At 41.9% G+C, this 72,089-nt stretch overlaps 1 protein-coding gene and 1 pseudogene across 14 annotated transcripts; one reads left to right on the top strand and one right to left on the bottom strand.

Annotated features, from left to right (window-relative positions):
* Positions 1-1,292: 1,292 nt before the first annotated feature.
* Positions 1,293-3,049, top strand: LOC100350192 (RNA-binding motif protein, X chromosome-like; annotated as a pseudogene). The gene has a single exon (XR_016217421.1). The product of XR_016217421.1 is annotated as an RNA-binding motif protein, X chromosome-like (transcript).
* Positions 3,050-10,425: 7,376 nt separating this feature from the next.
* Positions 10,426-39,433, bottom strand: FOXG1 (forkhead box G1). 13 transcript variants are annotated; one of them, XR_016217431.1, is made up of 5 exons: positions 29,511-30,106; positions 28,867-28,940; positions 13,450-13,542; positions 11,088-11,170; positions 10,426-11,007 (listed from the first exon to the last, which is right to left on the bottom strand). XR_016217431.1 is itself a non-coding variant. In XM_017348238.4 (2 exons), exon 2 carries the CDS (start codon positions 35,098-35,100, stop codon positions 33,598-33,600), a length of 1,503 nt encoding a protein of 500 aa, XP_017203727.3. In that variant the 5' UTR covers positions 35,101-35,263; positions 36,403-37,875; the 3' UTR covers positions 32,346-33,597. The 13 variants fall into 13 exon arrangements, 1 of the variants encoding a protein (XP_017203727.3); XR_016217426.1 differs by lacking the exon at positions 29,511-30,106 and adding an exon at positions 36,403-39,433 and having other exon boundaries at positions 10,426-11,170; XR_016217429.1 differs by lacking the exon at positions 13,450-13,542 and adding an exon at positions 12,904-12,945 and having other exon boundaries at positions 10,426-11,170; positions 29,511-30,112.
* Positions 39,434-72,089: the final 32,656 nt, after the last annotated feature.

Here is a 72,089-nt window from a genome sequence, read left to right on the forward strand (position 1 = left end):
GAGCTATTCAAGAGGGAGGGGTGGTCTTAAACCACCAGAGGACTCAGAAGTATGATGATGTTCAAGTACAACACTGTGTTTATGTACTCCCCAAAGTGTATCAAAGCTCAGATCCAGAGAAATAAAAGAAAAGTCAAACAAAACAAGCATTAGACTGCGTAAAATAAGGTATGGACAAGGCAAACAGGTGAGGCATTGTCTAGGTGGCTAAGGTAGATCAATATCTATTCGTGCAAGCCAGGAATCCTGCCTGCTTTCCCCTGGCGCTCTGCAGATCATCTTACGGCTTGCAGACAGACTGTCGCCGAACCCCAACTGACAGACAACCCATTTCACCTCTGTAAAAATCATACCCATCTTCTTTCTTTGTGATTCACTGAGGGGAGAAAAAAAAAATAACTGCCAACATAAAATAATACCAGATTGCTTTTACCACACTTTAACATCCTTTTTCATTAACTCGATCAAAAAAGGCTCATTCCTAATTTTTCTTTCATACATAATTGTAATCTAGTTAACAAAATGCAAGTTTATTATGAACTGAATAATATGTTTGTGTGTATTTGTATGCTTAGGAGTTTATGAAGAAGTAATCAAGTTTTTCCAAATAGGAAATCTAAAATGTCTGAAACATAATGATCACTCAAAAAATGTTAGCCAAAATAAATATTCCAATCGTAATAACTTTCAAAATCCAACAGAAGGATGCACAGAGAATCAAGTAGAGACTGAAGGAATAGGTACTTATATACACCTTGTGATTCATAGAATAGAGAGGCAATATTTCAGCAGTGTCAAGAACGTGTTTAACAATCTCATGATATCTGAACAAACAGCAAAACTCTGCTTATTTTGGAGGATATAATGCCATCAGTTTGTTTTGTTCTGATAAGCTACGAGTATTTTTTTACTTCACATAAATAATTTTTGTTGTTATATTTTTCACTTTGTAAGTTAAACTAAAAACTTATGAGAATAAAAGCAGTGGTAATTGCTTTAACAACAAAAACTTCATTTAAAGAAGAAATTATAAATAAATGTCACTTAATGGAATTAAAAATGATAAAAAATGTGCATGGTCCTCCTAATTTTGGTTTAGCAATTAGGAGATATTTGATCTGTTTTTTGAATCTAGTATTTAATGAGACAACGTTTATGTGTACATAATAACATACAGATTCCAATTTATTCAGATTTTCATATCAAAATCCACCCTGCTATTGTTTTCATCCTCTGAGTTGACTAGTAAAAGCAATGGGAATTTTAATAAAATATTACATATACTAAAAACTAACAATGAGAACTTTATGTAATGGTTGTACAAATGTTACCTTAATTTTGAACATGGAAAAGATCATATTTTATAGACTGGCACATATTAAACTGGTGCAAATAACAACTTTGACTAATAAGAATGTCTTTTCATGCTCGTTGCGCAGTAGTGCAGTCAGCTTCCCGGTTGTGGGCTCGGGCGTGCGGCTTTCACTCGTGTTGAGCTGCTGGGAATTCCTTGCCGGCGAGCTCGAAGGAGCTTACGACCGTCGTCACCCCTGCGATTCACTGGGGTAAAAAAAAATGGTTGAAGCAGATCGCCCAGGAAAGCTCTTCATTGGTGGGCTTAATACAGAAACAAATGAGAAAGCCCTTGAAGCAGTATTTGGCAAATATGGACGAATAGTGGAGGTACTCTTGATGAAAGACCGAGAAACCAACAAATCAAGAGGTTTTGCTTTTGTCACCCTTGAAAGCCCAGCAGATGCTAAGGATGCTGCCAGAGACATGAATGGAAAGTCCTTGGATGGGAAAGCCATCAAGGTGGAACAGGCTACCAAGCCATCATTTGAAAATGGTAGGCGTGGACCACCTCCACCTCCACGAAGCAGAGGCCCACCAAGAGGTCTTCGGGGAGGAAGAGGAGGAAGTGGAGGAACTTGAGGACCTCCCTCACGTGGAGGGCACATGGATGATGGTGGCTATTCCATGAATTCTAACATGAGTTCTTCCAGGGGACCGCTTCCAGTAAAAAGAGGACCACCACCACGAAGTGGGGGTCCTCCTCCTAAAAGATCAGCCCCTTCAGGACCAGTTCGCAGCAGCAGTGGAATGGGAGGAAGAGCCCCTGTATCACGTGGAAGAGACAGTTACGGAGGCCCACCTCGGAGGGAGCCCCTGCCCTCTCGCAGAGATGTTTATTTGTCCCCAAGAGATGATGGATACTCTACTAAAGACAGCTATTCAAGCAGAGATTACCCGAGTTCTCGTGATACAAGAGATTATGCACCACCACCAAGAGACTATACCTACCGTGATTATGATCATTCCAGTTCACGTGATGACTATCCATCAAGAGGCTATAGTGATAGAGATGGATATGGTCGTGATCGGGACTATTCAGATCATCCAAGTGGAGCTTCCTACCGAGATTCCTATGAGAGTTATGGTAACTCACGTAGTGCTCCACCTACACGAGGGCCCCCGCCATCTTATGGTGGAAGCAGTCGCTATGATGATTACAGCAGCTCACGTGACACATATGGTGGAAGTCGAGACAGTTACTCAAGCAGCCGAAGTGATCTCTACTCAAGTGGTCGCGATCGGGTTGGCAGACAAGAAAGAGAGCTTCCTCCTTCTATGGAAAGGGGGTACCCTCCTCCACGTGATTCCTACAGCAGTTCAAGCCGCGGAGCACCAAGAGGTGGTGGCCGTGGAGGAAACCGATCTGATAGAGGGGGAGGCAGAAGCAGATACTAGAAACAAACAAAACTTTGAACCAAAATCCCTGTTCAAAGAAACAAACAAAGTGGAAACTATTCTGTCATAACTACCCAAGGACTACTAAAAAGAAAAATTGTGTTACTTTTTTTTTAAGTTTCCTGTTAAGTTCCCCCTCCATAATTTTTATGTTCTTGTGAGGAAAAAAGTAAACCATGTTTAATTTTATTTGATTTTATGACATTGCTTTCAACAAGAAAATGTTAAATGTGTAAGACTTGACTTGTTGTATTAGTGTTGTAATTTTCCAAGTAAAAGTTTCCCTGAAAGGCCACAACCTATCTGATTTTTTTTTTCCCAGTAAATGAGGCAAGCAATTCTAAGACCTTCCACAAACATCTAGCCACCTAGTTATCCATTGATGTCCATTGAGAAATGACTCATTCTACCCACACCAACAAGCTAGCTATTAGAGGGTGGTCGGGGTATGCTACTCTTAGGATTTCAGGATTTCTTCAAACTGAAATCTCAAATGTTCTCAGTATGAAAAACCTGAGATCAGATGCCTATGTAAAGAAAGTGCTATTCACCCAGTAAACCCAAAGAAAGCAAATGGATAATGCTGGCCATATTTTGCCTTTCTGACATTTCCTTGGGAATCTGCAAGAACCTCCCCTTTCCCCTCCCCCAATAAGACCATTTAAGTGTGTGTTAAACAACTACAGAATACTAAATAAAAAGTTTGGCCAAAAAAAAAAAAAAAAAAAAAAGAATGTCTTTTCATCACTATATAGTTTTCTGTTTATTTCTTTATGATAGAGGAAATGCAATTTACTCTTTAGATTGAGATGTTTGATATAAATCCTTATGCTATCTTCTGAACTAGTATTTCTGGAACATTACATTATTACAAACAGTGAATTTAATTAAACAACTACTTTACTCCTAAGTGAACAAAAGAATATGATTATATTAATTTAATGCCAAGCCATGTGATTAAATTTAAAGAAAATGTTTTCAACTTGACAAGAAAGTATGATTATACTAATTAAAATCAAGACATGTGATCTGAATATAAACAACATATTTTAAGTTCCTGTCTTCAGGATATCAAAAATACTTTTCTTTTTAGAAACTGAAGCTAACATGACTTACAAAATTTTAGTTCACATTAAAACTTCTTGTTCAACCTTCTAATCTACATGTAAAGCTAAATTTAACGTCAATTAACAGCTTAAACGTTTACTAAAAAGCTTTTTTAAATATAAATAGTTGTGATTTTCCAAGGAATTTATTTTACTTTCATGTGTGTGACTGATTTTTCATAGCTATAGGTTAGTGCTTCTGAAATATGTTAGATCAATTCTAATAAGAAAAATATGATAAGGTAAACTCAATATAATGTATATGATTACATATGTGTGGATGTAGTCATGTGTATGTATAGAAATATATTCAAATAAGTAATATGTATAATGTTCGAAAGCCAACAATTAATTTGATCTTCAAACTTCAAAATGCAAAATCATAGATTTGCTCTAATCACTCAAAGGCACTTCATGATGAAGGTCAATCCATTTTTACTAATTTAAAGGAACGCAGAAAAATAAAAAAATCAGGTTCTGACCTAATCAAGGCCATAAGTTGTTTGTTAAAACATGCATTATTGGTATCCTAATTATCTCTATTTGTGTTTGTTTAATTAGATAAACAGATGAAACATTTCTAATCCAGATGTGACAATTTCAGTGCTGTCATTTACCTTTCAGGATCATAGAATTTTTGCTTTTAACACATTCCCTCGAGTACCTACATGTTTTCATTATAAACCAGTAGTTGAGAAAACATGTCAGATGCTAAATTCAAAATCCACCATGCAGGAAACATGGAGAAATGTAACAACTGTTTTGGAAGAAAATGTCTTGAAGTCAAGTAACATAAAATTTTAAGTGATTTGCCAATGAATTTTAATTAGCATTTACGTTACACCCAACTTCAAATGCTAAATAGTTCCTACTTAACTACTATAGGACTGAAATTATTTTTGCCAAATATACATAAAATCTTTGCTAAAATGTCTATGATCTGTAAGTTTAATGATAAAAATGTAGAATTTGTAATACCAATATAAAAGGAAAAAAATAGTGTATTTAGAGCACTTAAACCCTTTTAGTACTTAATACATTATATAAAATCTTATACAGAACATTTAGTACTCAAGGCAATAATTATTGTATGTCCAATTAGACATAAAACTTTAAAATTCTTTGATAAGTTCACATTCACCAGGACAGATGAAAATTTAAAATTTAGGATGCTCGTGTAAAGGTTAAAATAATTTAAATTGTTTTCTTGTAAATGACTATATATTTTCATATCATTATTCTTAACTCTAAAGCAAATTATTTATATATACAAGGACTATAGTTAATAAAAAGTTATATTCAAAGATAGCTAGTAGTCTTATAACATCAAAAATATTTCATCAGTTCTTATATGACTATATACTCAATAATCTATTTTCATTTAATAAAAATATTTAAAATCCTAATATCTACTATTTTAAATGTATTTTGCAAACATTTTCTCTCACAGAATTGTTCAATTAATATATATGTCCAATTATAGATTGGATGTACTTATGGATATTTATTTATCAATATGTATTTATTTAATAAAGGAAAACTTACATAAAAATGAAGACCATGATGTGTTGAAATCTTTAATCTTCCTTAATATAAAAACAAATAATTATGTGAAAGGTGAAATACACAAAAAGGTAGTAGGAAAACAGTATTTCATATAAAAATTATTAATTGGTACTATAACCAATAAAACTAACAATTTTTAGTTTGTTCTTTAACTTTACTTAATAATCAAAGTGACCATTTAAGAAAGCATTATAATGAATTTCACAAATGTTCCTTTTGGTTAAACATGGATTAAGGATAATTTGGTCTCTAATAAAAATATAATGCCAATTTCATATATCCATATTAATTATGAGAAAATAATTAAAAGATTGGTTCCTTCCAAAATGGTATCACTATAATTGAAAATACTATTAGCGAGTAGGAAGCCATTAATACACAAAGTCTCCAACATATTGTTATCATTACTAAATTATGTTGTGGTGCTATTTGTTATCATTTATAATTTGGGGGGTAAAGTGCAATATAAGAAAAATTTTAATCTGTTTCCTTAACTATGATGAATAAATACCATCATGAAAACAATAAAGGTCTTTTGCTTGGAGAGACTCTGAGAATCCATGTGCTGAATGTGTATTAATTTAGGAAACTCTTTAATCAGTGAAGTGGAGTTTTAGAAAAAGTGATATTTTGGAGTATCATAGCCAAGCTTACACTGTGTGTAAAAGTTAGCATCACAGCAATTCTTCATAGAAAAAAATGCTTGAATCTAAAGTTGTCAATCCACCTCTTTTTGAGTATTGTAGTCACTTAGAAATAACAGCTAACTTTTATACTTCATTCCTACAAAACAATCCACTGTTTACTTATTTTACAGTTAATCTCCATGCTAAATCTGAAAATGTGCTCTCAATAGCAAACATAATAAAAGAATGTTGGGATAATGACACAAGATGATGAAAGCAAGGAAAATGCTCATTTGAGGATATCATCTCGTTCACATACATGAGTTTTAAGTAGGAATGAAGTAGGATACATACTTCACAAAAAGTTACCCACAGAACTCCTACAGAACAAAAACTTATCAAAAGGTCACTGAAAGTCATTCTAGACTCCAATTCCTTCCAGATTCCCACCTAATTACAAACAGAAATTCTTTCTAATGTTAGATATGTTGCTCTATAAACTTATGTGCAAATTCATTTTGTAGGGTAGAGTTCCTTACCATCTTTAACAAATTGGTGACAATGTAGAGAGGAATCACACAGACTTAATTTTATTAGTAGCCTTGTTTGATTGGTTGGCAAGGCAGAGATAATATTATATATTCAACTAGTTCATTTTCTTTCTAAATTCACAGATAATTGACATTCTCAAACCTCTGTTGCAATTAAATTGGGCCATTGGAATTGCAATTATCCTGCAGGATTCTCTATAAACTTTTTTCTCCTACTCAATGTGGAGTGTACAGTACAACACTCCAAGGCACTAAAGATTGCAGATCCACTGTTAGGTACCTGAATGACTGAGTGGTACAGAATGGAGCAAAAGCTTAAACCCACTCTCCACCTGACTGAAATGTGACATAATGAAATAATAAATCTTGATAGTATTAAACCACTGAGATTTGGAAGAGGCTAGATTATGTATTCATTCATCTATTTCTCAACTATTATGAATAATAAAGATGTATACAGGGTATAAATAAAACCTAGAACTTCAGAAAAAGGCAAATGTAGTAATTTCATTGGATCTGTATTTAAGAGTAGAAATAATGTCTAAAAAGTGTATGATCTCAAGTATACTGCAAATGGGACCTGTGAAAGTCTTACTTCCCCAACCATATGCTGAATCTATATCATCTTACTATAGTAATATTGTCACTTTTGATGCTTGTGTTGTGGCACAGCATGTTACTTGTGAAAACCAGCATCCTATGTAAGAGTATTAGTTTCAAGTCACAGATTTGAATGCCAGTTGCTCTGCTTCCAATCCAGCTTATTGTTTATGTGCCTGGGAAGTGATTGGGCCCTTGCCACCCTCATGGGGGATCCAGATGTAGTCACAGCCTCCTGGCTATTGTGGCCATTTCGGGAGTGAAACAATGAATGAAAGAGTCTGTGTGTGTTTGTGTGTGTGTGTGTGTGTGTGTGTCACTGTGCCATTCAAATATGTAAATCTTTAAAAATGCTGTCACTTTTAGTGATAAATGCCTAAAGCATTATTTTTTATTAATTTATCATACATTGGGTATGTATGTGGGTTATATAATTTAATATCCTCCTGTATCTGCCTCTTATACTGAAAACCTTACACTCTGTTTGCATCAACATGCCAAAACATGCTCCTTCTATCAAATGATCAAATGTAGATAAATAGCACAGAAATAACTAATGTTTTGACTCAGTAATTGAATTATTCACTTATACATGATAACCTAAGTTTGAAAATAACCTCACTGAAGGCCTAGAATATTGCTTACTTAGAGGTAAACTACCATTATAAATAATATACTTGAAATTCTTGTGACTGATGTATTTTTCTAAGAGCAGAACTACTTTGAAAGCCAAATAATAATTAAATCATTGCTCGCAAAACATTTGTTCAGAATGAAGATCTTTTTATGGATAGACTGTTTAATAGCACCAAATTTATTATTTTTAAAGACCTGTTTATTTGAAAGGCAGAGTGACAGAGGTAGAGATAAATGGAGATCTTCCATCTGATAATTTACTCCCCAAATGACTGCAACAGCCTGGGCTGGGCCAGGTTGAATCCAGGATCTTGGAACACAATCCACTCTGCCATGTGGGAGGCTGGGGCCCAAGGACTTGCACCATTTTGCACCACTTTCCTATGCAAATTAGCAGGGAGTTGGACCAGAAGTAGAGCAGCAGGCACTTGAACGTGTGCTCTGATATGGGATGCAGGTTTTGCAAATGGTGGCCTAACCTGATGCACGATGGCATGGGTCTTAATAGCATCAAGCTTAAATAGACTGAATTTTATTGGGATGAAATCATCTATAAATTGTTATTTGAATAGATTTTCCTGCATTTCTTCTGACTTTCCATTATCTACATTCATTTCTAATATTTTTTCTATGAATATGCTGATACTTTTGATTATTTTAAGTGAAATTCTGCTGTAAAGGAGTGAATCTTTTTTAAAAAAAAGATTTATTTATCTATTTGAGAGGTGAAGTTATAGACAATGAGAGGGAAAGACAGAGAGAAAGGTCTTCCTTCCGTTGGTAGGAGTAAATCTTTTAAGATAATTTTGCATGTACTGATCTACTCATATTTTACGCTGATCTGGCAGCTTAACAATCAAAGGGCACTCTCACTTTGCATTCTTCTAAGATTTATTATCTATTTAAAAGATTGTGTGTGTGTGTGAGAGAGAGAGAGAGAGAGAGATCTTCTACTGGTTCACTCACTAAATGTCCACAATGGCCAGGGTTGAAGGAGGCCAAAGCTAGAAGCCTTGAACTCCATCCTTTTCTCTCACATGGGTGGTAGAGAACAAGATACTTGGGCTATTTTCCACTGCAGTGCTGGTGAATTAGCAGGAGGCTAGATGAGAAGTGGAGTAGTCAGAACTCCTACCTGCATTCCATTATGAATGCTTTCAGTGCAAGCAGTCTTTTAACCTGCTGAGCCACAACATTGTCGTTCATATTGTATTATTTTATTTTTTTAAGATTTTATTTGTTTATTTGAGAGGTAGAGTTACAGATAGTGAGAGGGAGATACAGAGAGAAAGTCTTCCTTCCACTGGTTCACTCTCCAAATGGCCACAATGGCAGGAGCTGTGTCAATTGGAAACCAGGATCCAGGAGCTTCTTCTGGGTCTCCCACGTGGGTTCATGGGTGCAAGGACTTAAGCCATCTTCTGCTGCTTTCCCAGGCCATAGCAGAAAGCTGGATTGGAAGAGGAGCAACCAGGACTAGAACCGGCGCCCATATGGGATGCTGGCACTGCAGGCAGAGGATTAACCTACAGTGTCACAGTGCCCGCCCCCATATTGTATTCTGTATTTCAAATTTCCTTTACTTATTTCATTGTATTCTTTAAGAATCGAAAAGAATTTGAAATAATTAATTCCAGGGAAAGACAATGCACACTGAGAAATTCTATTTATGAAGAATGAGTGAAGATAAATAATAGCAATTGTTTTCTTTTTTTACTTAGGGTAGAAGCCACAAATTCACAGAACTTAATTATCATCTTTTGAAAATGTTTTTATTTTTATTTATTTACTTTTTAAAATATTTATTTGTTTATTAGAAAGGCAGAGTTACAGAGAGGTAAAGAGAGATCTTCTATCTACTGGTTCACTCTGCAAATGGCCACAATGGCTAGGACTGGACCAGGCTGAAGCCAGGAGCTAAGAGCAAGGAGTTTCATCCAGGTCTCCCACGTGGGTGCGAAGACCCAAGCACCTGGGCCATCTTCTGCTGCTTTCCCAGGCATATTATCAGGGAGCTGGATCAGAAGTGGAGCAGCAGGGACTGGAATTAGCACCCATACGGGCAGCAGCCTAACCTGCTATGCCATAGTATTGGCCCCAAAACTTCTTTTATGAATAATAGTTTGAAATTTTTATGAACTACAGTGTTATATTTTAATACATGTGTGTAATATGTACTATCAAAGTAGTGGGTAATCTTAATTGTTAGGGTAAAGCTCTGTAGATTCTTGTTGCAAGAGGTACTATGTTTCTCTATAATGGTACCAAAGCCTACGCCAAGCAAGAACTGTTGCCCTTGAAGTAGATGTGGCCCAGAATAAGTTAAAGCTAGCACACAATATCAGGATTGCTGGTGCTGTGCCAGTCGCATCCCATCAATGTAGAAAGCTAAGCTTGTTCGAGCTTTATGCTGCCCTGTACTCCAAAAACAAAGTCCAATGCCTCAATATGTGTTCTTTTCTTCAACTAGACAAATGCCAAGATGTACACTTTGCCACAACCATGTGTGTGGGAGACAGCAAATTCCATAACAAGGCTATTGAATCCACTGGAGTGCTTCAGGACTGGAATGATTCAACCAGACAGAAACATCTTTTATTCCTTTATTATTATTTCTTAATTATTTGTGGAGACAGAGTGTGGAAAAATGACCAACTATTCAGACATGGGAGAGATCTAGATGAACCAAGTAACCTATCTAGTAGTTTAGAATTTGCAGAATACTCTAGAGTAGAAGTGGAAATTAACATTCAAAAGAAAGAAGGAAAGAAAGAAAGAAAGAAAAAGAAAGGAAGGCAGGAAAGCAGGAAGGAAGGAGAGAAAGAAAGCACTTTTCTGGAGCCACATCCTGAGCACAGTAGGAAGTACTGCCTCTTCCCACATGCCTCTGCTTAGAAGCCTCTGGTTAATATTTGCACACTGATGTCATAATATTCTTTTTTTTAAAGATTTACTTATTTGAGAGGCGGAGATACAGAGAGAGAGAGAGAGAGAGAGAGAGAGAGGTCTTCCACCTGCTGGTTCACTCCCCAAATGGCCGCAATAGCCGAACCGAGTCGATGTGAAGCCAGGATCCAGGATTCAGGAGCTTCTTCCAGGTCTCCCATGTGGGTGCAGGGGCCCAAACACTTGGGACATCTTCCACTGAATTCCCAAGCCATTAGCAGAGAGCTGGATCAGAAGAGGAGCAGCTGAGACATGAACCGGCGCCCATTTGGGATGCCAGCACCACAGACAGAGGCTTAACCTACAACACCACAGAGCCGGCCCTTCGTTGGTATTCTTCATGTGACGTGAATGATCCTGCCGATTGCATCAGTCAATGAAATAACCTCTGAAAAGAACAAAACAAAACAAAAAAAAAAAGAAAATAGATGATCAGTATGAAAAAATATTTTATAAAAACATTTTAAATTGTAATGTTTTACTATGTTAAGTTTGCTTTTAATTAGTAGAATTAAGTGACACTTTTTATTAGTAGCATTAACTTAATTGATAATAAATTAAGTACCATTAAAATAAGAATTGTCCATGGTGTAATTGTAAAAATGTGGTAAAATCTGTATAGTCAAGTTAGCTCAATAGAGCAAAACAGAGCACATATGGGTAACTTGCTATGTATAACTGAACATATGCAAAGCTATGTCCCAAAAATATGATTATGTGCAGGCAATTGTGGTATAGCAGGTTTAGTTGTGATTGGATTCCTATATCCCATATTAAAGAGCCTGGTTTCAGTTCCCTGCTTCCTGCTAATACACCTAACAGTAGCAGATTATGGTCCAAGTGTCACATATATGGAAGTCCCAGCTATAGTTCCTGGTTCCTAGATTCTGCCTGGCCTAACCCTAGCTGTTGAGGGAATCTGGGGAGTGAACCAGCAGATGGAAGATGTATTTTTCTGTCTCTGCCTTTAAAATAAATAAATAAATCTTTTTAAAAAAATGCTTAAAGAAGTTTAAAAGAAAAATGCCAGGAATATGATTTTTGAATAAAAATGTTATAGATTCTAGAAGTCTACCTTGCTCTATTCAGTTTTAATAATTGCACAACAGTAAAAGATAAGACATAGAAAACCAAACTTGGGGCCAGGGCTGTGGCGTAGTGGGTAAAGCCTGTGGTGTAACAGATAATGCCCCTGCCTGTAGTGCTAGCATCCTATATGGGCACTGGTTCAGGTCTCCACTGAGACCTTTGGACAATGACTTTTGGTTAATGGTTTTGTCAAGCATCAGCACTTAATAGAATGCACATGATTAACAAATAATGAACCATTACACTTTTCTTAAGATTCTTAAACTAAAGGTTGATTTTTAGAAGGAATTTCAAGTTTAATCATAATAGTGAAAAAAGTTTCATTTTAGAAAATAACTTGATAGTGCTGTGTAGCTACATTCTGAGTGATGGGATTTGATTTTCAAGGCCAGAAATTATCATGAGGCTCTATGTTACTCATGTAATTGCAAACTTCATCAGAGTTTCATTTCCTTGTTTCTTTTAAAGATTTATTTATTTGAAAGGCAGAGTTTCAGAGAGAGAGGGAGAGACAGAGAGAGCAAGAACGAGAGAGAGAAAGAGAGAGATTTTCCCTGGGCTCATTCATTCCCCTAAATGGCCGTAACGGCCAGAGCCGGGCCAGGTCATAGGTAGGAGCTAGAGCCAGGAGATTCATCGGGATCTCTCATGTGGAAGCAGGGGCCTAAGGACTTGGGCCATCTTCTACTCCTTTTCCAGTTGCATTAGCAGGGAACTGGATCCATAGTGGAGTAACCAGAACTTGAATCAGGTAAGGGATGATTAGTGTGGCTGGTGGCGGCTTAACTTGCAGCTACACATTGCCAGGCCTAGTTTCCTTTTCTAAAAACAGGAAATCAAAGAAAATAATGGATTAACCAAATTAAAATCTCTTCCTTAAATTTATGGGACACATGATGCCTATAGCTCATCATCTGAGTTAGCTATTTGGTTCACCTTATGTACAACAATTAGGGTAATAAAGAAGGCAGCCCGTTCAAGCTTTTAAATTTTTCAGCACAATAAAGAAAACACTTCCATGCTGTGAATTACCTGTCCTGTTTTGTAGGTAGCACCTGTACTGCTGCCACACATCTGTGAAAGCACAGTATCAGCCAACTGTTAACCAAGGATCACTTCCCTTCAAAGTGACTGATGATCCGCTGTTAAAACAGCTTATAAAAATAACTTCCTGGGAAAGGTGCTTGAGGGTTTTCAGAAACATCTCACCAGTCCTGCTAGCTTGATGCATGTTTGAAAGTTAATTCATCATTAATATTTAAAGAAGAAATGGCTTAAGAACAAACTTTAAATAATCCAGCACATTTCAGAAATAAAATATTATTGGTATTATTTTCATTTCGCCTACAAGGAATGATAATGTCCAAGATTGGCTTTTAAAACTGTTAATGAGCCCTGGCAATGTGAAAAAGATATGGATTAGGTAGATGTAATGAGATATGATTAAAGGGTGCAGGCACTGAAGGGTGTTGGAGAAATGCTTTTCAGAGAGAGTATAATTAGTGTCTGATAAAAGTACTTAGTAGATAAGGTTTTTGAAGAAGAAAGGTTAAGATAAACACATACTTTACAACAAACCTGCTTAATTTCCCCCCTTTGGTTCTCTGGCATACTTCGTATTATGCTGAAGTTTCATTGGTAAATAATGTTGGTTGGACGCTTGGTACAATCCTACCAGACAATTAGAGTGTTTTAATTGCCAGACATGAAGAGCAGAGAATGTGTTGAAACATCTTATTCCATTTTCAGTGTACATTTCTTTGTTGATTTATGTAATGTAGCTAATAATATGCAACCTACCCTGGTTTTAAACAAACAAATGAACTTCTAAAAAGCTTTCCCTAAGTTGCTAAGCAACTCCAAAGACACATTTTATTAATTTAATAACATTTAGATGACAAATCCTTAAGGAAGATTTTTAACTCCATTTTATAAAAAATAGAAAATCCAAACAGGTACCCTTCTAATTCCTCATTTTCAAGGTCTCAGGGTTAGGCAGAGATACTGCCATTTCGAAAGTCATATTTGTCTCACTAAGCAAAACACTTCTTCAGTTCAAATTGTTACTATAATACGAGTTAGGTCTTGGGTCTCATGGTGTTGCTCTCCAGATTAAGAGTTCAGGCTTTATTCCTGTAACTGAGGATTTTTCATTCTTGGCACTATTGATATTCTGGACAGGATAATTTGAAGTTGTGGGGGGCTTTCCTGTGAATCATAGCATCATCAGCAATAACTGCAGTCTCTACCTATTGGATTCCAGTAGTGGTTCCACAACTGCTACAACAAAAAATTCCTCCAGATATTACCAAAATGCCCAGGGAGAGTGGGGATAGTGGGCAAAAATCACCCCCAGTTGAGAATCACTGCCAGACGCAAAAAGTATTTTAGCTTAACTGGTGTTGAAGATGTTTTGAAGTCAGTCACCATCTGTCAACATGTAACGCTCCCTATCACTAATAAAAAATAAGGGTGTTTGTTAGTGGTCAAAGTGCTACCAGTGAAATGCCTACATCATGTATTGTAGTGCCAGGGCTGGGAAACTTGCTTCGGATAGTCTCAGCTCGGACTGTTGTGGCCATATGGGGAGTGAACCAGTGGATGCAAAATCTCTCTTCTCCCCGTTCTCTGTCTCTCCTCTCCCTATTTCTCTTCCTTTCAAATAAAATGAAAATCAAAAATTTTTAAATAATTAAAAATAAGAAGGTGGTACAAATCCCAGTGGTACTATGCCTCTTGTTCTATTCAAGACTCCTTCCTGATTGCATCATTTCAATGTAGTTTCTACCATACAGAAATTGGGTCAAAGGGACCTAATGACGGCTCTGGCTATAATCATTCTCTAGTAATATCATATTACAATACGTACCAAAATCTTTTCTCCTACTCTTTCTCCCTCAGTTTTCACTATGTCCAATAGCTAGGTAGAATAATTTCAAAAACAAATCTCAATTTTAATCATGCCATGCTCTGCTCCTAGGGCCTCCTTAGGTCTCTATCACCTCTGCCATCAAACACAAACTCCTCTGAATGCACTTTAAAATTTCCTACAATTTATCACCAAACTCTGTCTCATCAAATGTCTCATTCTTCACATATGCCATCTTTACCTCCTCACATATAAACAGCTTACATATTTTGATCTTCTTATGTGACATACAAAGGACAAACTCATTTCCTCCATGAAAGTCTCTCTAAACAATTCTTTCTATGCTTTTTATCAGTATTGTATTTCTGTTAAAAGAATGACATACTGTGAATTAACGTGAGACAATCGTTTACTAAATGTCTTCAGTAAGCCAAACACTGAACACCAGTTAGTAACTGTTTCTGTCAATTCAAATTTCATTATTTATGCCCAACTAGATTGTAAGTTCCCAGAGGATAGGAACAGGTCTTATTTGTATCCCTCTGACACCTTTTAATAATGATGCTAATAAATATGCTTTACATTTAATTAGCAATTATAACCTTTCAAAGTACTTTCATGATTATTAGCTCATTGGTTATTTCACTGTTCTACAATCAATGAAAGTGGGGAATTAAATACTCCAGGGAATAGTTTATGTTATACAACGGGTTATCAGTAGAATATGCATTTAATATATGATGGTTGAATTCAGTCTTTCAACATCTCAAATCTAAAAATTCTTCCTGGGTTACAAGTAGTTTCTTACCACACTTAGAGTTATGGTAAAGAACAAGAACCGCTGAGTGAAGCATTTGATGACACACATAAGTGAATTAAGATTGACAAGGGTTAAATTGCAATACAGCAGCAGGAAGGCCTAAGAGAAATCGCTGGGTTTCTGCCTCAAATTGGCTCTGAGAGATTAACTTCATTTCTTAAGGTCTTGACCTCTTATCAGAAAAAGTAAACCTGCTGTAAAAGAAAGCAAAATGGAAAAAGATGAGCCTTATAGAAGGGCTGATAAAATCCTAAACCCTTAACAATCACAGGATATTACTTTGTATATATGAAGAACTTCAAGACAATATTTTCAGTAATTCTAAAGGTTTTCCCTCACTCATGGGGTGTGGAGAGGTGGGCGGGGGTGACCCCTAAATAGACAACACCAAAGTAAAGTGTCTGTAAAAAAGCATTTATTTATTAGCCTCTCAACTGAATTCACAAAACACGACTCAGTTGACAGAAGGCAGCCACTAACCCTAAGTACCCCACGACTAAAGAACCAAATCAGTTACCCAATAACTGAATTTATCGTATGCCTATTAGGTGCAGACACTGGCCTAGCCACTGGGGGAAAACCTCACTTGCTGATGTGAATTTATTCAGGGAATTCAAAAAGGGGGCAGGGATCCGTAAAAGATAAAAAAAAAAAAGTCTTCATTGGGATTTTTTTCCTCCATCTCTAACCTATATCACCCCCAAATTGAAGGAAGTAAAGGAATTTTTAAAACATGGAAATGAATACCGAGGAGAGGAAGAATAAGTTAGGATCCCACCAGCAACCTGTAAAGGAAAAAAAAAAAAAAAATCTCAGATGCTATCCCTCATCCTTTGGACTGGGACTAGCAGGGAGCCATGGACCGGAAACACAGGCCCAGCGGGGGGTGTGGGGGCGGCCCCCCCCAGGAGAGAGACCGGAAGGGCAGGGTACCCCGCGCGCGGGAGAAGGGTCTTCGGGAAGGGCGTGCCTCTAGGGCGCGCGGGCCTGGCCGCACGAGGGCTCCCAGGGGTGTCTGTCGCCGCAGGACTCCGTCACACCACAGCAGGCTTTTTTGCGGAATAGGGAGTTTTGAGCTTTTCAGAAGAGGTTTCTTAAAATACGGTAGCAACCTGGAGGTGAGGGTGTTAGGGAAGGAGCCGCAGGTTTTCTCCAGCATTTTCTCAGGAGACTCTTCACCCTTCACATTGGACGGTCGGTGAGGGCCATGGGCGCTGGGCTTGCTGACCCATCCAGGGCTTGCGGGGCTGCGCACCCTTGCTGAGGAAGGCTGAAGCGGGCAGCACGGCAAGGCCTGTCCGGGCCGCCCGCACCTCAGAGTGCGCCCGGGGACTGCACAGGAGTTGGGGAGGGGGGCTAGGGACACGGAAAAGGTATCCTAGGAGGGGGCACCCCTTAGTCCCGCCGCCGGCTTCCCTTCCGGAGACTGGTGCGTGGGCCAACGGACTCGGGCTTGTGCAGCGCGCGCAGGGGCGCCACTGGCGGCTGGGTCCCCTTGGGGCCTTTTTTTTTTTAAAATAATTTAAATAGTTAAGAATCAGGTTGTCTCCAGGGTCTTTATGCAAGGCTTTCTGAAAGAAAAGGGAATTCAGAGAACCTCTGCGCCTCATCCCCTAGGCCCTCGCCCCGCGCGAACTCCGAAAGTGCGAGTCGACTCCACCACGAATGCGCGGGCTCGGGACAGGGCGCGCCTCTCTGCCTCTTCCGATCCCCTGCTCCCTCCCTCACCCCCCACCCCGGCGGCGCCCCCGCCCCTGCCTGCACCCCGCGAGCTGCTCTGGCCCTAGAAGAGCCCCTTACGTCGCCCTCGAAACTCTAACGGCCGCAGAACCCCTCCACTTGTCAGCATCGGTGACTGGCTGACTCACATCGCAATGCAAATAGAGTTTCTGGCTGGTCTTAGTATAATAAAAACGCACCGCCTCTCTGTTTCCGCAGGCGTGGGCGGGAAAGTGTCTGGACTTGGTGCTGAGGGTCTTCACCACGGGGATTGAAAACTCAGTTTTAAGCTCTCCTCAACCTCGTCGTCATTGAAAATTCAGTTCTGAAGGATGATGACCTTCAAGATGATTTTCCATCGTGTCAAACCTGTGACTCCTTCTCACCCTCTATTTCTTTGAATGTCCGAAGATAGAGTAGAAACTCTACATTATTTCCCAAAGGTCTAGTAACCTAGAGGAAGCCCTAACTCCCCTGTCCACCGTCTGCCCTATACCATCCTGGGAATGGGAAGAAACCCGAGATCAGTGTCTGAGGACCCTAACGATTTCTGATTGTTGAAAGGAGAAGGGTGGAATGGAAGAGAGAAATGGAAAGGAAAAAGAAAAAGAAAAAAAAAAAAACACCAAACAGTTGTGTTCATTTACACATTTCCTGTGCAGAACAAAAAAGTCCCACCATCAGCAAAAGAAGTCTCTTCCTCCAAAATAGCAGCCAGAGAGGGAAAATTAGAATATGCATAAATTCCTTCATTTTCATTTGCACAGAGCATGATTTCCGGCAGATTTGTATTTGAACTGCTCAATTAATCCCAATTTCTGAACAGCATTTTAGTTAGCATCTTCCCAAAACTCACCTAAACAGAAAAACTCCTCCCTCTACCCTATTTTAGAGCCTCCCTTTTTCATATTCTCCAAACTGCCAATGAGAATTTCATTGATAAGACTGCAATTTTATTTTTCTTGTCCATTGCTTGCTTTTTAAAACTAGAGATATGCATTGGACCACACTGTAATGCAAGCCGGCTGCTGTCTGTGATGCTGTGACTACAAATGAGAGCCTAGTGGAAAGAACATGTATTTGAAGTGTGTGCCTAAAAGAAAATAAACATGATAGGACCAATAGACTTTTGCAGATCTTCTCGTGTCAAAGAAGCCTTTCCTATTCTACCCAGGTCATCCTTTAACCATTAGCAATAGCTAAGATGCTTGAGTATACCCATCCCCAAACCTCCTCCTGTTTAGTTTTGAGGAGCATGATAGTCAATCACACAACCCTCTCCAAAGAATATTACTCCTCATAAATATTCAGAATGTCAATCCATTAAATCCCCCTACAGTCCATTACTAAAATATTTTGCTTTGCCACTGTGCAACAGATCTGGTTGTATCTGCCTTGAAAAAAAAAAATTTTGTTAGGAAAAAATATTATTGAGCATCATTTGAAACCATTCCTCCTGAAATGCTGTCTCTTGACTTGGATTTATCTCTCAAGTTCTTGAAACTATATGTTTCTTTTATTTAACAGTAGAATCTTTAAAGAATTAAGGAGTTTAAAGAATTAAATTTCAACATCTTGGCTTACTGAATAGGTATATGGATCTTAATTCCATACACCTACAGAAAGAAACCTGTATTTTCTTCATCATACAATCTAAGCAGAATGTAGTGGTTCTAGCTTTCCTGCAGTATTTACAGATCAAGATTATACCTCAATGATTAGAAATTTTAAAAGTTAGAAATTGTAATAGTTGTTTAACAGTTTCTATTTAAAAAAAAACCACATAATTGAACCATACCCAGTATGGTATATACTATATATTCATAGATATACATATATCTGGTTTATATTGACTATTTACTAAGATATTGGGATACAGAAGCCTATTAATTTTGTTAAGTGGGTACATAATCTCTGCATGCACGTGAATGTATGCATGATTCTTGCTAAACTGTGAAAAAAATTACTCTTATTGGATCTTTAGATTCTGTCAAATATACTCATTGCAAAAACATTAAACTTGGTTTCTTTTATTTATGTATCTCCACTGACTCAGAACTTCTCAGTTTTATACAATTGAAACCAAAGTGTTGGAAAAGAAATTTTCAAAAGGCATACTCCAGAGTGCCTGTAACAGAGAAGGCCACTTTTGATGGCAATGTTGATTTATTTTATTTTCTTATTGAAACAGATGACAATTATTTTCTACCCAAAGGAACAATTCCAACAAATAAGAAAAGAGAGTAACTGAGAATATTTTCCTTAAAATATTATTTCTACTAGAATTAAATTTTACATGGGAAACTCCAGTTTGATTTCAAGTTGCAGAACTGAACTTCCAGAATGTATACAGTGAAAGGTTTTACAGACCAGAATCCATCCACCTCTAAATCTGGAGTGAATTTGGCAATTATTATTAGTTCACTGAGAAAGCCTGGGGTACTACTGAAGAGTAGATGGTCTCACAGTTGCAGCCAGAACCGCTTGTCTCCCACTGCAGAGTAAGAAAGGCAAGATAAGACTGAAGATCACCTCAATGAATTATCTCAGAAGTGAAAGTCCTCATTCTTTGCTGATTTTTAGTGAAGGAATATTCTCATCAACTGGGATTTCTTAAAATACTTTTTTAAAATGAAAGAGTAGAAAAAAAATGAAAGAGGATTGTCAGCCTCCCTGCCGTGAAAGGTAAAGAGAGATGCACGGTACTGCAGCAGGGAAGTGGCGGTCCCCTCCACACACTTCTTCATTCAACTACTGTTTGGTTTTATTTTATGAATTGTGTGTATATTAGAGTTTGAAGACAGTATCTTTTTAAAATGTTTTCTAAAGGATGAAAATTGTTGAATTTTATGCTCTTTTGGTAATTTTTAAGGTGTGTAGACCATCATGCGTTCTCATCTATTTTCAGAGCTACACTAATTTGTAGGAGTAAACAAAACAAAGCAAATCCATTCAACATCAACCCTTCCTTTATCCAAAACCATCCTTCTTGTATTGCTAAGATCCTTCTCCATTTGGCCCTCGCTGCTGGGCTGCTAAGGAATTTTGATCTCAGTCTCTGCTCTCTTCTCCCGTAACTGCCCTTCTTCTAACTAGCTTTTTCCCCTTACAAATGAAAGCAATTATCAGACAACCTGCTTTAGCCCTAATGTCAGCCTGATAAATGTTGACTTTAATTCTCTTGCCACCTATTCTTTTTATTTTCATTCGTTCTTTTTCTTTTGAGTGGGGAAGGTGGGCCTGGTGATCTAGAAGATGAGAAAGCTGGACTGAGAGAAGAGTGGTTTCTACAGGTACAGCCTCCCTTACAGATTGTTTCCCGTACAGTCCCAGGACCTGGTGGCAGTTTTTCAGGAAAAAAAAAAAAAATCAGCCTTGTCAGGTTTACAGTTAATCAAAGCATCTCTAGCTCTTCTTGAGGAAATGGGCTCAGATCTACTGCTAATCACCACCAGTTACTAACATCTTCCAACTGCTCTCCTCCCTTCATTTCTCCCCTTACTTTGTAGTCCCCTTTATCTCCCTGTCTCTAAAGGAAGCAAAAGAGTTCATCCTGGGAGACCTAACCCCTGATTTTTGTTGTCTTGCCCTGTGAGCTGTGTTCATCAGGGCAGGTGATTTCTCTGGACTCACAAGAACCTCAATAACTCTGTACTTCTTGAACTCCTTAGCTTTGTGAACATGTTTCCCAAATATGACGTCGTGCATGGCCTCTCACCAGCAGAACTCCAGCTGGAAGGTACCCACTTGATCCTTCTACCCCAGAATCCCATGGCATTTCTGTCCCTGCTTCCTGTTTCCTTCCTAGGTTGACTTCTTTGGACATGACATCAGTAAGGGGAAATGTCCTTAGCAATGAAGGAGAGTGAGTACAATAGTACTCAGTACCATTAAAAAATACCTACCATAGTAGATTAAGGGAGTTCTTATTATAGGAAATTGAGTTGGGCTGGAATGGATACATCCACCCAATCAACAAAACAAGAAATCAGAGGAATTCCTGACTACAACCCTGAAACACAAATCTCAGACCAAAATGGATTCTATCTTCATCCTGTCAGCCAGAGACGTTACTTTAAAATTATTTCTGCTATGACTGTTTGCATTATTATTATTATTAATGGTCTATTTTCATCATTAATGTTGCAGTTTTTGCTATTTTATTTTTGTTTTTGTTTCAGCTATTATCCCATTCAACAGAAGTTTAGCAAAATTAGATTAATTAGTTTATTGGTAATTTAAAGCTGGGAACTAGCAATTAAGCCAAAACTAAAAATGATCAGGGATGATTCATACCAATGTAGGACTTAGGAGGGAGAGAATCTGTATTTTGGATATAAAATCTGGCAGTCATGAATAAATAAGACTTGGGGATCAAAAACGTGATTTACATAAAGTTTTCTTAGTCACTCAACCTTTCCCCACATCCCCCACCCCCAACATACACACCTAAATTCAGCTAAGATCAATCCACAATTTGCTTAGTAGTGGGGGAAAAAAAAAACTAGTTGTTTTTGTTGATGGGGGAACAAAGATCCCATGACTGTTCTTCATGTGATTTGCATTTTCACATGGATTTCCCCTACCCGGGACTATCCAAGCATCTAAGATCACTCTCATCCAAGTCTGCCTCCTCTGTTTTCCGTTACACACCTCTCCGAAAAGGGTGCATCATCTAAGACAGGTATACAATTTCAGCCCTCTTAAATATATTCTATGGAATATAAATTCAATAATGCAATTCTCTCCACAACAAGCCTTCTGCTCTCTTTCAAATGTAATTAATGTTTTGATAGTGTAGTTCTTTAACTACATATATACACACAAAAACAGACGCACCCTCTAGCTTTGCTGTTGGTGCATCTCAAACAGAAATGGATGTAGCTCTTTCAGTGACTCCTAAAATTCCTCAACTCATTCAGCCCACAGAGACGAAGTCTGTGTAGGTAATAACTGCACAGTCTATTTTGTTCCTGAATAAATTTAAAACAATTTTAAGATGCTTGCTTCTAGTTCTTAATAGTGATTTTTTTGTTAAATTTCCTAGAAAATAAAGGTTATTCTGAATTCATATTCTGATACAGACATTCACTAGATAATAAATCAACAAAAACACTTTCCTAAATCCCTGGTTGTCTTTTCCAAGTTTTGGTGTTGGAGACTGAATTTCAATGTCTTCCATTTTATCCGATTGGGACTACATAGACACAGATGCATAAAAGCTAGCAACCACAATAACAAAAGTACAGTGACTTTCACAAGAAATTGATTACTCTGTCAAACCACTCAGCTGTATGCCTTAGGTGGATTAACTTACTTAATCACTATCAGTTGTATGCAGACATGTGAAATGGATGGTCAGACAGACACATAGGTATGTAGAGCACTGACCAATAGCGGTTAAGTGAACAAATGCTGAGTTTCTATATTCAAGAGTAGTATATCACTAACATTTCTTTTCTCCAAGCTGATTACAATTATAAGGCACAAATAACATCACAGACTGTAGGACATCTTCTATTTTCTGTCTTTAATAAAGGAAATACATAATATATAATGCTTAATCCAATAAAAAAATCAACCTTGATCTCCCTATGTTGTTATTAAGTTAAAAAAGCTAGATAGGTGGAACTAATACACCAGTTTCCAAACATCAGGGTCATTTTGTTTGATAGGTGAGTGTACATAAGATACAAGTAGGGGGAAACCTTTTACACATTATTTTCTCTCTGCAAATTTTTGAAACAGGATGTATAAAACAGATTGTAAAAGCATCTTTTGAAGTTTTGTTTTCTTACTTTTCATGTGGTAAAGTTTGAAATTTTGAAAAGAACATAAAGAGTGAACAAGGAAGGGAGCACATGTGGCTGACTTCAAGTAGATCTTTTTGCTGGATGGGAAATAAACAAAAACATTTTCATAGAGCAGTCGTGCAAAAAAAGGAGGAGAGCATGATTCGTGAAGAGCCCACTTGTAATTTTTTGTTATTGTTTTAGATGGTGGCCCATCAGGTTTCCTTTTGCATTACTTTCCTTCAAACTGTTTTCCTTGAAAGCATTAATGTGAGCATGACTTATCCCTTCATTCTCTCATAGTCTAACATACAGATAAGTATTTGAGTTACATTTCCAACAGAAAACATCCTTACAGATCTATAAATTCAATCTTAGTACAAGACTAAATTAACAACACAGTTGTTTAGATGCAGACAATTTATACTGCACAAATATATATAGGCAATTTTTTCCACAATATTGGTCAGCAAGGAGGTCTGAGCGACCAAAAAGAAACTCTGTGTCAAACTTTATAATTGTTTTGATTTCTTCCTCAATTTTCCTTTATTCCAATTTGTTTTGTTTTGTTTTTGAGACAGACAAGACTAATTCTCTGATTCTCAAATGAGGTTTTGTTTGGCTCAGATTAATATTAAAGAAGATCACATACACGATTGAAAAATATTGTTATTTTTCTTTAATGGGGAAAATTGGACTCCCGCGTGTCAGATCTGTGGATTTCCGAAAGGCAATGGAAATGGTACTGACATCACTTTGCACTTTAACAATCGGATTTGGTCAGGGTACAAGTTGTTTGTTTAACCCGACAGCTCGGTGCACCCCGTCGCACGCTTTGCACACTCATTAAAACGATTATTCACGACCTGTCGAGTGTTTTCGGGTTCATTCACAGGAAAGGCTTGGAGCGAGGGAGAGCAATTCAAGTCAACACTGTCCACTACCCCATGCACGTGAGGACGAGCTGGTGTGTGCGTAAAAGATTGTGGGAGGGGTGGGCGAGAGCGCCTTAGCTATAAATCCTGTTCATCCGAAGCTCTGGAATCTCAATTTGGTCGTAATGCCAAGAGTCTTTGCTTCTACAGGGCCATGTCGCTATGTTAACTTCTAGGGCTTGGCACAGGACAGAAACATAAAGCAAATAAAAAAACCTCAAAAGTCTCCCTTTCAACTTTAGGTCACAGGACTCGCCCACCTTCTGCCTGAAGCCCCGGGACTGCGCAGCTCCACCTCTTACGGCGCGGACGCTGAGGATAAGTAGTTTCAGGAAAATGCGACAGGGTGAGGAGATTAATTCCTTTCCCATCTCCCACGGTAATTTCGTTCTCAAAAATAATTTCGTTAGTTTCCCTCTTTCTATTATCTTCCTAAAACTGGGGAGTAGGATGGGTGTAGCAGAAGATGAATAGTATTGTTAGTTGTATTTAGTAGAGGTAGTCCAAACTGCTAACAAGGAAAGGATTCGTTCTCCAGGTTTCGAGAGAAGACCCAGAAAATGAGGATCAAACAGCCTCTTGAAGTTTTGGCCTCTTTTTTTCTTTTAACTTTCAAATAAACTTCCAATATTTTGTAATAGCAATAGGAGCACAACACGAATCAGTCTCCCACCACTGCATGATCCTTAGTTCTGTTCCTCCAAATAAGCCCTGATACATGACATTCATATAAGTTCAAGAGAAATGTTTATCTTCACAAGGCATAATCACACATATATACATTAAAACAGAATATTTGAGTGTATATGCAGATGTAATATGTACTCAAGAATTCAGAGATGTCTTGTTTGGCATAAAGTGCCCCGGCATGATTTTGAGTTAGCAGTTGTTTTGAAACAGATGTCTTATTTTTGTATTCAAATGATCCCTCCTTTATTTTTCATCAACAGCATTAGTAAACCCAATGGCTAGCTTATTGTTATGAGTAAGCTAGCCATGCCAACGTAAAACAGCAAGGTTCATATATAAGTTTCCTTCTATTGCATCTAACACTACAAAAGTATTTTTCTATTTCATTGAAACAAACGAATATGATATGAATAAAAGAATGGAAGTTTTCAAGCATCACCAGGTTTTAATCAGAAACAAGTTCCTAATTGCTAAAAAGCAAGTATAAGTAATTTCCTAAACTCATTGGGTTGCTATAATTCACTATCAGGTTTTACTTAAAATGGATCTGTCAAGTGTGTTTCACTTCCTATATAAGCTCCTTCATTAAAAGCAACCCGAGATAATAATCAAGAAGCAAATGCTGAAATATGTAAGTAAATAACTGAAAGCCGTTGCATAAATAAACACAAATCAATGTAGTAATAGACAACACTATTGATGGAAGAATGATCGATTTTAGTTTTCTAACCTGCAATCAGAGCTTGCAGTGTGTAATTAAAAGTATATTTTTCAACTGCACTATTACTACTACTACTGGAAAAAATAAATAAATAAACAATCCCTACTGCCAGTTCTACCTGATTCTACATTATTCCTCCTAGCATAGTTCTGACAGAGTGGGAGGAGAACTCTACTTTTTCTAGGAAAGCTTTGCCAAACTTTAAAACTACATCATTAATTATAGAAATTATAAAAGTATCAAATAATAAAATTACCACCTTATTCTTGCTCTGAGTTTTTCACCCTTCATCTCAGCCTCTAATTATTCATTCAGCACATTTTAATAGGAAAAACACAATAGTGTTCATTATTTTAAAGATATTTTTCAATTATTAGAGTACATTTGGAGTCAATTATTCTTTAGGCTTTGTTAAATACGAAAGATGTCATTTCCTCACTATACCATGGGAGCTCTCACACCTATGCCTGAATATGCAAGCAACATGAGACAAGTGGGGGGTGAGGATGGGAGAGAACATTTAAATTATTCCAAAAATTATTTATATAATGATTGCAAAACAAGCCAGAGTCTGACCCAAAGAAATAAATATAATTTGTATTTCTAGAAATTTCACATCTAAAGCAATGCCTCAGTCAGATTTTGCTAAAAGTTACATTTTCTTTTGAAAATATTTGTCTCCGGAGGGTCGAATTGATTTAAATGAGCAACCATGGATGGGTAATGAGGATGAACATTTAGGTTCTGGAGGGTAATGAAAATATTGTTCATATTTGTTTTCTCCAACAACAAAGACGCCTGTTTACATTCATCCTTGAATCTAGGGTTCCTAAGTACAAGTCGTTAAGATCATTTCTTATTTATAATTTATAAAATTCAGCTGCTTTGATAGTGATTTCTTTTTGTTCGTAAAGTGAACGGCATATAAATATCGATTTTGATTCTCTTGAAAGTATGTCATGATCAAGCATCTTCCCTGATTCCGGAAACTTCTCTCTTTCCAATCCAGGGCCAAAAATTCAGGGCAACCAGACCCAAAATGAAAATATCATCAGTTATTGTTTAGGGCTAATTTAACAGATAATTTAACTTGAAACAACAATGATCAGGTCATTAAATTTTAGAGCAATGAGAAAATGAAAGAACTGAGAGACAACGCTCCCTAACCGCATTACGGTTTTTAGTCTTCCTGCTCAATCAACGGAATCGAAAACGCCCATGGCGGAAGATAACGTTTGCACCTTGAACGCACTGATTCCAAGAACGGGACGGTAAGAGCAGATGTAGGGAAAGGGGACCCAGTGTGGGGTGGGGGTGTGGGGGCAGGGAGAGAATAAGCCTGAAGACGACGACTCCAATCCCGGGAGCGCTACTGGTATAGGAAAATTCAACCGAAGCCCAAAAGCGGAGTTCCAGACGCGCCTCGCTAGCCGAACGTCCGCCCGGGCCCCGACGCGGAATCGCGAAACCTCGCGGCGCGCAGCGTGCTCCGTGCTTCCGCGCGCTTTCCCGCCAGGCCTGGTACCGGGCCGAGGCTTACACGTGTCAGGCAACGGACGCTAAGTCAACCCGGGGCGGGTATTTCATCTCCCCTCTCGTCCTCGCACACGTAATCGCTGAGGATTTCCCAACGCTGTGTCTGATCACGCCAGTTTCCGAGTTTTCTGCCTACCTCAAGTTCTGACGGAGGGTCGGGTGGGGAGGGCGCTTGACGCCTCAACCTTGGGTCCGACTGGTGGAGGATGGGGGTGTCGGCCGTGGACAGCCCTAGCCTGCGTCGCCCTTTCCCTCCTGTGGCCTTTCCGAAGCTGGAGACGACCGCGCGAGTCTCCCGCACGCGCGGGGCCGGGGGTGCTCTGCCCACCCGGACCCCGGGCCTTCCCCCGCCCTTAGCGCTGAGGGAATCCTTAGTCGCGGCTACCTCCTCCCGGAAGGGCCCACTCCGCCCTGTACCCCAGGCTTGGGCATAGAAGCCGAGTGGGGATAAAAAGCGGGGGGGGCGGGGGGGGGGGAGTGGCGCAAGGAGTGGAGAAGGAGAAAAGACGACTGTGACAGAGAAAACAGTTTTGTCAACTAGCAGATAAGTGCTGAGTTCTGAAACCGCACCAGGTAAACAGAAAAAGAAACAACTCGAAGAGGGAAGAGGCGCGCGGGGGGTGACGGTGGGGGTGGAGGAGGGACCCGGCCGGCGGAGAAGAAAGGGAAAAGGTAGGGGAGCGCGCCAGCCAAGGCTCTGCAATCAGTTTTCCTGGCCACTGCGGACCCGAGCCACTAAACCCCGAGCTTCGCTTGTCTTGGGCAAGAGCGCCCTCACGTTGCTGCTCCCGGCGCGGCGCTCCGCTTCCCGCTTCAGCGGGAACACGGCGGCCGCGAGGCCAGCCGAGCGCCTCACCTCCTCGACTGCGCGGCCCCAACTCGGCAGCCTAAGTTACTTCACCACATTAGGCCGAAACCCTAGAAAACGAACGCCGCCAGGTCCCTGCCGCAAAGACTCGCAGTCCCGCCGCGGCTCGCCCCCTCCGCGGCTCCACGCGGCAGTCCCTGAGGCGCGGGGAAGGGACCGCGGTTCGCCCCGGGCCGAGCCGACCTGCGTGTGGCGCGCACTCGCTCGCTCGCTCGCAGCCACCCTGGGACAAGCCCAGGCTCTGGGGCGTACGGTGCCGTCTCCTAAGTGTGCATTAAGAATCAATTATTTGCCTGAGAGTTCCAAAGCCAGGGACTGAGCTATTCCCACGAGGGACGAAGGCAAGCCCAGAACGGTGCTCATTTCCCTAGTCCATCGAAGAGACTCCACGAGAGAAGCCTCCCCGCATCCGTCGGGCGCCGCGCTCGACCTGGGGCGGCCCGGCCCAGTCCCGGCTGGGGCTCCCCCTTCGGGTCTGATCCAGGCCAGGCAACCGGGGCGCCGAGGGAGCTGGGAGTCTCAAAATAGCGGGGAGGCAGGATGTCCTGAGAAAAAGAACATCACAGAGAGAAGTTCTTGGCTCTGGAGCAAAAAGTTTCCTCTGAGAGATCGCGAACAACTCTGGGGGTTGAACGTTTGCAAAGTGCCCGCTCCTCGCAGCAAGACCCGGAAATCCTACTTGCACGAAATGAATGGCTTTACATTTTAGGGCCTGTTTCAGACTGCCACTACCTCTTCTCCGTATAATCTCGTCCTGTTTTCTCTCCATCGCCCCCTTTGCTGAAGCTACATCCTTGTCACCTAGGGCTTCTGTCAACGTTAAAAAACAAAAAACAAAAATAAAACAAAAAACAAGCAAAAAAAAAAAAGCAGGCATCCTTTCAGCTATCAAATAGGGTCTGCAAGGAACAGATCCGTAGAAAAAGGGAACCAGACTTAAGCCCAGGGACCGAAAGTCGCGCTTCAAAGCTCAGTCAAAAGCAGTCAGTCAGTTGGCCAGAGCAATCCAGCCCATCAGTCCCCTTGGAAAAGCATTTTCACTCACCCATCTTGGAGTAGGGGCGCTCCCGGGCCTCAAGTCTTCTTTCTCGGCATCCTTCGGACAACCTCAGGCGAAGTCTTGGGTGGACGGAAAAAGAAAAAAAAAGAAAGAAAGAAAGAAACCAAACAGAAATCGAGAGTAGAAAACACACACACACACACACACACACACACACACACCCATAACTCTACATCAAATATTTGCCAGCCCGAAGCCTCCTAGGCCTACACTCTCAGGACAAGGTCTCCGGGAACTGACCACTAGAGCGGGGGAAAAGGTCGGTTTGGGGGCCGCCAGCGAAGAGGTGGATAATTGTAACTGCTGCTGACTGGGGGCGGGGGCCCTGGGAGGATGGGTGGGGAAGGAGAATGTTGGGATCGGGAAGAGAAAGCCTGCTTTAAGAAAAAAAAAAAAAAAAAGCCGCACGCAAAAGAAAACCGAGAATGAAGTAACTGCAAGATCGCTAGTGCCTTTTAACTCTTACAGGTAGGTAGGCTCCTGGGAAGAAGACAGACGCGTGTGTGCGGGGAAAGAGGCAATCTAGATGACCCCCCATTCTTTCCATATCTCCAGGATCTGGCCTGTAGTGGAAAAATTAAGAGGGTGGGGGTGGGGTGGGTGGGGACTTTAATTCAAGTTTCACCTACCCTGCTTCTTGGAATGGCTGCACGGATTTTCGCATTGGAGAGTTCCATCTGTCTGGCAGAAGCTGGAGTGGCTTGGGGGTAGGTTATCTGGTGAAGTAGGAATGTACAGGAACCCCGCCCTCTAGGCACAGTTACACAACCCCAGCAACCCGTCTCAGTCAGCTCTGAAACCTCTAATGATCTTCACCTTCACCCTTTGTTAGCCTAATGCTCCAGCAGGCTTTTAGTCTCAAACACAACCAGGCATTTTAGCTATTCATAAAATTAATTTCTCAAAAGCAAAATTATTTCAATGCATGTAAGTTCCTCAACAATGCAGAAAACACATTTTAAAAACCACACTTCCATATATATTGAGTGAATCCTAAATATATTGGATTTATCCAAATATTGGGCGAAACCTACACCAACTTAAGTATATATTTTTAAAAAAATACACTACACCACTCATCTTTTGCCTAACCTTGATTTGATGCAAGTCAGAAATTACATGAAGGCTTCCATGACAATAAAGATATTTGTATTAAATCTTGTGAGTTCTGGACTATGTGCTCCCTTGATTTCCAATTTTGTAACAGGCTGAAAAAATATATTTGGAAGATTTTTTTCACTATTTCAGCTTACATCATTTTCTGTTATATATTAATAATTAATAGTAAATTACTGTTACACCAAACTCAAGTAAAATACTCAAACCTGGAAACAAACTATAATTTGAGATTTCAAGTTGTGATTATTTTCAAATAAAGAAAACTCTATCATTAAAAGTAATGATGGCTATGAAAGAAGAAAAGATTCAAACATTTTGAAAATGTTTTCCTGGCATGAGCTAATTTTAAGTGGCCAAGGTTGGTGACAACAAATAACATAACATTACAACAAATTTGATGCAAAAATGTATGACATGCCTTGCCATGCCATGCCATGCCAGACTCTTAGATGGTTTCTGAGACTCTATCTTGGGTGACGAAAGGATGGATCAAGGTAAAGGCATTGTTTATATGGGGCTTCAGGAGGCACTCACAAAGTTCTCTATCTTCCTTTCTGTCTAGATGTGCCTAATAAAAAACTTCTAATCACATCATTAGGTATGTGATTTGGACATATGTCCAAGCAGAACTTAGTTCCTACACATTCAAAAAAGTCAGTTTTACTCTTGACTTCAAAGTATGAAGTTTGCACTGGAAGTCTGTTTCTTTATCAACTCCCCCTCCCCGCAAAAAAAAAAAAAAAAAAGTACTGTAACAAGTAACTACAGTTATTTAATATGCCCAGAAAAAGAAAATCCATGCAGGAAATCTTTCTCCTATTACTTGTATCCCTTTACCTCAGTTTAAGAGTTCAATCTTCTTTTTAACTTTTGATAGACAAAATACTATGTTTATCTTGTGCTAGCACATTTTCATTCCACAAATAAAATCCATGGTAACAGCAAACAATAAACCATCACTGTTTTTCAGTCTAAACATGCCTTTCTTTGAGATATTTTGGTTCACAAATGTGTAATAGGAATTTCCTCTGCCTAACCTCAGAACTGGAACCCTCTTCTATCAGTTTTCAATTTGTTTTTTTGAAAAACATTTGTGAAATTTACTTTATGCTTAATTTCTAAGAACTGTTAAATATCAAGAAACTTTGATCTCTGATGAAACTGTTATCATACCAAGAAAACAGAATCATGTCCAGTTTGCTTAAAGGAGATAATCAAACTAGGCGCTTTGGTCTCCTTTGTCCATTCTCCCATTTATGTATATTTGGTCCATCTCTGAATTTTGCTAGCCCTTATCTCTCTTTCTTCTCTTTTTGGATCACCTCCCCACCCCACCCCCCCCACAACTTCCTCCACTCCAAGCCACAACCCATATATTCCCCTATTATCTAATATTAACTGTTTTCAAATCTATTTCAGTTTGCTTCTCCCCTAAGTTTTTTTTTTTTTCTCTCCCTCTCTCTTTCTCCTTTTCTTTTCTCTGAGTAAGTCTCTAAGTGTTTGCCGATAACATCTTAGGGAGAGATTATTTTTCATTGGGCCCATTGTAAGAAGTAGCCAGCTTATTGCATTACTGTAGAACACATTTCAGACTATACAATTGTAACAGATGAACAACTTGTCCTCCACAGATTCACCACAGGATCCAATTAGTTACTCAACCTTTTACTTAGGTTTTCTGATTATTTTCTAGAATTATAGCAATTGCGCTGCTTGAAACAATTCAAAAAAGTTTTCATTTTGTTTCATATATCTGCATATATCTGCATACATATGCATACTGCAAGTTAAAACGAAATTATGACTCTGTGTAAGCAAAAGGAATACCTAGATTAAATTATACAGACATACTTAAAAAGTAATCAAATAAATACCTCTGCATTGTAAAAAAAAAAAGAGGCATTTTACTTCTGCAAATCTAGAATTTCAAACTGCTATAACTTAAAAGTATAAACATTGATCTATAAGTCATTACAACAGGTGATCACTTCAGCAAAATCTATATTGCAACTTCAGCACATCTTTATTAGAACTCTTTCACTGTGCGTAAACAGCCACAAAAATAAATGCTGACTTAGAAAGTATAAATACAAATATTTAAACCAAAAAGTTTGCAGCATTCATAGCGCAAATGGTACCTGAACTGAAGGGCTCTGTGTGTCTATATATATATTACATATGTGTGCATTATAGTCACTTCTATCTAACCATATACACATATATTCATTTATAATTTGCCAAGTGCTATGTACAAGATACCTGAAACAAAATATATATAAAAAGCATTCTTCAATTAACTGAATTTTAAATAAAACAGTGTAAACAGCTATGCACAAAAAATTAAATTATCTTTTTTTTTGCTGTATATCCAAAAAAGTAAAAGATATCAGCTAAAAAGCCTATACTTTGTTTAAAGCTAGCGTTTATTAAATTAGCTTGCTCCTTGCAGATTTTGTCCATAAAGGGAAAAATACTGTTTTCATTTTTAGAGACTTAGTTCAAATCAAAGGAGCAGTTGAAATCTCAAGTTTGGCTGAGAAAAGCCTTTGAATTCCCTACAGTCTTTTTAAAATTAGCTCCACTTAATAAAAGAGACAAAAGTATCAAGATATATATGAATTTAGCCTATTTTTTATTTCTGTGTGTTCATAGTAAACATTTTTGTAAGTGACAAACACGGGCATATGACCACAGTATCACAATCAAGAAATTTTAAGACAACATTAACAATCACTCAAATTTATGCGGCATTTGCGCAACACAGGTTACATATTTGCAAGGTTTACCTATAAGTACAATAGGTATTAACATTTCACTACATTTAGAAAAAAAATAAAAGTGACCTGTTAGTGACCACATACATCAAAATATACACAACACAAACTGAAGGCAATCATTAATTTTGTCCCCTTCCAATTCAATTGAATGGGCAGTGTTGCCAACTGAAACAACTTTCCTTTTTTTTTTTTGTTTGCTTGTTTGTTTGTTTGTTTGAATACTTAGAATACCAAGTGCATTCTCTATAATCCAATCTTTGGTCTAAAAAGTAAACAAAAGAAAAAAAACAAAAACAGTTCTTTAAAAAAAAAGACAAAACAATAAATGGCCAAAATAATTTCTTGGGTATCTTTACTACCAATGCTTCTTAAATACAAATTACAGCTTAATATTTTAAAACTCTCCCCATTTTTTTTTTTTAGGTTGTTTCTCAAGGTCTGCGTCCACCACACAGATCCATGATAACTTATAATACTGCACACATGGAAATCTGGCGGCTCTCAGAGATAGGCTTGTCAGGTTTGAATGAAATGGCAAAGCAGTCACTATTTAGATACACATCCGACTATAATTTTGACTTCCAAACCTTATATTCTACAATGTATTCTTCCCCACATTGCACCTCGCTGACACTCCACACCTTGTTAGAATAATAAACAACCCTAAAGACTGAACAAACGTACAGAAATAGCGGGAGGGGAGGGAGGCGGGGGGGGGGGCCGGGGGCTTAATAAAAAATACCTGGACTTATTTTTTTTAATTATCATTTACAATGCAAATGTGTGTAAAACGTTCACTTACAGTCTGGTCCCGGGGATGTTAATGTATTAAAGGGTTGGAGGAAGACCCCTGATTTTGATGTGTGAAATAATCAGACAGTCCCCCGGACAGTCCCGTCGTAAAACTTGGCAAAGAGGGTCTTAAAGACTCACAGGGCAGGGTCGAGGGGGCCTGCGGCGACGTGGAGGAGGACGCGGCCCGGGCGCTCATGGACGTGCTGCTCTGCGAAGTCATTGACGGGTGCGGGACGTGGGGGAAAAAGTAACTGGTCTGGCCCGCCAGCAGGTTGACGGAGCAGGGGTTGAGGGAGTAGGTCCCCGAGCAGGGCACCGACAGGCCGCAGGGCACCGAGGCGGCCAGCGCGGCGGCGGTGAGGTGGTGTGTGGCGTACGGGATCTCCCCGTTGACCAGCCGGTCCACGCTCAGGCCGTTGGCTGTGGAGAACGAGTGGTTGTTGCCCAGCGAGTTCTGAGTCAACACGGAGCTGTAGGGCATGGGGTGGCTGGGGTAGGCCGACGTGGTGCCGTTGTAACTCAAAGTGCTGGAGGCGCGGGGGTGGTGCAGGGACAGGAAGGGCGACATGGGCCAGTAGAGGGAGCCGGCGCGGTCCATGAAGGTGAGGCCGGTGGAGGTGAGGCGCGCCCCGCGCTTGAAGGCCAGCTTGGCCCGCGACGTGGTGGAGCGGCGCCGCAGCTTGCCCGTGGTGCCGCCGATGAACACGTCGTCGCTCGACGGGTCCAGCATCCAGTAGTTGCCCTTGCCCGGGTCGTCGTAGTGGCGCGGCACCTTCACGAAGCACTTGTTGAGGGACAGGTTGTGGCGGATGGAGTTCTGCCAGCCCTGCTTGTTCTCGCGGTAGTAGGGGAAGTTCTTCATGATGAACTCGTAGATGCCGTTGAGCGTGAGCCGCTTCTCGGGGCTCTGCCGGATGGCCATCATGATGAGCGCGTTGTAGCTGAACGGCGGCTTCTCGTACTTGCCGTTCTTCTTCTCGCCCTCCTTGCCCCCCTCCCCGTCCTTGCCGCCCTCGCCCGCCCCCTTCTTCTCCTCCCCCCCGGCGCCGGCGCCCTTCTCCTTCTCGTCCGGCCCGACGGGCGCCAGCTCCCCGGGCCCGCCGCCCGGCTCGCCCTTGCCGCCCAGCCCGTCCGCCTTGGCCCCGTCCAGGGCGGCGGCCGACGGGGGCGGCGGCGGCGGCGGTGGCGGCGGCGGCGGGAGCAGCAGCTGCTGGGGGCCCTTGTCGTCGTCGGCGGCGGCGGCGGAGGCGGCGGCCGGGGCGCCCCGCGCCTGGGGGGCCTGCGGGGCCGGGGGCGGCGGTGGCGGCGGCGGCTGCTGCTGGGGCGGCGGCGGCGGTTGCGGGGCGGGCGGCGGCGGGTGGTGATGGTGGTGGTGGTGGTGGTGGTGGTGCTGGGGGTGGTGGCTGTTGTGGTGGCCGTGGCTCGCGTGGTGGTTGTCGTTCTGGACGGCCTCGGGCACCAGGCTGTTGATGCTGAACGAGGACTTGGGGATCATTTTCACCTCTTTCCTATCTCCCATGTCCAGCATCACCCAGTCGTCGGGGGGAAACGGCGGCGGCGGCGCGGGAGCGGGGCAGCGGCGCGGCGGGCGGAGGCGACCGGTGGGTGCCGAGCGGGGCGCGGGGGGCGCGGGCGGCGGCGGCGGCACTGAGCGCTCCGGCAGCAGCGCAGTTGGACCGCAGGCTCGGGCGCTGGCAAGTCATGTAGCAAAAAGCAGCAACCACCCCTCAGGAATTAGAAAAAAAAAAGGGGGGGGGGAGGGAAAAAAAAAAGAAAGAAAGAGGGAAAAAAAAAAGAAACAACCACCGCCCCGGGGGTGAAGCTCCCTCGCTCCCAACTCTACTTCTCGGTCTCCCCCCCACCCCCCGCTCCCCCCCCCTCGCTGCTTCCTCCTCCTCCTCCTCCTCCTCCTCTCGCAGCAGCAGTCACAGCAGCAGCAGCAGCAGCCCAAAGGGGGGGAGAGCCGGGCGGCGGGCGGGCGGGCGCGTCCCGGAGCGGCCGCGGCGAGGCTTTAGGGAGACAGCGATCGAGGCGGCTATAGCCACAATTAATTTTCCGAGCTACAGGCGCACACTAGGGCTGTAAAAAAATTTTTGGTTTAACCTTTCCTACCGCCGGGCCAATCAGAGCCGGCGGCGTGCGGGAGCGTCTCCCTCGCCGTCGACCAATCGCCGGGGCCCGGGCCCACCCACCCCGGGGCCCCGCCCGCCGGCTCCCGCCCCCTCGGGCGCTCGCCTCCCCCTCGCCACGGGCCTGGGACCCGGCGGCCGCGCGGAGCCGCGCACGGAGCCGCCGGCGGGACCACGCAGCGCCGCGGCCTGCCCGCGCCCCCGCGCCCCCGCGCCGCGCCGCAGTCCCCTCCTAGGGCCCACGGCTCGCGTTTCCGGCTTACTCCTCCTCCTCCTCTTTGTACTGGGTCATTTTCGATTGAGCGTCAATATTTGTCCTTATTGATTAAAGTTTGTATCCGGTTTTATTTTGGGGGGGGAAGCGGGGGCGGCGGTGGAGGAAAGGGTGGGCGCGCAGTGGAGAGGATGCGAGGAGAGGGCAGGAAATGAAGGAGGAAGAGGCAGGCGAGGCCCTACTCGTCCCCCTCCTCGGCCCTGCAGGCCCGGGGCTGGCGTTGGCGGGCCCGTGGGGGGAACTGTGCCCCGCGTAGGCCACGCTTCCCGCGAAGCCTCGCGTCGGCGGGGCGGGAAGGCCCACCCCCGGTGTGGGCGTGGGTGTCCTGCACCTTGCGGGAGGAGGGCCGGGGGGCGACGTTTGGAAAGGACGGGGTGAGGAGGAGGCCGTGGGCAGAAGAACGCGGGGACGAGCGAGGGTTACTTACTCGGTTCCAGCGGCCAGGGCGGCGGCGGGCTCCAGGCTCGGGGGAAGCGGGGCCTGGGGCTCCGAGCGCGGCGGCGGCGGCGGGCGGGGGCGGCTCAGTGGTGGGTGCCTCTGATGGCCTTCCGGACAGAGAGGTGCCCACAGTGCCAAACAGTCTCGAAATAAAGCAGGTAACCCATGCTCTCTGCCCGCGCGCGTCTCCCTTCGCCGTCTCCGCGGCCGCAGACCGTGGCTCTGGCGGGGTGAGTCGGTGCCGCGCGCGCTCCTCGCCGCTGCAGCTCCTGCTCTCAGTCGCGAATCCGAATCGGAAGCGGGGAGCCGTGAGCGATCACCCTGGAGATATTTTCATTTTTGCTTGTGGACCCAGGAGGGAAGATTACGGTGGGCGTCTGTTGCATTCCGGGTTTTTTTTTTTTTTTTTTAATCCCCTCCTGAAGCTTCCCTGCGTCCACTCCTCCTTTTTCCTTTCTTTCTCTTCGTTTCTCAAATGCGTGTAATTTGTGAGGGCCTCGACCCTGAGATGTCAGTATTCCGCAGCCAGCCCCTACCCACCCTGACTGCTGCCTGGAAGGCACTGGGCTCTCGGGGAACGGGGATGCGTAAGCCCAGCTTCTGGGGCTCTGGCACTGGGGAGGTTGGAGTGAGTGGGAAGATTGCGATCTGGGGACTTTAAAAGGATCCCGTGGCCAGGGGCAGGGCTAAGGCCCAGCATTTCCCAGGGATTGGAATTTAGCGCGGAGCACACTGATCAAAGGCTGTTCCATCCCACACGGGCACGAAACATAACCACATTTTACGGAGGATGTAGCCTGAGAGAAGAGGGCGGTGGAAGAGAAGCCTAAGTGGTGGTGGTGAGGGGGGGAAGCACCTTTCCCCCTTCCTCTGTAAGGTAAATCATCATCATACAATATAAGCGGTTTTTTTTTTTTTTTCCCCACCCTCCTCACTTTGGAAAACTCGCAGTGAAATGAGCTAGCTGGCAGATCTGGTGTTTGAGAAGGGAAAGTGGCGCCTAGGAGCGAAGTTAAATTATGACATAAAGAATGGAATTGCTGCGAGCTCAGGATGGTGGTAGGGGCTCTTCCACTTTGCCCATCCCCAACCCCGAAGTTCTCAGGGAGAATACCAGGCCGTGACCGGCAGCTAGCTCGGGAGTTTTAAATACGCATCCATCATGGATGTCACCAGGGAGCTGCGAATATCGGACGACCCTCAGCCTCCCACTACACGTAGGCTCCTGTGTCCTTGCCTCCGTCCACGCACGGTCTGCACCCGGGAGGCATTCGAGGGTTCCAGCCACCAAACGCTGGCGGCGACACGGCCCCAGAAGCCGGCACCCGAGCTCGGGCTTACTTGCCGAGCTGGAGGAGCCCGCGGGCTTCGCGAAGAGGCTGCACAGCTCCGTGGGCCTTTCCCTCCCCGCTCGCTTCTCCTCCTCCCACTCCTCTCCCCTCCTGCAGGCCAGTGCTCGCTACTTTTCCTCAACTCCCTCGCCTCCCTCCCCCCCGTCTCCGCTCCCTCCTTCCCCCTGCCCGCCCCACCGCTCCCCCGCCCTCCGTTTCTCTCGCGCTTCCCGTTCCTCCACCTACTCCTCCCCGGGTCTGCCCCCGTGGCCCCCCTTCTCACCGCCACTTAGAATGGCACACAGGGCTCCCTCTGAGGTGGACGGCCCGGTACGTTTTCGTAGTCGGTCTAGCGTGAAATGATTCGGTGTAACCGGATTCTTGGGAAAGGACAGGTTACGTAAACATTTACTGATGTGGAGTAACTATACTATTTGTACTCTGATATGCAGGAAGGAAAGTGTTGATTAACACAGAAGAAAAAAAAGCGAAATTAGCTGATTGCATGCTCATAAGTGCAAGCTGTCATTGAACTGCTTTTAAAATAGACACAGCTGGGTGTTTGTGTTGAAAAATTTCTTGTGTTTTTGCTAATACTGAAATAAGCATGATTTTGTATACCAAACATTTTCAGATCATTAAAATTTGTAATCTGTGCTGGTTTTAAACACAAAGAAAAGAAACAGAATCATTTCGATGTAAAATTTGCTGATATTATATTAACTCAATCAGGTCTGTACAAATTGTGCATTGTGCCTCCTAAAATCTGTTTGATCAATTTAATACACAAAGTGCCAAACGTGGGTATTGTTTGTTAACATTGGACATTTTATTCAAATCCAAGCTCAGCAGCAAACTGGAGGAGCATTCCTTGAATACAACACCAGCTCTGACTGATGAATTTTTAATGTTTTAAGGTGTTTCTTAGGTCAGAGCTGAGTGTGCATTGTTTAAAATTTTAGTAGGTGAAAATAAGTTTTTCTTCTGTATATTTTCAGATGGCAAAAATTGGGCTTTGCTAATGAGAGCTGTAATAATCTGATTTTCTATGCCAGAAGCTCATATTGACTGGGAAAATGTTTCACATGCAAATTGAGAATGTGTTATATTATTTCAAGGATTGCATGAATGCAAGTCTCCCAAAATAGGATATTTGTATAGGAATAACTAGTATAGAGTTGAATATAATAATATTTAAAAATCTTTTCTCCCCAATTATAATGATTATTTACAACTTTGGAAGAAGTTGTGTGTGTATGTATATGTATATACATGTGTGTGTGTGTTCCACACAGCATGTAGTGTTTACTTAGCGGCCCACGGTTGTGTCAGCAATGGTTTCTTTTTAGGACTGCTACTATCTGAAATGCAGGGGGGAAGGAGCAGGTTCCTGGACAGAGTATTGTGCAAGCTGAAAGTCCCTGGACTGGGCTCTGTATATCCTGCCGGCCAGTTTGGGTGGGAATTGGATTTGAAGGCCTGCCAGGTCCACCTTGGGGGTCTCTTACGTTTCCAGCTCCATCAGTCTTCTCTGGTTCCCTTCAGAAGACAGGGGGCATCCAGTTGTCTCAGACTGGGACAACCAACCTAATTGTTTTCTCATAATCAACTTAACCTTGATCTCTCACATGCATACACTCACAAACTTGCATTGTTGACGACTGAAAGGAGAAATAAAAGCCAATAAACATTTCCAGTGTATATAGTGGTAAGCTCCTTTCTCTTCTGTCTGCATTCCCAAAACCCTAACCCCAACCCCAACAAGAGAACAGGCCTTGTAAAGAGTGAACAGTTCCAATGGAAGAATTGCATGGGAAATGAATCAGATTATACCTTCTGGAGATTTAATTAATAACCAAGGCCCCACGGCATACATCATCCGGGTGGGGAGCAGTACATCTTATTATTCCATTTGGTGGTATTACATTGAGTCTTCGGTGGGGCCTATTTACAGCTCTTGGTTCATATTTCGCTTCTTTTCTCCTTGTTACCTGCTAGTTCAAGGCTGGTGGACCATATTTACCTAAAATTCACGCAAGCTCTGGGCTCCCTGGACAAGGTGTCCTTGGAGAAGAGCCCAGTGCCAGACTACAGCGAAGGCTCTCTTCCTGCAGATGTACTGGGAGTATCTGACCCTGAGACGTTTAGGTGGGAGCAGATCCCTTGCAGAGGCGGTCAGGTGTTTTCAGAGATCTTGTAACAAGTGCAGGCTGCCCTAAGCTAGAGCCAACTCGCCTGTAATCTCTCCCTAACAGCAGGTAATGGTGTTAACATTTAGTGATTAGAAGTTACTCTTTAGCGTGTTGTATCCTTGTTCCGTGGGTTTTGGTTACAGGTTATACGATTAGGTTTGCGAGAACAGTAGTGAACTAAACTTCCCAGTAAGAGGTCTTCACACCAGGGAAGTGTTACTTTTCTGCAGCAGCCCTGCCTCGTCACTCATTAGGGAGCTGCAGGTTGTCAGCGGCTGCTCTCAGCGCACCGCGCGGGCGCGCACCCTCAACGTCCCCGGGGGGCGCGCACATGCGCGCGTGTACACACACACACACACACACACACAGCACTAAAACTAAATTAAGAAGCCGATGATTAAGACAAGCGTCTACTAGGCCTGTCATTTCAGCATCCTTCCATCATAACATTGTGGCACCGGCAATTTTGCTTGAGAACCTCGAGAAAAAAAATCTATGGGAGAGCCTCATATTCGAGAGTCGAAATGTTTAGCTTGTGTAAGCTAGGGAACCTCTTGGGAAGCAAGAAAGTCCAAGGTAAGAGAAGGGAAGGAGGAGGAGGGAGAAGAAGAAGACTTTGTATAGACAACTGGAACTCTAGGCAAGTCTCTGTGGTGCTGCCAGGGGTGCTAGGCTCTCCTGAGTCAAGTTCATACACATTTAGAGGACAATTTCTGAGATCTGCAGCAACACATGCACAACAGCATCCTCCCAACATTCCCCAGAGGAGAGCCAGGCTCCCGAGATCCACAAAGTATTACCTCCTGAGGACCCAGAGCCCTTTGGTGTCTCCAAACAACTTTTCAGTCTAATAACTCTGCACAGGTACTGTGCATATAACAGGCGCACCACTCTTTGACTTGTTCCACCTATTTTCTGGTAGGTAGATGATTTTCCCAAAGAGTTGAGTCCCTGAAAATATGTGTGTGGGGGCATGCCTGTTCCATTTCTAGAGAATATCCAATTGGGAGAAATATTTTCACACCGCCTGAGAGGCCAATTCCTTTTTTTTTCTCTAGATGACCAAGGAAATAGTGCAGTCCATTCTCCAAGGCAGACAGGGAAAGTTCTCAGGAGAGAAAAAGAGGTGGTCCTCAACTTGACTGTCAGAGACTACAGCTCAAGTCCTTTGCTTTAGCTCTCCAGTCCATCAGGAAAGAAAGTGTAATTTGGCAAAAGCTAACACACAAGCCAGTGTTACTTTGTTTTATCCACCAGTAGGCAATCGGAAGAGAAAAAAAGAAAATGACTTCATATGTGTACACACACACACACACACACACACACACACGTATCTGAAATAAAAACTTACAGGCCTCAGAATGCCGAGCTTCTAACAGAGCTCCTAGCTCTCCCCTCGCTATTCTTAATTGGTTGGAGCATCAGTGTAATTCCCTGTAGGAGCCTGAATCATGCACTTTGGGCAGAGTTCTGGGACCTTTCAGATAATGTGGGGCACCAAGACCCCTCTGTTCTGAAGCACCCATGCAAACGTCCCCTGAACTCCGACTGTGTGAAAAAAGACGCAGAGGTAGGTGTGTGCCTCAGCCCCAACTATTAGGTGGTCAGCTCTGACCCAGTCACCTCTCAGGAGCGAAACACACACAGCAAACCCCCAACAGCCCAAGGTCCGCTGAGGAGATTGACAGAGGTGTAAACGGAAATGCTGGGAAGGTGTGTGAAGGAATGAGAAGAGACAAAAGTGCCGGAATGGGCGTGAGCAGGCCGGGAGGCACGCACCAAGCCCTCCATCGCCTGGGGAAGAGTCAATACCGGAGAAAGTAAAAGTCTTACTAATCCAATAGATGCTTTCTTCCGCAAAAAAAGTCTGTGGGGGACAAACCGATGGGCCCATTTGCACTTCGTGCTCCTCTCTGCCCCATCTACGGCCTCCCTGTCCCGCCCCGGTTCCAGCAGGTCTCTCTCACCCCCTGTCCCAACTCGGAGCGGTGGAGAATCTGTCAGAGCGGCATTTCCCTAAAGGTCCGGCTCTTCTCCCTGCCCGGACCAGGCCCCGGGGGGCCGTAACCGCTAGGGTTCGGGCGGGCAGCATCCCCGAGCCACGGCTCCTCAGCCCGCGCACGCCCGCCTGCTCGCCCTGCGCGCCTCGTCGCGGACGCCGGCCCAGGGCGGTGAAGCCGGAGGCCTTGCTTCTAGGTTTCCTCTCCAGATTTCCCCTCCTTTAAAGTAGTCTTTTCAGCTAGAGATCTCTCTCTCTCTTTTTGTAACCTCACACTGGATGCACGCACACAGATCAATACCGTGGGGGCTTATAGGTCATCCGGTCGGGAGGAGGGAGCGCGAGTGGAGAAGAAATCAGTTCAAGATTTTAAGCTTGTATTGATATCATGCACAACTCAGATTTAAAGGACGGGGTACTGCGCATGAGATGCAATGACAGATAAGGAGTATCGAGCCCGGTGGAGGAGAGCAGACGTCCCCTTATTCCTCTCCTGCTCCTGGGAAGACGCTGCGTGCGGGGAGGCGAGGCCAGGACGGAGGAAGCGAGAGGCAGACCCGCGGCAGGAACCGGTTACCGTTAGGATGGGAGCATAAAACAACCCGCCTCCTTTTCAGATCAACAACAAAGGTGTGTGTACGGGGGGAGGTCACTTTTATTTATAAAACAATCCCAGATAGGTTCTTGTTGGCCAACTTTGGTATCTCCCTTCAGGGTTTGTCCTCAGGCACGCAGGAGACAAAGTCACGTTCAAGAAGAAAGCTCGGTTGGCGAGTTTGGCGCTGGAGCGTGTGAGCGATGAATCACCGCGGGGAAGACGCTCTCTTAACCCCCTCCCCACCCCCTCCACCCCCCTTTCTTTCTCACGGAGCGCGAACTTGTTAGATAAGATAGATGAGTCCACGGTAAGTGGAAACGCTGAAAGAGCCCAGCTCCTGGAGACCCAGCAGCCAGGCGGCTGCCGCGCTCCGTCTCCGAGCCGAGGGGCGCCGGGCTCGCTCTGAGCGCTCCCAACTCGCGCGCCCCTAGGTCGTCCTCCAGGCCGGGAGCCACGGCTCGGACCGCTGCCCTGGCGCTGGGCTTTTTGACCTTAGAATAAGCACTCGCCAAAAAAATAAAAAATAAAAATAAATAAAAATAGAGCATGGCCCCCAACCAAGCTGAGTATCTGCTCTCTGGCTTGGAACACAACAAACTGGGCCCGCAGGTTTCCCAGGAGGAAGTTCTAAGTCTGGAGCCATCAGAGGGTGGGGGTCACCCGGTTTTAGGGAAGTCTGGAATTGCAAAGAAACCTTATTTTCCTAATTAATTGAAAGTAATTTTCTTTTCCTATTTATACGCCTGCACAAGCTATTGATTCTACGATCTTATTTACTTGAAAGAAAATTGCTCAGAGTATCTCTTCTGCACACCACCCCTGCTTTGTCCCCTTCGAACATTTACAGCTGATAGTGTGGCTGCTTGGGATCAATTAGCACTGGATTTTGCCCCGGCATTGCTCCCCAGGGCAGACAAATGGAGCCAGCTTCTCTCTAGCGACTTTTTTTTTCCTCCTCTGTGCTTATCCACGCCAGGGCTTTAGAAGCAGTTCACAATCCTCAGCCTTGGTTTCACTTGATTTTGTTGTTGTTGTTATTGATAAATATTGGGTCATACACAAGCCACTTGTCAGAGCCTTTGGCTCCGTCTGGCAGCTGCAGCTCCTAGCGGGGCGTTTGAGTCGTGTCCTAGAAACTGGGAGGATTTGCTGGGAAAAGAACTACACATTCTCCTCTCCTTCTGTTGGGGAGATGGTCCCTTAAAATCATAGTCTTTCTGTTGTTGAGTTTGTTTCTTGATTTATTCCCTGAAATGAACACTTGGTAGATGTGTGTGTGTGTGTGTGTTTTCCCTTCCAAAATCTTATTATTATTGAAGTGATCTAAAAATTAGAGAGGGGGAAAACTGTTGACCCTGGTCCTTTAGGTCTACCCAAAACCAAAAGAATATAGGCAAATAGCTCACCGTAATTGCGAGGGTGGTGGGGTGTAGGTAGGCTGTTTGGGGGCTGTGTAATTGGAGTCATATATACAGTTTATCTTTCATCTGAGTTGGATTTTTTTCCCTTGATACATATTGCACATGAACTGAAGCCATGGTCTGCTTGTCTTGGCATGTTTGAAGCCCCAGACACTCAACAGTATCATTACAAGACAGAAACAAACCCCAGGACTCCAGGCAGCCCAGCGACAGCCTTTGGGGAGTTGATCCCAGCCAGGAACTTTCCCTGGAAGCACACTCATGGCTCAGGCTTCCTTGCATCGCAGAGTTCAGGTCTTCCCTACGCTGAAGTGCAGGAAGGAAGTGTGGAAAAAACCAGCTGATTTTCGACATTTCAAAGGGACTCATTCTATTTATTGGTGTTACCGTGTACGTTACTAGAGAAACAACAAAACAAGCATAGAGCTGCAATTTTCAAGAAAATAGGATACCCAAATATAAAAATAAAAAAGTAGCAGATAAGATGTATAATTCAATCAAATTACACAAAATTGCTTGAAAATCCAGAACAGTAGCGATCCATTATGCCTCTGTTTTATTAGTGACAAGTACAATTACTCTAAAATAAAGAACACTGGTGAATATATAATTGGCTGTAATCATGTTAGTGTTTGAATAAAAATGACGGGAACATTTAACACTTTGACAACAAAATGTTCAGAAATAACTTATTTATTCAAACAGTTTTTATTTTCCACCAAGTGAAGGAGAAACACAGTTTGCTTAGGAAAATCAATGACTTTTCCCGGCAATAAATAAATATCCAAAAGGGGAAAAAACAGCCCCACACCTCTATATTATTACTATTATTATTTTTAACCAGCAAGACGCTCAATCCTGCGTTTGAAGTCAGCACCCGCCTAGCGGCCTTTCGGTACCAAAGTCCGCCACCTAGAGGAAGCGCCGCGCAGCTCACCGCGACGCCAGCCCGGGTTCCCGCGGTGACCTCGGGAATCAAAGTTAATATTCCCCTGCAAATTGCTCTCCAAACCAGCCCCCACCCCACCCCCTCACATCCCCGCCGCCCTACAACAGCGTCACAATATTTTCTTAGTAATTGCTCTGCGCAACTGACAGAAGCGCCGAGTCTCCTGCAGCTCCGCGCCTTGCCGCGAAAGCGCGAGGAGGGCGCGTTGGGGAAGCGGGTCAGGGACAGGGAGGACTGGGTTCTGGAGCGACGATCCGCTTTCTTCCGCAGGCCGTATAGATAGAGCAGCTTGAATTCGGGTCTCAAAAACATGACGGCCAAAGGTGGAACCACTCCATCCCAGGGCTTTATTTGGGGTTGGGGATGGGGGTAGTGGGAAGAGTGGGGGAGAAGAGAGAGCTTTCTTAAGAGAAAACAGTCCGGATCCCCGCTGTCGCCCGAGTGGTAGCGAGAGGGCTGTCCCCGATTCTGCCCCAAATGCCCCTCAACACGAAGGCTGGAGATCCCGGCTTTAATCAGTTCTCGCAGCCAGTGTTCCTTTTGTTTCCTAGGCGGGTGGCTAGCACAGAGTTAAAATATGTCCAGGAGGAGGCCATTTTTGTAGGGGTCCCCTTGTGGCCCGGAGGACAGACCCAGGAGCCCCCACACCCCCCACCCTGGGTTTTACTCCGAGTCCCAGAGTTGCAAGAAACTTGGGCAACGCTCTGGCGAATTTGGGGCTAGGAACCTTTTCTCGTTACAGTCTTGGTGCATCCGTCGGCTCCTCACGTGAAAACAAGCTCCTTTCACTCCCTGACCTCGCCTGGCTGTTCCTAAGTAGATCTCAGGGGCTCTGACGCCAAGGATGGGGGAATGCGCCGGGGGCCGGGAGGACGGACGGCTGTGCTCTGCACGCTCCAAGTCTCCTACGCGCCTGCCGAAGCCCTGCGGAGACCCGCGTAGGCCCTAGGGCCTTCGCCTCGCCTCGACTGGCCCAGGGGTGGTTGTATTCTGCTTTAGGGTATATGGAAGGCGAGGAAAGGCGAGCGAGTTGATTCGGTGGTGGGGAAGAAGTGTGAATTAAATAACTGGACTCCAGTTGGGCTGCACTCTCTGATTCTCTCTGCCTTCTCTCCTTGGGCCCATCCTCCTCACTCCCTGCTTCCACGTTTCTTCTTCTCTCACTTTCCCCTTCCTCTTCTCTCTCCGTGTCTTCCAATTCCCCTTTATTTCTGTCTCCTTCTCCATCATCTGCACCTGCATCTCCATCATCTGCCTCTGGATCTGCATCTCCATCTCGCTCTCCCTCTCCATCTTTATCTTCCTCTCCCTCTCCCTTTCCCTATCCCTCTCCATCTCCATCATCTCCCACTCCCTAAGTGTAGGAGAGAAGCAGCAGCAGGAGGGTGGAGGCGTTGACAGTTTTCCTTCTGCGTTTTAGAAGCCTCAGTGGCCAGTTGGCCGAACCCTGACATTTGAAGGAGGTCTCCGGGAGGTGACCCTTCCTGTTCTCCCTTGCGGAGAGGACCTCACAACCATGCACTGAGTAGTTGTGCTCATTACTGTAGAAGTTAGTCCTCAGGGCTGTGGAAATAAAAGTGTGTTTTACAAATAAGAAGCCTGTGAAACTGATGTCCCACTGCACACCTGCCCTCTGGAGTGAGGCATGCCCCAAATCCACACCACCCAAGCCCCCATGAGCCTAAATCCTCAGAAATGTCCTGTTTTCTCTCTCTCTCTCTCTCTCTCTCTCTCTCTCTCTCTCTCTCTCTCTTTTTGCAAAACTAGAGCCTCCATCCTCAACTCCCAGGTCCGTCGTTCCTCCGCCGCCCTGTTAGCAGGCGATGTTAGCCTTCTGGTACGTGTTCAGGCTGCTAATGCAAACCACTTAACGCAACAAAAATGCTCATCTGTGGAGATTTTCCCAAGGCTAGCCGCGACGTTGGCTCCTTTTTCTTTCTTTTCTTTTCAGGACGCGTCCATTCTTCCCTCCCTCCCTCTTTTCTTGAGATGGGGACTGGAAAGGGGACTTTGTGCGTGAGCTCCCACCCCTTTCTCCTGCCTGCCAATCCACCTTGAGAGATGGTGATTTTTGGTTTCCCCTTGAAAGCAGGAATAGCCAAAGCTTCAGGCTACTGCTTGATGTGCTCCTCTTGGTCTCCTGCTTGGGTCATGCCTTCCCTTGGCCCCCACCTCGGTCTGTGAAAGCAGTTCAGGACTGCTCTCCCAGCCAACTCCACATCCTTCCTTGGGAAGAAACTCCCACTAGCCTTCTTTTCTGTGGACCCGGAAGCTGAATAGACTTGCTCTCTTTTGGAGTGTGTGTGTGTGTGTGTGTGTGTGTGTGTGGTTTTAAGTGCGTGTCTGGTTTTAACAACTTCATGGGGAAGGCTCTCCTGGGCTCGCTGGCATTTTTCTCCTTATGGGGGAGATCTGTGGAGGAAGGGACCACCTGAACTCAGATGATGTCCTTCTGTCGGGTGTATATGACACTATCAAATAAGCTTGGCCTGAGGAAATCGTGTTCCCTGGATATACATGCACTCAGTTGTCAAAAAGGTCATCTGGGAGAAAGCAAAGCAAAACTACCTTGATGTGTAACACCTATTATCCAGTGGGTTTTGGTGTAAAAAGATGATTGTTTTTACTATTGATGGCTGGAACATTTGCTTCTTAAAAGCCAGTGTTGTGTGAGCAGAACTGTATTTGTCTCTGGCTCTACCATGGGCCTGCTATGGATCCTGAGGCAAGTTTTACTTCATTTTTGTAAATCTTTCTTCTTGTGAAAATTAGTGACCTGAGATCATTAAGATATGCAATACTATCTACTTACCAAATTCTGAACAATGTCAAAAAGAATTCCAAACCCATAAGCATCTTTAGAATTTTTGTGGGGGAGGGAGGGAGCAGAGAGAAACCTCATTCCAACGGCAGCAGCGACATCTAGCGACCATAATGGTCAACAGCAGCCATGAAAATGTAGGATGGTTTGCAGGGCAGTGGGACTTCGAGAGCCAGGGTGGGTTTTCTAGTAAATCTTGATTGTAAGTCTGGAAAACAGTACTCTTGATATCATAGTTATTTTTTAAAGTTTTGAGTCTGGAAATAATAAAATAGAGAAAGTAAAAGATGTTTGATTTCATCAGATCTAAACATAGGGCAATTACTGTTTTAAAGAACACTCAATGTTTAAAATGTCATGTCGAGAAACTAGTTTGACAAACTAATTTTGCAAGTTGTATTTTTTATTTTTTTCAGATTATCACCAAATGTCCTCTAAACACTTAAAAAGTTGAAAAAGGTAGAAATTTGTGAAATTTCCTCTTACTTGTAACAACCATTTAGTTGATTTGAGATTGCTGTTTGGTCAATATCAGGAAATGCACTAAAAACATGACTTTTAAAATAACTACATATATTTTCTCTTTCTGTCTCCTTTGATTAAAATATTTTGAAATCCCAAGAAATGGAACTCCCATGCTTGGCAGGACAATGGACTCCCTCTCTTCCTTTTACAGTGGACTAAATGGACTGTCTGGGTACAGGTTAAAGTCTTTGCAATGGCAGACTACATAGCCCAAGACTTTCCAGAATCACAGTTCTAGGACTTTATTTGCATTGAACACTTTAGAGAGAGGTAGTGGGAGAATTCATGTCTCTCCCTATGACCTGATAATCTAGCTGTGAGCGTAGATGTAGTTTGTATATACACTTGCTAAAGCACAAATGTGTTTTTTAATTTCCTATTAGCAAAGCAGCTGATGACCACTGGAATCACACATCCATGCTTTGCAACTTTAAAGGAAACAGATTTTATTTTTTGCAATTTATTTTCACCACTATTTCCTGTGTTTTTCCTGTGGAATTTGGCTGCCGACTGGCCCACTGACTGTCTGGTCTAGAGTGGCAAGACTGTAGGAGTAGTAGTTAACACTTGAGAGACTGGAGCTCGTCACACTGCTTTCTCTGGACCTAAGTTTCCTGATGCTCAGAATGAGAAAGGTGAATCTCTGTACTGTTACTTATAGCTCAAAAGACGATGTGTCAGGAAATTATCACTCATCATTTGAGAAGACCCTCTTCTGCCTATGTTGTTGTTTTGCAATTCACTATCAATGCTGAGTTCTCCATTCAGGCATCAGAAGTATGGACTGGTGAACTCTCCTTCTCCTTGTCCCATCCATCTTCCCCTTTTCTTCTTTTTAAGAATAACAGAAATCTTAGATTCTCCAGTCACCATTTACTAACTCATTGGCATGCACTCAGCTCTCCCTTGCTCTCCATCCAGAAAAATCATGATGTGAGAATAGAACTAAATGGAACACAAAGATGAAGCAGCTGTATTTGAGTTTCTCTAACATGTTCCCATATCCTCATGATGATGATTAATGATGATTATTATTAATATTTTTAGGAACCAGAGCCAAAGTACTCTGGTTACAAACAGCCCATATTTTCTCCCTGCTTCTGCAGCCCTGTGAATAAATTCCTTCCAGAGATAGGAATAAAATATCTCCAAATTCTTCTGACTAGGCACATCATCACACACAGTTAGCTGAGATAAGTCTGCTCAGGGGAGACAAATATCACCCCATACTGTAAATATGCTTAGCATTTATAAAGGCTGCCCCAATGAGGCTGACAGCATATATGAGGAGAATCATATCTGTGCCACCTATATTAGAAAGATCAGAGCTTATTTAAGGAAAATTCTGAATCTGTTAAAGGTTTCTTTCTTTGGTGCCTTTTTCTTGTTCCCTAGACATCTCTCTGCTCATCTTTTGGCTTGGATTAGTAAAAAAGAAGTGAGAAGGGCTGGTGCTGTGGCATGGTAGGTTAATCCTCCTGTGGTGCTGGCATCCCAAATGGGCACTGGTTCAAATCCTTGCAGCACCTCTTTAGATCCAGCTCTCTGCTATGACCTGGGAGAGTGGTAGAAGACGACCCAAGTGCTTGGGCCCTTGTACCCATGTGGAAGACTGGAAAGAAGCTCCTGGCTCCTGGCTTCAGATCGGTTTAACTCTGGCCAGTGAGGCTATTTAGGGAATGAACCAGCAGATGAAAGACCTTTCTTTGTCTCTCCCTCTCACTGTCTGTAAATTTACCTCTCAAATAAATAAATAATCTTTTTAAAATAAAAAAAGTGAGAGTACTGACATGGAGAGGATAAGTGACTCACTAAAGGTCATACCTTTAAGGAGACACAAGCAAAGAGTGTGGATCTTGGCCTCAGATGGGCTACAACTCGCACTTGGCCATTCTTGGGGCTGGTGCTTTCATACTGAGAACTGGGGTTTCTGGCTGATGCTGCTCTTCATCAGACCTCACGAGGATTTCTTTGTACATATTTGGGAAGTCTCAACTTTTAAAGAATTCTTCGAACTTCTGGTAAAATGGCGGGTCTGTGTATACTATTCTTCATTCCTGTATGATTTTATCCTCTTAATGTTGTGACCATTAAGTATTTATCTTTTTTAAAGATATATTTTATTATTTGAAAGAGTTACAGAGCGGTAGAGACAGAGAGAGAGAGAGAGAGAGAGAGAGAGAGGGAAAGAGAGAGAGAGAGGTCTTCTATACACTGGCCTACTTCTCAAATGGTCTCAATCACTGGAGCTGAGCTGATTGGAAGTCAGGAGCCAGGAGTTTCTTCTGGGTCTCCCATGTGGCTGCAGGGGCCCAAGCACTTGGGCCATCCTCCACTGCTTTCCCAGGTGCATTAGCAGAGAGCTGTATCAGAAGCAGAGCAGCCAGGATTTGAACTAGTGCCCATATGGAATGCCCGTGCCACAGAATGGGGCTTTAACCCACTGCACCACAGCATTGGCCCTTAAAGCTTTTCTTCAGAGGAGATCATATTTGTGAAAAAGATTGTACTCAAAACATATTTCTTAATGATCTTGGAAGCCAAAAATTTGGAGTTGAAAGGAGTCTAAGACATCACCTAATTCAGCAGCTTGGGGGAGAGATGACTGCTGAGTCACCAGCTCCTGGAACTGCTGAGTCGGAGTCTGGATTATTCTGAGTATCTTAATCTTGCTTCCTGTCCATCTCTCTGGCTTCTTGGCTTTGTATTAATATCCTTGGTTATTCTGTTCTTGCTGACTACCCAATAGACTAGTTCTCCAAAGGATCTGTAGTCAGGAGCACACTGTGGTTCTGCAAAGCATCCTCCTCTCGTTTGAGAGCTGTTAAATCTTGGATGCATTTTCTCTGAAGTAGCTCTCTGCTGCCCTCAACTGGCATTAAGCCACCAGAGCAACCAGCCCTCTGCAATCACACCAACATGCCTCAATACTAGCTCCAAATGAGACCAAAAGCTGATGGATTTCTTTTTTATAACGCAGAAAAAAATAGCACCCAGGCCCCTTCTTGTCCATATATACCCTGTGTTCTCACTTTCTGCTTGTTTGCTGTTGAGCCCTGCAGAAGGAGACCTTTCACTATTTTCAAATGTTGGTGCTAGAAAGTTTGGGAGTCCTTGTATGAAAGTGTAACCTTTCTGTTTAATCATGAAGCTGAGATATACATCAGCTGACAAAACACTTCGCCACAGATTTCTGAATTTGCTTTCCTTAGTCTTAAGGAATATTAAACTTCTATCTTTAATTTATAAAGATATAAGAGAATTATATGACATCTAAAAATGATATGTAAAATCTCTCATTTATTCAACAAATATGTGGAGGACACATGCAGTATGTCAGACAGTGTGATGATAATTCAAAAATTCTATGGAAAATGGAATTAAAGTATAAATTAATTTTGGTTCAAAAAGGAATTTATATGCTTTTTTCATAACATGTATTTTTCATGAACTTTTGAAAGAGCCCCCAAATGCATGGATTTCAATTTTTTCTTTACTTTTAAAAATAACTATGTTTTATTCTAAATATTTATTTGAAAAGCAAAATGACAGAGAGGGATTAAAATATGGGGTAGGGGTGTGAGAGAGAGAGAGATCTCCACCCATAGTTCACTCCTTAAATGGTCACAACTGGGACTCGGCCAGTCAAAGCCAGGAGCCAGGAACTCCATCCAGATGTCTCAAGTGGGCGGCAGGGACACACACACTTTGGGCATCATCTGCTGCTTTCCCAGCTGTATCGGCAGCGAAATAGATCAGAAGCAGAATAGCAGCGACTAGAACTGGCACTCCAGGGTGCGAGCCAGCATCCCAGTCAGCCACTTACCCTGCTGCACTATAACACCAACCCAGCAACTTATTTTAAAATTCCATTTTCTATGAGCTTTTTGAAGTGTTTTTGTATTTTTGGTGCTAAGAATACAGTGTTGGATAAAGGAGACAAAGGCTTCTCTTTTTTAGACATAAAGCAAATAAATAAGAAAACGTTCTTTAAAGGAATGTGGACTTTCCCATATGTATGTTCTGCAATAAGTATACTATATAGACTCCATTTCAAATAATTTCTAAGAATGTTTGTGTTAAGATTAGGAGGGGCAGAGTTGGAGTTTAGACAGGAACTATGTATGCTACCTATATCCCATATGTTACTTGTTTACATTCATTAAGAAATTGATGTGAGTGTGGAATAGATATATAAAAGTGGTTGATGTAGATGAATGCATGACTCCCCCAGCTGCAGAGATGTTTTGCATGCTGATTTTATCTCAGTTCTCTCTCCTGTAGAAATGCGTGGTGGGAAGGCTGGTGGTTGCAATGCCACTTTGTCACCCCCTGCAAAAGGTGTCACCGAAGTCCCTTGTAGTGCTGCCACTGATGATGATCTGTTACTCCCTTTCCTCCTCACCATGTTTTTCTTGCGTTTTCTTTCTGTGTCTTTTCTTTTTCCAAATATAAGCTCTGATGAATATCATTGACGGAATGGAAAGAGGAAAGGGCAGGCACCGCTCTCTGTATTTTATATTTAGAGGTAACATCTATGTTTTATACGTGGATATACAGAAATAGGTGTAGAGAGGACTCCTGGACAAGGCTTTGAAATACACAAAGTTGAGGGGCCAGTGCTTTGGTGCAGTGGGTTAAATCCCCAGGCCTTCAGTGCAGGCATCCCGTATGGGCTCTGGTTTGAATCACAGCTGTTCTGTTTCCGATCCTGGGAAAGCAGCGGAGGTCCAAGTCCTTGGGCCCAGCATTCACATGGGAGACCCGGCTCAGCTCCGGCTCAGCTTGCGGCCATTTGGTGAGTGAACCAGTGGATGGAGGACTTTTGCCTCTACCTCTCTCTATAACTCTGTCTTTCAAATAAACAAAATAAATATTTGAAAAAAAAAAGTTGGAATTTGTTGTTAACTCTCATCACTGTTTTTCTGTAAACATTTTGGTAAAGTAAATCCAACTTGGCTTAAATTCTTAATGGTATCATCCATCCTTGGTGATTTTGCAATGTTCTTTCCTCAACACATGAGGAAACAGAGGCACAGCTAGATTATGTAACTGACACAGGTTCCCTGGTGAGTAAGAATGGTAACTGGTTTGCTTCCAAGGCCCACATGCTTAACAACTACCAGGCTGCTACTAGCTCCATGAAGGCGTGGCTCAGGCAGGATTTTGTATTTTTCCCAGATATTCTATGTCTTTTGTGTGTTCGTTCTTTCTTTCTTTCTTTTTTTTTTTTTTGTTTTGAGATTTATTTATAGGAAAGTTAGAGTTATAGAGAAGGAGAGTCAGGGGCAGAGAGAGAGAGAGAGAGAAAGTCCTCAATTCATTGGTTTACTCCTCAAATGGCCACAATGGGCAAGGCTGACCCTGGCTACAGCCAGGAGCTAGGAGCTTAATTTGGATCTCCAACATAGGTGCAGGGATCCAAGGACATGGGCCATCTTCTGCTACTTTCCCAAGCACATCAGCAGGGAGCTGGATGGGAAACAGTGTAACCAGGACTCACATTGTATTTACCTTCACCCTCACATCACTGGCCCCTCTTTCTTTCTTTTAAAGCTACAAGAGGAACTCTGTGATTTCCTGCCACATTAATACTGCCTCCTATAGAGCTCACTGTATTAATTATCTTTATTATTCCTTAATATCTATGGCACCCATGAAGTAAATACTTCTTCTTCTTCTTTTTTTTTTGCTTGCACTACAGGTGAGGAAACTGGCTATATAAACACATGTCTGCAACATCATGCAGCTGATGGATGACAAATGGTTGCCGTGCCCTGGTCTTTGTGTTCTAGGAGGGGATGTTATTCCGTCACCTCCACATCTTAGTTTACCCTTTCAGCTTCTCTCCAGAATACCACGTTACAATGCAGTTTCTGAAGTCTCTGAAGTGAGAAACTCTGAGCTGTCTTTGTGTTGCCTTTGCTCTTCCACTCTGCTTTGTGTTCTGAACCTTTAACCACTGCATCCTGACTTCCCCTTGGGCTGCCAGTCTATCCCTGAACTCACGGCTCTGGGTGGCCAGTGTCTACACAGAGGCACTCACATCATCTACCTTTGAATCATTAAGTGACTTGTTCTGATATTCTATATAACATGATAAGAGGAGGAGTTTATTTCCAATAGGAAACTGACATTTTCATCAGAAGTCTTGGTTTTCTAACAAAGTACTGCTGGAAAGACTTATTTTGTTAAGATTTTATTTATTTATTTGAGAGATAGAGTTATAGATAGTGAGAGGGAGAGACAGAGAAACAGGTCTTCTATCCGCTGATTCACTCCTGCAGCCAGGAACAGGAGCTTTCTCTGGGTTGCCCATGCTGATGCAGAGGCCCAAGTACTTGGGCCATCTTCTACTGCTTTCCCAGGCCATAGCAGAGAGCTGGATGGGAAGTGGAGCAGCTGGGACTCAAACCGGAGCCCAATTGGAATGCCAGCACTACAGGCAGAGGATTAATTTACTGCACCACAGCGCCATCCCCGCTAGCAAGACTTTTATGTCAAGAAACAAGAATACACTTCTTTCTCCACTGGTTACCATTTTCTATTCTAAATCATCCCATAGATGTAGAAGAACATCTGTTTTTATTGCTTACCAGGTGTGGATTATGAGTTTGTGTCTCTGGTATGACTCAGTGCGCTTGAAGTATTAGCATTAAGCCTCACAGTGATGAAAAAAAAAAAAAAAAAACAACCACGGATCATATATCTGTTCTGGGTGTTGTGGAGTACAAGAATTTTTTAAATTTTTTTAAAAGATTTATTTTATTTATTTGAAAGACAGAGTTACAGAGAGAGGTAGAGACAGAGAGAGGTCTTCCATCCGCTGGTTCACTCCCCAGATTGCTGCAACAGCCGGAGCTGCTCTGATCCGACGCCAGGAGCCAGGAGCTTCTTCCGGGTCTCCCACGCGGGTGCAGGGGCCCAGGGAGTTGGGCCATCTTCTACTGCTATCCCAGACCATAGCATAGAGCTAGATCGGAAGAGGAGCAGCTGGAACTAGAACTGGCGCCCATATGGGATACTGGTGCTTTAGGCCAGGGCGTTAACCTGCTGTGCCACAGAGCTGGCCCTGGAATACATGAATTTTAAGGAACTTGAACTTCTTGAATCAAAGATACTAAATAGCTTACAACTCTGTTAAAATGATATTATTTTGCTTTGTTTTATCTAGTGTTTCTAGAATTCAGTTTAGAGAAAAAATGTTATAGGGCAAAATAAAATGCACTCTTTCAAAGTGATATCCTTATAACTAAATGAAATAAATACAGTCATGTCATTTAATGACTAGGGTATGTTCTGTGAGATGCATAGTAAGGCAATTTCACCATTGTGCAAATGTCATAGAGTACACTTATACAAGCTAAGATGAGATATGATGTATCGTTGCCCAAAGCCTTGTTAAAAAGTTAGATTTTACCATGACTCACTTGGTTAATCCTCCGCCTGCGGCGCCCGCACCCCGGGTTCCAGTCCCAGTTGGGGCACCGGGTACTAGTCCCGGTTGCTCCTTTTCCAGTCCAGCTCTCTGCTGTGGCCTGGGAGGGCAGTGGAGGATGGCCCAAGTGCTTGGGTCCCTGCACCCACGTGGGAGAGCAGAAGGAAGTACCCTGCTCCTGGCTTTGGATCGCCGCAGCGCCGGCCTTAGCAGCCATTAGGGGAGTGAACCAACGGAAGGAAGACCTTTCTCTCTGTCTCTCTCTCACTGTCTATGACTTTCTCTCTCACTGTCTCACTACCAGACAGAAAAAAAAAAAAAAAAAGTTAGATTTTAAAATAACTCATAAATTTACATTTGTGTTTCCTCAAATTGATCCAAATGATCATTTCAAACCTTAGGAGATTTAAAATGGCTTCCAAGTGTGTAGTTTATAAAAATTTGTGCTTCTTGAACTTTTATAACCTGTTAGAACTCACTGCAATTCCTAAGTGCATTCTTCTCGCTACAGCTTTCATATGAAGCTTTTATCCTTTCTGCTATTTACTTGTGATGAGCCAAATCGTGGGATGAGGGGTGAAAGAGACCAAATATTGACTGGCTTTGATATGTCAAATCACATAACAAGAAACAAGTAATTTACAAAATGACTCCTAACTGAAGCCTGGCAGCGTATGAGTATATTAGAAGTTGGAAATGATTGGAAGCCAGCACTTACCGGAAAGACTACTGACGAACAGAAAACCCTGGGTCTAGTATCTATGCTTTTGCTTCACACTGTTTGATCACTGGCTTCTTGTTCTAACCTCTCTCATATTCCTTTTATATAAAAAGCCATTCAAAACACCTGCCATGTCTAGCTCTGAAATCTATTCTCAAGAGTAAGTGAAATAAATGTAAATGATGGAGTTTTATGCATAGCAAAGACTATGATGTTATTTGTTATTTCTGCATGTTATTTATGTTAGATTCTGGAAGTCATAGTAAGTCTCCAAAAGATGACGGGATATGGGTTTCACTGATGCTTTCCTGATTTTAAGGCCCAAGTCTTCTAGTATGTTGGCTATTTAAATAGTAAACTGTTGCTTTGGTATTTAAAATAAAATTTACCAGAAAATCTTCCTAACTTAAAATTTTTATCTAAATGATATGGTGTCTAAAACTTTTCATGCAGTTTAGTAAAGGAGGAGTTGTACAGTTTTTTTTTTTTTTTTTTTTTTTTTGCTAGGATTTGGTACAAATCCACACGTCAGCTGAGAAGTTCTAACAGCTAATGCACATCTTCTTCACGGATGACTTATAATGTCATGAGTCATTGTTAGGTCTGTTAGTCAGAAGTTTCAAATTTGGAATGAGACACACTTGTGGTCATTGTTTTTAGTTATTTAAAAAAATGTTGACATACAACTGAGTGGGCTGAAATAAGCCTTATTCATAAATTCCCCCTTCTGTTCCTTTGCAAATCAACATAGATAATCTCAAAATAAAAGTGCCTTTTTCTACTGTAAGTATTCTGGATGTGTCATCATATTAATTTTCTGCCCTTTACTTTTTCCATTAATTAATTTTGCCCTTTACTTTTACTGATCAATGTGGACTAAATTGTAATTGCAACATTTCTATGAAATAATACCAAATTAAGGATGATAGTGGCATGCTGTGAGTTAGGGAGGGATATTAACATTTTTGAACACATTAAATTGATTTAAAACCAGATGGAGTGGGAATCAACTTTTAATTTATGTTTAAACTGAAGTTGTGAAAAATTCTGGATATTATATTATGGTTCAAATTTCCTTGCAGTGTCAGAAAATGCTGATGGTTTAGAAATATATGGTTTTACATGACTTACATCCCATTTTATAGTTATTTCAAAGTAAAGACATAATAAAGTAAGGAAAAAACTAAATATCCCATAAAAGTCTATATTCAAATATTAACTTTAATTTATATTTCTTGATATGATGATTTTCTCATTAAACATGTAATTCGTATCTACTCTATACCAGATACTGCGCCAGATGTTGAAGATAGAGTGATGACTGAAATTTAGTCCTCACTTCTATGGAACTGACAGTGGTGGAGGAGAGGAATGCAAGGTCATGCATGCACTACCAAATCAGCACCACATTAGAGATATGTACTGGGTGTGTGGAAATACAGGGGAAAGCTGCTTGGCTCTGAGTCTAGGGGCTGCTTCATGGCAAGTGGATGCTTGGTGGAGTGGTTAAGACATCAGTTGGTACATCCACTTCCCATATCAGAGTGCCTTGGTTGGAATCCCAGCTGTGTTCTCAATCACAGCTTTCTGCCACTGACAGGCTGTAGTCAAGGCTGCCACCCACGTGAGTGGGAGACCTGCAATGCTTTCCCAGCTTCTGGCAAATCCAGAATTGTGAGAGAGACACTGTTATTTTGAAATTGTCTATGTTGACTTACATGGGAACAGAAAGAGGAATTTGTGAGTAAGGCTGAATTTTAACCCACTCAATTGTATGTCAACAGTTTTTTAAATAATAAAAGTGACGATCACAAGTGAGTCCCACTGTACTTTTGAAAATTCTGACTAACTTTTGTCCCTGTCATGGCTGTTGTGAGCATTTGGAGAGTAAAGCAGAGGTTGGAAGATCTCAGTCTGTCTCCCTCTTGCTCTTTGTGTGTCTGCCTCGCTGCCTTTCAAATAAATAAAAATAAACAAATTTTTAAAAGTACTCTAGTTTCTTTTCAGATCATATCAATCTTTTGTTTTTTTGCTTTCTATGGAGGAAAGTCTTCATGGAATGGATGCCATTTAAGCTCTGTCTTGAAAAATTACTTTCAAAATGTGTGAATGCAATACATAGAAATATAATAATAATCAAATAGTGTGGGAGAGCTTATGATAAAAAGTAACAGAACCATTTATCTTCAACAACTATTTGGCCTCTTTGAGGCAAGCTATTACAGACATTTTTGCTTCCATTTCTTTTGGTAGTATCTTCTTAATTCTAAATTATATGATCATATCTGCTTTGAGTATTTTAGAATTATCACTGTTTTATTTCATTTTAAAAATATTTGTTTATTCATTTGAAAGAGTTATATATAGAGAGGAGAGACAGAGAGAGAGAGATTGCTTCCACTGATGGCCATAATGGCCAAGGCGGGGTTAGGCTGAAGCCAGGGGCCAGGAGCTTCATTTAGGAATCCCACGTTGAGGGCAGGGGCCCAAACACTTGGCTATCATTTGCTGCTTTTTCCAGGCCATTAGCAGGGAGCTGGATCAGAAGTGGAGCAGACACAAGCCTGCACCCATTTGAGATACTAGTGTTGTAGGTGGCAGCTTTACCAGCTACTCTCAAGGTCGCTCATATTTTATTTCTAAAGATTACTTTTCTGAACAAGTTATGCCCTGATACATTGTTGTGACATGATACTATCATCGCTACTCTTTCTTTTGTCTTTTTACCTTCAACATTTTTCTTACCATTTATTAGCATTTTATTTTACTTTGCTAAGGTTGTGATTTATAAGCTGACATGTAACAATAACCAAATCTTCCACTCTTTCTGCATAAATTAACTCTGAAATTATAAATTTTTAGGGCTAGATTGTGTCATGTACTGTGTTATGATGGCATGGATTCTCTTTTCTGGTTTTTAATTACTTACCGTCATGCCATAAACTTACTTTATCCATATTTGAGCCATGATATTCTATAGAACTTCCTTCTTTATTGTGTGTGGAGGGATTTGTAGTTGATTTTTCTTTTTTGTTTTGAAGAGGTAAAAGATGTCTTTATTACGTTCTCACATATCTCCTCATATATTCTGAAACTTAGATCTTTGCCCACGTCTTCCTCCTGACACTATCCATTTCCTATTTTAATCTGAATCAATTTCTCTCCAGAATTTCTGCACAGCCTCCTTACAAGGATTTCTTGTACTGCTTTCCTGTGTCAGTATTGTCCTTTCTAAATTGTCTCCCTTCATCCTTTGCTGCTTCCTCCTCTTTATGCCTTTTTTCAGTTTTCTTTTTGTTTTGCTCCTTTTTTTTTGGTGAACATGATAAAATAACTGTAATAAAGGCTATGTCATTGCAAGGTAAAAACCAATGTTGTGTAAACTGGAAAGCATTGATGTATTTTTTTTAACATTCAATGTTAGTGATAAATTTTAAGTTATTTCATTCTCATTATTTTTTTCAGAGTTAATTTTTAGTCTTGAGAGCTTTTATGAGCACCCTAGGTGTGGGATTTTTTTTAACTTTTATTTAAGGAATATAAATTTCCAAAGTACAGTTTATGGATTACAATGGCTTCCCCCCATAACGTCCCTCCCACCCGCAACCCTCCCATATCCCCTCCCTCTCCCCTTCCATTCACATCAAGATTCATTTTCGATTCTCTTTATATACAGAAGATCAGTTTAGCATACATTAAGCAAAGATATCAACAGTTTGCTCCCACACAGAAACATAAAGTGAAAAATACTGTTTGAGTACTAGTTATAGCATTAAATCTCAATGTACAGCACACTAAGGCCAAAGATCCTCCATGAGGAGTAAGTGCACAGTGACTCCTGTTGTTGACTTAACAAATTGACACTCTTGTTTATGGCATCAGTAATCACCCTAGGCTCTTGTCATGAGCTGCCAAGGCTATGGAAGCCTTTTGAGTTCACCGACTCTGATCATATTTAGACAAGGCCATGGTCAAAGTGGAAGTTCTCTCCTCCCTTCAGAGAAAGGTACCTCCTTCTTTGATGACCTGTTCTTTCCACTGGGATCTCACTCGCGGAGATCTTTCATTTAGGTTGTTTTTTTTTTTCTTTTTTTTTTTTTTTACCCAGAGTGTCTTGGCTTTCCATGCCTGAAATACTCTCATGGGCTCTTCAGCCAGATCCAAATGCCTTAAGGGCTGATTCTGAGGCCAGAGTGCTGTTTAGAACATCTGCCATTCTATGGGTCTGCTGTGTATCTCACTTCCCATGTTGGATCGTTCTCTCCCTTTTTGATTCTTTCAGTTAGTATTTGCAGACACTATTCTTGTTTATGTGCTCCCTTTGACTCTTAGTCCTATCATTATGATCAATTGTGAACAGAAATTGATCACTGGGACTAGTGAGATGGCATTGGTACATGCCACCTTGATGGGATTGAATTGGAATCCCCTGGTATGTTTCTAACTCTACCGTTTGAAGTCAGTCAGCTTGAGCATGTCCCGAATTGCACATCTCTTCCCTCTCTTATTCCCACTCATATTTGACAGCGATTACTTTTCAGTTAAGTTTCAACACTTAAGAAGAATTGTGTATTGATTACAGTATTCAACCAAAAGTATTAAGTAGAACAAACAAAAAAATATTAAGAGGGATAACATATTAAGTTGCTCATCAACAGTCAGGGTGAGGGACGCTCCCTGGTGACCTAGTGGTTAGGATTCGGATTTTTTTTTTTACAGTCTTTCCATTTGGTGTTTCTCACTTTAAACACTCATATCTTTCAACTCTGAACAACCTGATTTTATAATTCTCTGTTAATTTTCTCTTCTCCATGTTTTGTGTTCACTCTTTTTTTTCAACTTTTAGTTAATAAATATAAATTTCCAAAGTATAACTTTTGAATTACAGTGGCTTTTCCCCTCATAAGCTCCCTCCCACCTGCAACCATTCCATCTCCCACTCCCTCTTCCATCCCATTCTTCATCATGATTCATGTTTAATTATCTTTATATACAGAAGATCAACTTAGTATATACTAAGTAAAGATTTCAACAGTTTTCACCCACACAGACACACAAAGTATAGAGTACTGTTTGAGTAGTAGTTTTACCGTTAATTTGCATAGTACAACACATTAAGGACAGAGGTCCTACATAGGGAGCAGGTGCACAGTGACTCCCATTGTTGAATTAACAATTGACACTCTTATTTATGATGTCAGAAGTCACCCGATGCCCTTGTCATGAGCTGCCAAGGCTCTGGAAGCCTCTTGAGTTCACCAACTCTGATCTTATTTAGACATGGCCATAGTCAAAGTGGAAGTTCTCTCCTCCCTTCAGAGAAAGGTACCTCCTTCCTTGATGGCCTGTTCTTTCCGCTGGTATCTCACTCACAGAGATCTCTCATTTAGGTTATTTTTTTTTTTTTTTGCCACAGTGTCTTGGGTGTTCACTCTTTTTTGAATTTCTATTGTTCAGATATTGTATCTCCATGCTGGTGTCCTGTGGTTTTCATTTTTTCTCTCTTGCTTCCTGACTCTGAATTTCAGCTTTACAATCTTCACTTATTTTAAATTCCATTTAGTGAATTATCTGTTCTGTATTTTTTAGTTCCTAGAAATCTGCTGATAATGTTTATTTGTTGATGATTTCTTTCCTCTCTTCTTCTGAGTTATATGTTAACCAAAATTTTATCATTTGTATTTTTGGTTTAGTGATGCCACCGGGGAGAATGAGAAGTAAAGATGTATCACTGATACCTACTGTGAATTTGGTGGTGGAACTATAAGCAGTTACAGATTTTTTTAAGGTAGAATAATGAGAAATAGTAGGATACACAACTGAAATAACTGCTAGGCATGATATCATTGAAGTCCTTCTACATACATTCTATTAAGGATTTTGTACTTTATATTACAGGCACTGAGTAGGAGATGGGATGGTTTATGTGTGGGAGGGTGGTTATTGGGGGGAAACTGCTATAATCCAAAAGTTGTACTTTTGAAATTTATATTTATTAAATAAAAGTTTTCTAAAAAATTTTTATTTAAAGTAAAAAAGTACAATAGAGCAGATCATATTCAATAGAAATTATTATGTGAAAAGATATTAGCATTCACTAAATTTTTAAAAGCTGTTTGAGAGAGAGACAGAAGAGAGAGAAAGTCCATCTAATGGTCCAGTTGACAAATGCCCACAATGTCTGTAACTGGACCCAGCTGAAGTTAGGATGTGGAAACTCAGTCCAGGTCTCCCATATAGGTGACAACCATCACCACTGCTTACCAGGGTCTGCATTAGCAGGAAGCTGGAATCAGGGAATAAAGCAGGGCATTGAACCTAAGCATTTCTTTCTGGGTGTATCAGCATCCTAACCTCAGTTGCCAGACTAAATGCCAGACTGAATGCCTGCCCCTTTCCCTAAAGTTTGAACATTATTTTTAATTAGAAAATTAGTATCACTGATTTAATTAAAAGAGCTCAATGATGGAACTATTGCAAATTGAAAAATAACAAAATTTAATTTTCATCAATCCATGCTAAGAATTTTAATGAATATAGTTCTTTTTAAAATTTTATTTAGTAAATATAAATTTCCAAAGTACAGTTTATGGATTACAATGGCTTCCCCCTACCCCATAACTTCCCTCCCACTTGCAACCCTCCCATATCCCCCTCCCTCTCCCATTCCATTCACATCAAGATTCATTTTCAATTATCTGTATATACAGAACATCAATTTAGTATATATTAAGTAAAGATTTCATCAGTTTGCACTCACACAGAACATAAAGTGTAAAATACTGTTTCAGTATTAGTTATAGCATTAATTCACATTGAACAACACAATAAGGACAGAGATCCTACATGAGGAGTAAATACACAGTGACTCCTGTTGTTGACTTAACAATTTGACACTCTTGTTTATGGCATCAGTAATCTCCCTAGGCTCTAGTCATGAGTTCCTAAGGCTATGGAAGCCTTTTGAGTTCGATCTTATTCTGACAGGGTCATGGTCAAAGTGGAAGTTCTCTCCTCCCTTCAGAGAAAGGTACCTCCTTCTTTGATGGCCCGTTCTTTCTGCTGGGATTTCACTTATAAAGATCTTTGATTTAGGTCATTTTTTTTTTCGCCAGAGTGTCTTGGCTTTCCATGCCTAAAATACTCTCATGGGCTCTTCAGCCAGATCCGAATGCCTTAAGGACTGATTCTAAGGCCAGAGTGCTGTTTAGGACATCTGTCATTCTATGAGTCTGCTGTGTATCCCACTTCCCATGTTGGATCCTTCTCTCCCTTTTTTATTCTATCAGTTAGTATTAGCAGACACTAGTCTTGTTTGTGTGATCCCTTTGACTCTTACACCTATCAGTATGATCAATTGTGACCTGAAAATGATCACTTGGACTATTGAGATGGCATTGGTACATGCAACCTTGATGGGATTATATTGGAATCCCCTGGCACATTTCTAACTCCACCATTTGGGGCAAGTCCGATTGAGCATGTCCCAAATTGTACATCTCCTCAATGCCTAAGAATAATTGTGTGTTAATTACAGAGTTCATCCAATAGTATTAACTAGAACAAAAAATACTAAGGGATAAAGTATTAAATTGTACATCAACAGTCAGGACAAGGGCTGATCAAGTCACTGTTCCTCATAGTGTCCATTTCACTTCAACAGGTTTCCTTTTTGGTTCTCGGCTAGTTGTCACCGATCACGGAGAACATATGATATTCCCACGTGGAGAAGCATGAAGCAAGACCCCTACCTTTCACCTTACACAAAAATCCACTCAACATGGATTAAAGATCTGAAAATACAACCTGACACCATCAAATTATTACAGAACATTGGAGAAACCCTGCAAGATATAGGTACCGGCAAAGACTTCTTGGAAAAGACCCCAGAAGCACAGGCAGTCAAAGCCAAAATTAACACTTGGGATTGCATCAAATTGAGAAGTTTCTGTACTGCAAAAGAAACAGTCAGGAAAGTGAAAAGGCAACTGACAGAATCGGAAAAAATATTTGCAAATTACGCAACAGATAAAGGGTTAATAACCAGAATCTACAAAGAAATCAAGAAATTCCACAACATCAAAACAAACAACCCACTTATGAGATGGGCCAAGGACCTCATTAGACATTTTTCAAAAGAGGAAATCCAAATGGCCAACAGGCACATGAAAAAATGTTCAGGATCACTAGAAATCAGGGAAATGCAAATCAAAACCACAATGAGGTTTCACCTCACCCCGGTTAGAATGGCTTACATACAGAAATCTACCAACAACATATGCTGATGAGTATGTGAAGAAAAAGGGATACTAATCCACTGTTTGTGGGAATGCAAACTGGTAAAGCCACTATGGAAGTCAGTCTGGAGATTCTTCAGAAACCTGAATATAACCCTACCATACAACCCAGCCATCCCACTCCTTGAGATTTACCCAGGAAATTAAATTGGCAAACAAAAAAGCTGTCTGCCCCTTAATGTTTATTGCAGCTCAAAAAAATTCACAATAGCTAAGACCTGGAATCAACTCCAATGCCCATCAACAGTAGACTGGATAAAGAAATTATGGGACATGTACTCTATAGAATACTATACAGTAGTCAAAAACAAAAATCCGGTCATCTGCAACAAAATGGAGGAATCTGGAAAACATCATGCTGAATGAATGAATATAGTTTTTAAATTTGTGGCAGTTTGGCTGGCGCTGCAGCTCACTAGGCTAATCCTCTGCCTGCAGTGCCGGCACCCCGGGTTCTAGTCCTGGTTGGAGCGCCGGATTCTGTCCCAGTTGCTCCTCTTCCAGTCCAGCTCTCTGCTGTGGCCCGGGAATGCAGTAGAGGATGGCCCAGGTCCTTGGGCCCTGCACCCACATGGGAGACCAGGAGGAAGCACCTGGCTCCTGGCTTCGGATCGCATGTCCCGCCAGCCGTAGCAGTCATTTGGGGGGTGAACCAACAGAAAAAGAAAGACCTTTCTCTCTGTCTCTCTCTCTCTCTCACTGTCTAACTCTGCCTGTCAAAAAAATAAATAAATAAAATAAAAATTTTTTTAATAATTTGTGGCAGTTTAATGATAAAATGTATTGATGATAAATTCATAGTTTAAACCGGTTTAAGTAACATATATTTGCTAATAAAGTATTAATCTATGGTTGGTATTCAAAAGCTACTACTAATCAAATGTTTTCATTTATTTTCAGCCCTTGGGCTAATTAGCTTTTTGCTCACAATTTAAAAAAATATTTATTTGAAAGGCAGACAGAGAGAGAGAGTGAATAATGGGCCTTAGCAATAGCAGGGCCCATTACCTTCCCTAGAGAGGAAAGGCTTCCATCTGCTGGTTCACTCTTAGTGCTCACAACACCCAGGGCTGGGCAAGGCCAGAATCAGGAGGCAGGACTTCAATATGAGTCTCCGGTGTGAATGGTAGTGGCTCAGTTACTTGAACCATTACCTGCTGCCTTTCAGGGTACATGTTAGTAGAGAACTGGAATCAGGAACAGAGCAGGAATTCAGACTCGTGCATACAGAAATGAGTGGGCATTGCAAGCACCACTATGCTATATACTTTACTTACCAATGTTATCTTTTTGCAAACTGCAGATAACGCTGCTGAATAATCAGGAAAGAATTGTTCCCCTAATTTGCCAAAAATAGACCCTGCTTGTTGAGAGGTTATTTGAATGTTTATGATTTTTCAGATTGTAAGAAACAAAGTTTTAAAATTTGTGATAAATAATCTTTCACTTTAAATTGGATTTAAGACATCATTATGGTCACCAATGACTTGTACTTGTGTGAATTCTTGAACTCTAAGTTTTAAGATTTAGATCTAATAGACAACAATATTAGCTCTGTAAATGCTTGACAATGTTTTCTTATGGAAAAGTTCATGGAATAATGGAATTACAATAAATTTACTTTAGGGCAGAAAAACTTTAAAATGCATGCACAGTTTTTTTTTTTTGTAATATGCATGTTCTATGGTTGTTTTGAAGCCCCCTTGTTTATTCCCATCTAAACTTTAATTTGAGAGATGTCAAACAGCCTTACAGACTTAATTTGTCTGTATTATTTCTTAATGTTTTGGAATCCTTTGCAGCAGTAGGGTCCATCACTTTTCCTAGCTGGCACACAGTGCCAGTCCTCTTCCATAGCATTATCAGAAACAGACACTTTATTCTGTGCTCTCTGTATGTTCAGCCACACATGAGTTCTAAAAATACTGATAGTGCAAAGCAAATGCAATCATATGCTTATTTCCTGTCTCCTAATAGCATTTTGTTTTATCTCATTCTAATTTGTGTTTTAGTACTTTATTATTTTTTTAAAGTTTTATTTTATTTATTTGAAAGAGTTACAGAGAGTGGTAGAGACAGAGAGAGAGGTCTTCCATCCACTGGTTCATTCCCCAGATGGCTGTAATGGCTGGAGCTGCGCCGCGACACCAGCAGCCAGGAGCTTCTTCCAGGTCTCCCATGTGAGCGCAGGGGCCCAGGGACTTGGGCCATCTTCTACTGCTTTCCCAGGCCACAGCAGAGAGCTGGATTGGAAGAGGAGCAGCCAGGACTAGCAGGCGCCCATATGGGAAGCTGGCACTTCAGGCCAGGGCTTGAACCTGCTGTGCCACAGCACTGGCCCCTAGTACTTTATTATGGTAATTCATGGTGCTCTGTTATTTAATCTGTGGAAATTATTTTAACAGTTTTTCTGTGGTTTAAATGTGGCAAGCATTCTACCTGTCCATTGAAAATTGACCATATACAATACCATATTTAAACTCTGGAAAGCAAAAGCCTGTTGGAAAATATATTTGTTTAGCTTGTTTAATTCAGTGATGCTCATGGAACTTAAAACAGAGAAGAATATTTGTCATGTTATTTATTTTTAGCCTAAGAGAACTTGAAATTTTAATTTTGATATTCTCTTTTTAGTTAGACTCATGAATATCTCTTTAGTTAGACTCATGAACATCAGGGCATGAACATGACTCAGTAAATTAAGTAGACAATTTTAATACTATAATAAGAGGGACCAATTCAAATTCTCAACTTTTTGCCCTTTCTTTAGCAGCTTCCCTAGTTGATCACTGTTGCTTTAGATAATTTCCGAAATTCCTGGATAATGTTTCTTAGGTGGGTTTTTAAAAAAGAGATTTATTTGAAAAGCTGAATGACAGAGAGGGAAAAGGTGACAGAGAGAGAGAGAGAGAGAGAGAGAGATTGAGATATATTCATTGACTCACTCTCAAATGGCCACAAAGGCAGGGTCTGGGCCAGGTTGAAGCCAGGAGCCAGGAATTCCATCCTGGTCTCCCACAAGGGTGGCAGGGGCACAAGTATTTGGACCACCTTCTGCTGCCTTCCCAGGTTCATTAGTAGGGAGCTGGATGGGACCTGGAGTAGCTGATGTCACAGGCAGTGGCTTAAACTGCTGCGTCACCATGCTGGCCCCTGGCCATACTCTGAAGGTGAGATTCTCTCTTTTCTCCATTTCCTTATTAAATTGCCCAATCTGTGTGTCTTCTCTTTTGTTCTTTTTGCCTTTTTCTGTTCCTTTCATATATTGTGGGCTTTGTCTTGCCAATGATCTTTATAGTTGTATAGAATATTATTATTATTTTTGTGCTCCTACATGACTTTGGAAGAAACTCGTCCCTTAGGGACTGACTGCTTACTTTAGGATGCTTCAGTTAGCAAAGTTTTCCTTTGGGCTGAAATCTTCTCTGCATCCCAGGTGACTTTCAAACAACCCTGACTCTCCACAAACACATCAGTTCTACAAAATGCACCATATGTGTAACATGCTTACAAGCACTTAGTGTTGTAACACTAAGTGAAGAATAGTGTTTGGCATAGATGTTTTTAATTAGCTGTTTTAATAAAAACAGCTATTTCTCTATTTTCTGCTCTGCATAGAAAATATACTTTATTCTTTGAGTCAGTGCATGTAAGACAATTAACTGGCAGGGAAGTCAAATTTTTTAATGCATAGATACAACAATATGAGGAAAATATCGGAATAACTTAAACTTCTTTAATGAGCTCCAGGGATTTGCTGAGAAAATTTTCTATTCTTGTATAATTAATATTACTCTGAAATAGAAGAGGACTTTTTTTCTGAAGGAAATGTAGAATAAAAGAGCTCAAGTTAAATGATTAAGAGGAAGTTAGAAGTGGTTAATCCCTCACAACCCAAAAGGGATTAATTATTGATAAGTAGCAGATGCCATTGGCATAGGTGAGCTCTCTAAGTAATCATTATGACCTATAATACAGTAGCAAAAATCTATTTTTAAACTACCAGCACTTTAACCATTTATTTTCTAAATTTAATCAAGTCATCAATGGACTGGTGATATAATTGTGTGAGATTGTGAACCTGTATCAAGTGCTTAGAGACACTATTATTATTTATAATTAGTCACTGTAAATAACTAACTCAAGATGAAAACTGTCTCTCTCTTTCTCTGTTTGTGGTAATTGCACAGCTCTGTGTATGAGTACACACTTGGAAAGACAGCAGGTTAGAAAAATAGTATGAATAAGGAAGAATAAGAAAAAGAAGTAACCTAAAGAGAAACCTGCAATATGCAAAATAGTATTGGGATACATGGATGTATATAATCAGTGGATTTTATGGATTAAGTCCAAATCTTTTTTAAAGTTTATTTAGTTATTTTTGAATGGGTTAAATTTTTCATCTGCTTGTTCTTTCCTGTTTATTTATTTGAAAGGGGAGATAGATAGATAGATAGATAGATACATAGGTATTTCATTGGGGCTGGCGCTGTGACATAGCGGGTAAGGCTGCCGCCTGCAGTGCCGGCATCCCATATGGGCGCAGGTTCGAGTCTTGGCTGCTCCACTTCCAATTCAGCTCTCCGCTATGGCCTGGGAAAGCAGTAGAAGATGGCCTAAGTCCTTGGGCCCCTGCACCCACATGGGAGGCCCGGAGGAAGCTCCTGGCTCTTGGCATCAGATCAGCGTAGCTCCAGCCGTTGTGGCCATCTGGGGAGTGAACCAGCGGATGGAAGAACTCTCTCTCTCTCTCTCTCTCTCTCTCTCTCTCTGCCTCTGCCTCTCTGTAACTGCCTTTCAAGCAAATAATTTTTTTTTTTTTAAAAAGGTGTTTCATCTTTTGGTTCACTCCCAAATGTAGGCAATCACCACAGCTAGGTCAAGCCAAAGCCAGGTGTGTCATCAACTTCATTTGGGTCTCCCATGTGGATGAAAGAGAGTAAGGTACTTGAGCCATAATCTTCTACTTTCCATGAAGTTCAGAAAGCTGGACTGGAAATTGGATACAGGATTTGAACCCTGGAACTCTGATATGGGATGTGGGTGTCCCATGTGGTGACTCAGCCTGCTGCACCAAATATCTGCCCCCAAAGCTTATAGTTGTTATAAATGTTGACATCCTGGTTTCTACTCTTATGGTCCACTGAAGCAGATTTCAGAATGTCAGGGGTAGTGTGAAGTCATGAGAAGCAGAAGTGGTGAGACTGTCAAGACGTTAATGGCAGAGATAAAACAGCAGTTAGTCAGGCACATTGAGCAGACAGTGGGTAGAAGGCTGAAGAAGCTTAGGAGAATAGGGTAGTTTTTTAATTTTAATTGTGGAGACAGTGGTTGCAGACAAATGAGAGTAAGAAAAAAATACCAGAATGAAATGATCGTGGGAAAAATGATAGTGGGAAAAATTATTACCTTTGAAATTGTGTTAAGAAAGTTTTAATTTCATCAGAAGATGTCTCATTTGCAGCTAAATTGACAAAGCCATGGTTTAGCTATTCTTTTTTTTTAATTTTATTTATTTATTTGAGAGGTAGAGTTACAGACTGTGAGAGGGAGAGACAGAGCGAAAGGTCTTCTGTCCACTGGTTCACTCCCTAAATGGACACAACGGCCAGAGGTGCGCTGATCCGAAGCTAGGAGCTTCTTCCAGGTCTCCCAGGGACCCAAGGACTTGGGCCATCTTCTACTGCTATCCCAGGCAGTAGCAGAGAGCTGGATGTGAAGAGGAGCAGCTGGGACTCGAACTGGCGCCCATATGGGATGCTCTCGCCACAAGCTGAGGATTAACCCACTGTGCCACAGTGCTGGCCCCCGGCTATTCTTTATAAAAATCACTGGCAAAGGCAATCCCTGTGCAGTGTTTCCATGCCTATTGGGCAGCATAAGTATGGAACTTGTGCTTTTTTAAAGTAAGGGAACCCACACAGGTTGCACTGGGTCGTGGCCTTGTGTGGGATGCCTTTCACCTTTTCAGAACCACTGTGTGCTTCTGCATTCTGTTTAAGTGCAGGCCTCAGTGATCCTCAGACATGTCCCCAGGTTTCTGTGTATCAGAATCCACAGGGAAGAGATTGGGGTTCTCCACTTCGTCATGAAACAGGGTATGTGAAGCCACACTGTCGGTCATTCTGCTAGAAGGACGCATGGAAATAGATGCATGGCAAGCACTGGATCAAGTGTGCTCTTCCTATCTTGCTTGTACCTCTTGATCCTAGTGTGCATATTGTCTGTTCTCAGCAACTTCGAATCATGCACTGATCTTTTCTCCAGGTGTGCTTATCTGCCTTTTAACCCTGGCTGCAATCATTTAATATTTTACCTTGCACACAGCTGACCACTAACTGAACAGTGAAGAAAAACTTCTTTCCAAGCCTTGATGAAGACTGTGCCATGGTTGGGAAGTGAGAGGAGAATTTCATTCCATCAACCCTGTATCAATCCTGATTATTATTGAGAACTATCAGGTATACCTTGTAATTACTATTTCTATACCATTCTGAGGCCCCAGAACAATAGTTAACCCAACAAGTAACTTAGGATGAAGAAGTGCCTTTGGCTGAGTTGTTTTATGTTCTCAGATCGTCCACCTCACCATTCCTCTCTTCTTTCTCATGAATTTTCTGTCAGGAACTCTTCCATGTATAAGAGACAAGTTTTCTCACTGTTCTGAATCCCAAGATCTCTGTTATTTCATAATCAGTGGAATCTGCACTCCACATTCTCTCTTAAACATTGATGGAAATTAAAATTATAATCATAATTATTATTACCAAAGATTTTGCTCAATTTCCTTGAACTGGAGGGATTAATCTTTAAAAATTTCTGTGAAGGAGGGTAGTGGTATAGCATCTTTCTAGTATGACAAAGAAAGGAAGAGTAACGAAAGAATTAAGTGTCCCTATTAATAATATTTAACTATTGATGGTCTATGTAATTCGTACTTAAACATTCATATTATTTTAATAATTTTATGCTTATTTTATTTATTTTAATTTATTTGAAATGCATAGTGAGAGAGAGAGAGAGAAAGAGAGAGAGTGATCTTCCATCCACTACTTAAAGTCCTCCCCAAAATGCCTGCAGCACTCAGGGTTAGGGTAAGGTGAAGCCCCGGAGCCCAGAACTCCATCCATGTCTGTCACATGAGTGGCAGGTGCCCAGGCTGAGCTTTCATCTGCCACCTCCCAGCACACATTGATAGGAAGCTGGATTGGAAGCAGAGGAGCTGGGACTCTGAAACCAGCACTCTGAAATGGGACGTGAGAGTCACAAATAATGGCTTAACCTGCTGTAGTACAATGCTTATCCCTATTTTTAATCATTTCTGAGTGATGCAAATAGATCTTATTAAATAGTAAAAAAAGTGTCTAGTTGGATTCTAGGACAT

The sequence above is a fragment of the Oryctolagus cuniculus genome, chromosome 12 (genome assembly GCF_051225735.1).
Source record: "Oryctolagus cuniculus isolate XC-2025 breed Fujian yellow rabbit chromosome 12, ASM5122573v1, whole genome shotgun sequence".
Classification (NCBI taxonomy): domain Eukaryota; kingdom Metazoa; phylum Chordata; class Mammalia; order Lagomorpha; family Leporidae; genus Oryctolagus; species Oryctolagus cuniculus.

What these genes read in the sequence shown, in the direction of transcription:
- FOXG1 (XM_017348238.4), bottom strand. Translation starts at nt 35,100, where the DNA reads ATGCTGGACATGGGAGATAGGAAAGAGGTGAAAATGATCCCCAAGTCC.